Here is a 72,089-nt window from a genome sequence, read left to right as displayed (position 1 = left end):
AGTGATTGGTAGGTTGTAAATTCAAATCCTGGTCTTTCAGACTGGCACTGTTGAGCCATTAAATCTAATCTGCTCATTTTAATTATAAGCCATTTTTGGATAAACAGCTACCAAACGAGTAAATATATAAATGAATATGGTAAGATTGTCATAGTTTTTATGTAAACTTTAATTATAAATATGATTTGGAGTTGTTTCATTTGAAATAATAGCTGTAAACAGTACTTTTAATACTGGCCCGAAATATTAAACACATGAAGGACAGGGTTCAGATTTTATAGTTAAAACAGCAGTAAAAGATAAGAGCATTCGAGTTCCAGCTACTTGATGTGAGTGAATATCCACGCTTTCTTTTATCCAACAATAATAAAACCTTGGAAACAAATCACCAGTGCCACTTGAGTATAACATATAATGACACTCCCAAATGGCATTTCATTATTTTATGAATTAATTATATTATTTTGTTTATTTATTTCATTTTCTGTATTTAAAAGAAAATTCCACGGCTTTGCATTTACATAATGACAGGAACGTCAGATATAATTTAGTCTATGTCTAATTCTTTGAGTGCATTTTTGGTGATAAAGTATAAGCCATTTTGCATTACCTCAACAAAATTGATGGTCAAAAAACCTGATTTGGATAAAAACTGAATGAATAGTTAAGAGGCAGTGTAAGTGCTCAGGTCTTGTTTTACTGTGAAATCCAAGTTTTTTAATTTGTTAAAAAGCTAGTTTTATAACAACGCAAACACATTTTTGATAGTTTCAATAAACAGTCTAAACATCTCAGAGCCTTCCTTTAGATATTTTAACAAATTGTGATACATATTGTTGTATCACATTCCCAACAATATTCATTAAAAATGAGCACCTTTAAGTAATCAACCCAAACTTTGAAAACTTCGTTAAATGTAGATAAAACGATGCGCCGAGGCAAAAAATAATATTCAAATTACTCAAGTTACTCAAGAAATTGTTTCAGCCCTATAAAAGAGTAATAATAGTATAATAGTCAGGTTGAAGCTATGGGTTTGAGAGGCTATTTAAGAAACACCTCACTCGACACTTCATATCTTGTACATTTGCACAGCTATATCTTACTAGCACTAGCACCTAGCTGGTCACAGTCAGCTAAAATGTAAGAAGAGTAACTTTCTGTTTTGCCTGCTATTAAATAATCAAGCCCACCCAGAATATATATGATACCCAATGAAGATTCTAAAAGCCCTTGCTCTGCTACTGACGTCTTTGTCAAGTTTGAGAGAAATGAATGAGTGCAAAGAGAAAAGAAGTCACAAACAGATGCATCTGTCACTTTGACTTTCACTTGAAGATCTAATCAGGGATCTTGTTTCTCAATTAGTCTCTATTTCTCACACTCAAACCCCCTGCTCTGTCTCATAATTGCTGTGAGATATATTTATCCATTTAGAGACTTCAGATTAAAAGCTTTGCCCTTTGTGCTTTTTAGAAAAGGATGTGAAAAAGACCTCGACGAAATGAGAACACAGAAGGAAATTGTGTAGAACTGTGTGACGTAAAATGTTGCTGGGAACTTTATATCTGAGAAGCCCTGCGAATCTATCGTTATTCTGAATGTATTCTTTTTTCTTTTGCTGTGATCCTCCTCAGATACACTAAAATGAAGACAGCAACCAACATCTACATCTTCAACCTGGCTTTGGCTGATGCTTTGGTTACCACCACAATGCCATTTCAGAGCACAGATTACTTGTTGAACTCCTGGCCATTTGGTGAAATAGTATGCAAAGTGTTCATCTCGATTGACTACTACAACATGTTTACCAGCATTTTCACACTAACCATGATGAGCGTGGATCGTTACGTGGCTGTGTGCCATCCTGTAAAGGCACTAGACTTCCGTACACCAGTCATGGCCAAGACCATCAACGTAGGCATATGGGTACTGTCCTCAGCAGCAGGAGTGCCTGCCATGGTGCTGGGGGGAACACAGACCAATAATGGTGAGTTGTGTGCAAGGATCGCAGTTACCCAGAGTTAAGCTTTCAGGTAACTCAACCAAGTAAATCAAGTTTGGACTGTAATGATGGTGCCATTATGCTGTAATGGAATAGGAGATTAATATACTTTTCTTACTACAGATCGATACTAGCTAATAGTGGGTGAGCAGCAGGACATTTAATAATCTCCTCCATATTCTCTGAGCTCATTGTGAACATTTTGTTCTCTGGTTTCTCTTTCTGGGCAAATCCAACAGAAGATTTTTTTACTAAAAACAATTTTATTATATGTAACAGCTGCGAATTATATTGAGTGAAAGCATCAGCTATGGTCAATCTAATAGGTTGCTACCAATTATAGTAAGTATTAATGGACATCACTGTTCATGAAAATTCATGGTACATATTTAAAAAGGAGGTTCCAAAGTGCTAAGTTGCCAATAGTGAATTTATATTTTAAGCATGTCCTACTTCATCTAGTCTACCTCAAATGACTACTCTTGTCATATACTGCTCTTTCTGTTTCTGACCCAACGATCCTCATTCTTCATTCAGTAACAATTTCCATTCTTTTTCTTGCAGGCACCACAGAGTGTGCCCTGCAGTTTCCTGACCCTTACGAGTACTGGGACACTCTAATGAAGATCTGTGTGTTCGTCTTTGCTTTTGTTGCTCCCGTCCTCATCATTAGCATCTGCTACTCGCTCATGCTTCTGCGACTACGTAGTGTTCGCATACTCTCCGGTTCTCGAGAGAAAGACCGCAACCTTCGCCGCATCACCCGTTTGGTCCTAGTTGTCGTCGCGGCTTTTATCATTTGCTGGACCCCTATACACATCTTCATTCTTCTAAAAGCTGTAGTGGCCATTCCTGAGACCACACCACTAATGGCTGCCTATTTTCTGTGTGTTGCTCTTGGTTACACCAACAGCAGCCTCAACCCCATCCTCTACGCATTTCTCGATGAGAATTTTAAGAGGTGCTTTAAGGACTTCTGTTTGCCGGCAAGGCGAAAGGGAGATAAAGGGGTTGGAGGAAGCAGGCTTGGAAGGATTGCATCCAGACAGTCTCCCCAGGCTGCCGAGAGTGCCCCGAGAACAGCAAAGCCAGCATGACTAGCCGTGGAATTGTCCTTCATCACCCAATCTGGAAAGGAGGACTCCAACACAATGGGACTGACGCAGGTCTCTTCTGCACTCTGATCATAATGCACCTTACAGTTGGTGTGAATGTTGGTGTGACTGTGACACTCGAAGAGATGGAGCACTGTGACAAGACTTGCTATATTACGACCCTGAATATAGTGTGATGATGTGAAGTCTGCTGAGAATTATATCATTAGTTGCCAGCAATGGTTTTGCTTTGGCATAAATGGATATATACGTGTAAATCTAATTTAGTTTAGCTGTCTCTTAAAAAAAATGCTGCTTTGATCTCTCATCTCGTTTTATTCAGAGAGTCTCACCCAAGCTTCTATACACTAATGATTTGGATATACTGCAGTTACTTTATTTTGTTCAAAAATATTTTACTACCATTTTATCTTGGCCTTATTGATCACAGGGATTTGGAGCCTTTTATAGAAATACTGGAAGCAAGGTGGAAATACACCCAGAAAGGGACATCGGTTCATCACAGGGCATCACACATTTACAAACTCATTTAACACCTTAGGAAAATTAAGCATAACCAGTTCACCTTATGGGAAAAAATAGAGAACATGAAGAAACCACAGGTATTATCTGCCATTATTACTTATAAGATGCTGTTACGCCTTCTTTTAAGTCACAATTCTAATCAAATAAATTTGAAACATTCAATGGTACTTATTCTTCTAATTCTGATTAGACTGCATAAATGTTCACAGTGTAGGTTTGAATCAATAAACTATGTGAGACTCTGGGCGAACAACTTCTCCCAGGCTTCTCCCAGGCTAATTGGCTTTGGGTGTTCCAAGTAGCGAGATAAGATTTAAGGTGTGATTTGCAGATGTTTGTCACAATAAGACAAACTACCTACAAAATAAAGGAAATTCGTTACTGCTGCCTCTCTCCTAAGGCATTGCCATTCAGCAGATTACACCAAGTGTACAGCGTGTAGTGTTGAAGAATGTGAAAAGAAAATCCAATGTTATCAAGAAAAATCTCTAGAACTAGCTGTTCTCTGTGTGCGTGACCACACTAACAAACACACAGAGCAAGAATGGTGTTAATACAAGGAATCCATGGAGTCTTGCTATACATCTTAAGATTTCAAAAGTCTATCAGGATGTTTAATGCCAACATAAAACACCTTTGGGGCAATATCCTGCAGACAGAAGAGACAAAAGCACCTTCTAGATCTTCAACATGATGAAGGGTGCAGTATGAGTATTTCTTTGGCTGTTTTGCTTCAAGGTTCCGAACAGCTAGCAATCACTGGGTTAACAATGAGTTTTACAGAAAAATATCCAATGCAGTCCATAATTCTTATGCTTCATACAGTTTGAATAATGCAAAGCGATGGTGACCCAAACAACCATCAAAATGGACTAAAAAGAAGAAAATGCATGGTTTAATGTAGCATCGGTCTCATGCATTGACTTGACTTGACTTGAAGAGGACTTTTTGTTCAAGAAATCTGAGAACTATTGAACAGAAACAGGAAATAGGTATATAAAATTCTTCCATACATAGGACTGATCAACAGCCACAGACAATATTTGGTTTTTGCCAGTAGGGTAGGTTCTACTAGCCATTAAATGCAGGGTTGTACAACACTAAAAAGGACACCCCAAACCAAAAACCTCCAAAAGTATTATTGTCTTATGGGTTTAAAAGTTTGAGCAGACAATCTGTTATAATTAACATGGATTGAGATCAGACTGCATTTTACAAGTAATAATATATGATAATATAATAAATTAGTATAATATAGTCCTTTTTCTTCTTTCCTGCACTACCTGTGTACGTTAAATGGCGGTATTCATGCCAACTATAGCACAATATGATCTGTAACCTCAAGCACAACTGGTATAAACAAATAACATAAACTAGTAGGAGTTTCAATATCATAAATCTCTCGACTTCTCAACGCTCTTATCATTCAGCATCTCAGCGCATTGTTTCACTAAAATTTAATTTAATTCCCGACCTTCTCTTTTTGAAAATTGACACTCAAATGTAATTTCTTCATATTTGTCATCCATTTTGGCCTAAATTGTTTTGAAATGATTTATGAATCCCAGATATTTTCTTTTGTCAGTAATTGAATTGAATTTTTATTTTTTTTGTATCAGCATGTATCGTTCATTGTGCAGAAATTATTTTTACATGAAATGACAAAGAAAAAATGCTGTGATGTATGGTTGGCATTTTGTAGATTGGGTCCACTAGTCAGCTTTAAAGGGCTTGATTACTGCAAATCGAGTTTTTTTGACTGAACATTTTACCCTCTTGATGAGTGTGTTCTTTTCCAGGAATGTAGTGGCCCCTATATAGAGCACAAGGGTTTGGTAAATGGTTTGATGGATATGAAAATGATCATATGTACTTCGCATGTTATGGCCTTTACAATCACCAGATCTCAACTCAGTGGAATGTCTATTGGACCAATGTATTAGACAGTAAACCAGCACAAAAGACTAATTAATGGAATTTTGCTTGGATGAATGGTGCTTGTTGCTGAAGTATTGTTCCAGAGACTTTTCATCATCTATGCCAAGGTGCACTGAAACTGTTCTAATGGCTTGTGGTGGCTCAAGAACTTCCTAAGCAAGTTTTATCCTTTCATTTCCTACATTTCAGACCACCGTTGAACAGATATTATTAATGGACTTCTAAAAGCTGGTGACAAGTAAAACCCTGTACTATACCACAAACGTACTGTTCTTCCTTTAATCCTTTCTTCATGTATATGTGTCTATTCAAAATAACTTACTAATCATGTTTACCTGATGATGGCTATTTTATTACGCTGCTTACCACAGCGTTTATGTACCGTTCTCTATTACTGCCTCCACCTGCAGTAAAACCTTTTTTTTTTAATTGGGCAGAGGGCTTAGTCTTGACATGCTGGAGAATTCCAGGTCAGGCAGCAAACATTATATTGACTTCGTTGTTTTGAGATGTGTGTAAATTTGTATAGACACCATTTTACACTACAATGTGTATATACATGAAGTGCATTTCTGTGTATATAGTATAGTTATCTGTTTCCAACCATTTTGTCAACTGTATGTCAAATCAAATCAAATCAAATCAAATTTTATTTGTCACATACACATACATACAGGGTACGACATGCAGTGAAATGCTTTTAACGACGGTCCGGCATGAGGGAATAAAAAAAAGGGTAAAAAAAAGGGGGATAAAAATATAAATATAATAACAAAATTTAAAGAAAAATATAGTAAGAAAAGGCAGATAAATAAAGATATCAGGATATCTAAATATATATGTATATATACATACATTACATATATACTTATATATACACATACACGGAAAATATTTTATGGCAGTGTGCAGTTAACCAGTAAACAACAGTAAACATTAAACGAGTTAGGCATGTTTTGATTGTCCATAAGTGTCCATGTGCAGTAAGGTGTGGTGTAAAGTGTCCTTGTGCGGAATGTTAGGCATGTTTTGATTGTCCATAAGTGTCCATGTGCAGTAAGGTGTGGTGTAAAGTGTCCTTGTGCGGAATGGTGTGGTATTAAAAAAGAATATAAGAAATATGAAATAAATATGAAAAGAAAATGAAAATATGAAAAGTAAAGTGCACTGTGCTGTGCAGGTCCAGTGTATAATGTGCCGTAGCACGAAAAGTGTGATTGTGCAGGGGAAAAAAGTGTGATGATGGAAAGAGTGGGCCAGTTCTTAGATCCTGGATGTTTCCTGGTTTAAACTCCGAATGGCCTGCGGAAGAAGCTCCTCCTCATTCTCTCTGTGGTCGCTTTCAGGGAGCGGAAGCGTTTCCCAACGCAACAGAGAAAAGAGTCCATTGTTGGGATGGCTGAGGTCCTTCACGATTTTCCTGGCTCTGGTCCTGCACCGCATGCTGTAGATGTCCTGCAGGTCAGGGAGCTCGGTGTGGATGGTACGTTCAGCTGAACGCACCACCCTCTGGAGGGCTCGTCTGTCCTGCATGGTGCTGTTCCCGAACCAGGAAGTGATGCTACCCGTCAGAACACTCTCAATGCCGATGTAATGGTGTACTTGGAATTATTAGTACTATTCGTACTAATAATTAGTTATTTTTAGTACTATTCTATTCTATTGTATTGTAGAATCTAAACCTCTCCTTGTAAATTGTAAGCAGAAATACACTCAACAATGTATGCCACACAAATAGGCTGTATAATATAGTTTCTATGTATCTGAATTGATTGCCGATGTATTGTGTGTATTTCTGTGCCGCTCTTAAGTTGTCATCAGGCTGAGCCATACAGTGTAGCACAAATACTAAGTCATGTCTGTGAAATCTATTTTTCAATTCATGTGAAATTTAATCTTACTTGTATGTTCATAGCCGTTTGCTTTAGAAGTCCTGGGAGTGTCCGTATGCCAACTGTTCCATATGTGCTAAAGTTAACAAATAATTTAGTAAATTGTAAATAATTGGAGCAGCAAAAATTACTAAACACTAATGTGTTGTTCTGGGACTGTGAGTTGCCACTTTTACTTAATGCATTTGTGTTTGCGTGGTATCTCTGTAGCTTGTTTTTGGCTCATCAGGTCTTGAACCAATATTGTTACCGGTATGCAGAATTATTTATGACAACGTTCAAAGCAACAAGATTGGATATTTCTATCCTTTAATGTATGTATAATAATGTACATAAATGTTATTTCTGCTTTGCAAATGTTAATGAAAGGGAATTCATTACATGGCATGTGTAACATACAGAATGTGTAACCTAACCGCGGTATAGTTAAAGAAAATAAATGTTTTACTAAGTTTACTGCTTTCTTCCTTGAGTGCATTATCTTGTTTAATTTAAACCAAATCACTTACCGTATTTTTCGGACTATAAGCCGCTACTTTTTCCCCACGTTTTAAACCCCGTGGCATAAACAACGAAGCGGCTAAGATATGGATTCTTCCTGGGTTTTTCCTGGTTTCACAAACTTCAAGCCAAAAAAACTGAGCGACACAATTTGCTCGCACATCAAATCAGTTTTCCAAATTGAAAATACTTAAAATAGCATAAATCCGTTCAAACCCTCAAAATGACACCCCGTTTATATGTTTTATGATATTAAATTGGAAAATACATTTCTAAATAACAAATCTTGTATAAAAACATAATAGAAAGAGCATGTTAAGGTATAATAAGGTTTTATCCAGTGTATTTTCCTTAAAGATGAGACGACTTGAGCTAACGAAAATGCCGTTGGGTGTGTGTGTGTGTGTGTGTGTGTGTGTGTGTGTGTGTGTGTGTGTGTGGAGGGGGGTAGAGTCAAGTCAAGTCAAGTCAAGTTTATTTCTATAGCGCTTTTCACAACAGACATTTTCTCAAAGCAGCTTTACAGAAATCAACAGTTAAGGTGAATGGTGTGTATTTATCCCTGATGAGCAGCCGTGGCGACTGTGGCAAGGAAAAACTCCCTTAGATGTAATGAGGAAGAAACCTTGAGAGGAACCAGACTCAAAAGGGGAACCCATCCTCATTTGGGTGACATCAAGAGTTTGATCATAAATCTTTCAACAATACAGAACACTGGAAAGTGAGAACTAACATGAGCACTGGAGTATAAGATTATAAGTAAATGTTCTTTCAACAGTCTTTGGTATAAAAGTAGGAGCTACTGAGCTCAACATTTGTGATCATCACAGATCCAGCATCAGCTTCTTCATGCCAGAGCCTTTAAACACTTCAGGAAGTCCAATGTCAAACTCCACACATGCAGTGGGATCCAATTGGCACTGGTACGTCTCTAGATGGTTCAGGATGTTTGCGAGTTTGGCATCTACTTCTTTAAGGTCCACAATCTTCATGAGGTGGGAGGTGACTGGAGCTGGGCAAACCTCAGGATGCCTCGGGATGGGGAGAGAAAGAGAAGCAGTGGAGAGGAATTAGCGTAGCTGCTGTTCATGATATTAACAGCACAAGTTGATAATGTGCATGTGATCAGATGTTCTGGAGCACAAGGTTATGATATGTGATGTGTGTTATGTGTAGGCTTTGCTAAAAAGATATGTTTTTAATCTGCACTTAAACTGGGTGAGTGTGTCTGAGCCCCAAACACTGTCAGGAAGACTATTCCAGAGTTTAGGAGCTAAATGTGAAAACGCTCTACCACCTTTAGTGGACTTTGCTATTCTAGGAACTACTAGAAGCCCAGAGTTTTGAGATCTCAGGGAGCGTGACGGATTGTAGCGTGTTAGAAGACTGGAGAGATACATGGGAGCCAAACCATTTAGTGCTTTATAAGTGAGTAGCAGTAGTTTGTAGTCTATTCGAAACTTAACCGGAAGCCAATGTAGGGACGATAAGATCGGGGTTATGTGCTCATATTTTCTTGACCTTGTGAGAATTCTGGCTGCCGCATTCTGAACTAACTGAAGCTTGTTTATTAATGATGCAGGACATCCACCTAGTAATGCATTACAATAGTCTATTCTGGAGGTCATAAACGCATGGACGAACTTCTCTGCACATTTTCGTCACAATCTTCACTTTCTGGCTTCGCTTCGCCATCTAGCAGCGGCGTCTCGAGCTCGTGCTTCAATTTTTTGCTCACGAAACAAAGCAATTAAATCGACCGAGTGACCGCTCGTACCTCGGAAAACTCGTACATTAATGCACTCGTAGGTCAAGGTACCACTGTAGTTGTAAAAAGAAGGAGAAAGACAGTGAACAATGACTTACTTGGTCAGCTACTGTTTAGATACAAGCCGTTTTAACGCGTTGAGTCTGGGTGAAGGGAGAGCTCACTAAAACTCCAGTTGCAACATAAATCATATAAGCACAGACAGGTTTCCAAAACTCATGCTTTTTTATTTTTCTTGGCAACAGCGTTATGCACATAACATATTGCATTTAGTGTCTTTCGTTAAAGCCTGTGTAAAGTTCATTCGTTTCAGTGTAGAGAAATGCGGCTTATAGATAGGTGCGGCTTATTTATGTTAAAAATAAAAATCTTTGTCAAATTATATATGGGTGCGCTTTATAGTCCGAAAATTGCGGTAGTTTAAATTTTTTATTTTTTTTTTATTTTTTTTGCTTTTAATTTTTAATTTTCATTTAAATAGATTTGCAATCCAATTTTGCCTAACCATACATCTGAGCCGTTGAAAGTCAAGGTTCTTGCTCAAGGACTCGAACATTCACAGCCATTTCATATATTAAACCATGTTCACGTTAGAATAAAACCCACAATACATTTTGCATTGTAAATCTGAGGGATTTTTGAGGTCCATAATATCTTTTCTTTATGTTTTAAACTTCTTGAAATAGATATAAATGTCAGGCCCATAAAAAATATTTAAAAACAATACATTGATACAATAAACAATACAATAAATTAAAAAAAAAAGAATGTCATCTCCTTTAGCACATACCTGAGAGACTGTTGAGAAAAAATGCCTACAAAAGATCCTTTTGTAGGCCACCAGTGAGGATATTCCTGCTGTCTTATTTGATAAATGCTCTCTGGTTTGGTTGTGTGTTATGGATGGCAGCTCCATTACATACAGCAGGATTGAGAGCATAGCCTCTTGAACTCTGTCATGACTCATCACTGATCTATGGTTCTGTTAGAGATCTCGCACTTCTTCTTGTCATCTACCACCATAATCTGTCTTTTCTCATTTTAAATGAGTAGACTCAACTTGAACCAAACTTTTGTTTTACAATTTTATATGGCTACATTAACTATGAGAATTATTGCAGCTGATGCTCCTCTAGTTATGCCACTGAGAGGCCTTTACTGTATGTGCAAAAAGTAGGATTGAATCATGGGAAACACACAAATGTATCGAATATTATAATATTTTATATATAAATAATATTATATCGAGTATTGCAATATTGCAATTTCCCTTCACTGGAACTAAAGGACCCAAACATGTTCCAGCATGTGTGCACCTTGCGAGCGCCGTAATGGTACGGCTTACAAAGTTTTAAATGGAAATTTTTAAGAATTCTGATTTCAGCCTCACTATGGGATTAACTGGAACACCAACTGAGCCCCAGACCTACTTACCTAACACCAGTGGCTGATCTCGTTAATGCCCTTTTAGCTGAATGTACGCAAATCTACACAAAGAATAATGAGGATTACATCTGGAACAAGACTTTTCAGCAAACATATATGGGTATGATGTTCGCGTGTCCACATGCGTTTGGTCATATGTGCTGTATAGCACTGATTATGCACAGAAATCATAAAATATCCCTTTTTAATTATAATAATAATCATTGTATTGTCTTCTGATTCTCTGAAGTGTTACAAGATAAGGCAGTTGCATTATTTATTTATTTATTTATTGCTTTTATTTAGTACGTAATTTTGCTTTGAAAGTGTGTTCACTCAGAAAAACATGAAAAAGCAGGTTATCAGGCTGTGATCAAGTCTTTCAATTCGAAACCCACAAAGCAAAACCGAGCGAAAAAATCTTTATTTTTATTTAGGAGGTTATGTCTCCCTCTAGAGGTTACTACGTATCTCTGCAGGTTAAAATATCTATATTTAATAAATAAGATACACGTGTGTGTGTGTGTGTGTGTGTGTGTGTGTGTGTGTGTGTGTGTGTGTGTGTGTTACACGTTTTATTGATGATCATGTAAATACAATATAATCCTGTAAACTAAATCCCTAAATTTAAAATAATACAGTTATGGAAGTATGTTTCTATTTTATTTTGACCTAATAGCAGTTATTTATTAATACAGCCATTTCTGTATGTACACTCTACAACTATATACCCAGCCATTAACGTTGCACAAGCCAGTGCACTCTTTGTTCAGGTCCCAAGCCTGGATAAATGGGGAGGGTTGCGTTAAGAAGGACATCCAGTGTAAAACATGCCAAATCAAATATGCGGTTCACGATTTAGAAATTTATAATGGATCGGTCGAGGCCCGGGTTACCAACGACTGCAGGGACATGTGTATTTTATGAGGAAGTCAGGTGTGTCAGAGAAGTATGTGAGGGTGGTGCAGGACATGTATGAGGACAGTGTGACAGCAGTGAAGTGTGCAGTAGGAACGACAGACTGGTTCAAGGTGGAGGTTGGGTTGCATCAAGGATCGGCTCTAAGCCCTTTCCTGTTTGCAGTGGTAATGGACAGGTTGACGGACGAGGTCAGACAGGAGTCTCCGTGGACTATGATGTTTGTGGATGATATTGTGATTTGTGGTGAGAGTAGGGAGCAGGTTGAGAAGAGACTGGAGAGGTGGAGGTATGTGCTGGAGAGAAGGGGAATGAAAGTCAGTAGGAGTAAGACAGAGTACATGTGTGTGAATGAGATGGAGAGCAGTGGAGGGGTGTGGTTGCAGGGAGAAGAGGTGGAGAAGGTGGAGGAGTTCAGGTACCTGGGGTCAAAAGTACAAAGTAATGGAGAGTGTGTTAGAGAAGTGAAGAAAAGAGTGCAGGCAGGGTGGAGTGGGTGGAGAAGAGTGATAGCAGGAGTGATTTGTGATAGAAGAGTATCTGCAAGAGTTAAAAATGAGATATTAGGCATAGCTAAATTGAAACTGGTGAATGTGGTTTACAAAGCAGACTCTTTAACTATTTATGTGAAAAACATTGCATTGTTTGAGTGACAGTTTTGTGGGTGAAACAAAAATTGTTGATCAGTGAGGCCAGAGGGAAATGGCCAAAATGCTTTAAACCTCCAGGATCAAATATGTTCAATAAACGCTATTTAACCCATGATGAGCAGAAAAGCATTACGACATGCACAACCTATCAGGCTTTGAGGTGGACCAAACTGGATGGTTGAATATTTGAAAAAGGACTTTTTCCAGTGTTTATTAAAATAAAAAACAAACTTAAATAGGCATTGCGGTGATCTTCGGGTAATTCGAAGAAGAATTATACTGATAGCTCTCTGTAGTACACTTGGTTCAGTGATAGAGAGATAGTACAGGGTGAAAGTGTATTTTTCCCCCTTGAAACGCAATAATTTTTTTATTATATTCAGATCAAGTAGACATTAGAGATAATTTCCTAATAGATATAGGGAACACTGAGGTAGTTCCAGAATTTGCATGTCTGAAACTGAACCCATCTGAAACTGAGATAAATGTATACCTTCACGACTACTAGTTTATTTACAATAATTGTAATTAAAAGCAATTATTTTATATATACTCTGATGAAAATTCAACCCCTTGCTCGGCTTTAGAAAGGGGGGGGGGGGAGACTTTAAATCACGTGACTAAGCTCTGACGTCAGCGTCAGCCGACTTCCGGGATTTTTGGGGTGGTTCGCTGTGCTGTTGTCAGGAAGCCCGATTTGATTATTGTTTTTAGGATTTCCTACATTTTAAAACAACAAGAAAACGAGTCAACATGAACCGCATTTTCGGGAAAGGAAAACCTAAAGCACCACCTCCCAACCTTACAGACTGCATAGGAACCGTAAGTATTTAGTTTATTCTACTTTTAGGAGCTGTCTGAGGAAATAAACAATGAAAGTGACCCAGTCGCTGTTATAATAATGTTGGGGGGGTTTGTAGTGTCACACGATAGGGTCGCTCAAATGAATGGCTCTTTATTGAAAGTGTTTTTTTGTGGGTAAAACAAGTCACATTTTGGTGTATTTTTTTAACCGCAATGTTAGCTTAGCTACTTAAATAGACTTGCTGTATCGGTCAATGCTACATCTTGACAGCTAGCCGGCTTGCTAACTGTTTTTGTCCCTCGTTGCGTATTTTGCTGTGTCATGTGGCGCTGTGCTTGGAGATGCAAATCGACATATAGGATTTTATTCTTATAGATTTAAAAGAATATATATATACATATGTGGCAATACAGTTACAGTGAGATATATGGATGTCCGGTCTGATATATTGTTCTCTTGTTGCCTTGACTGCTGGCCCTGACCCAGCGGTGTGTGTGTGTGTGTGTGTGTGTGTGTGTGTTTATGTTTATATACAGACCTCTCAATAGTTTTTACACGAGTATATCATCATTGATTTATTTCCCAACGTAAAAATATTAATAAACCATTTCACTGATTTTTTTCTGAAGAAACAAATCCTCCATTTTGGATACACACGAATGACATTCCACCCTGAATGACGTGAAAACGTGTTCCAGGAAGGAGTGTGTTCAATAAACACTATTCACAAACGTGTTGAGCTGAAAAGCATGTCGTCAGGCCTCGAGGTGAACCAAACTGGATGGTTGAATATTAGGGGGGGGAGTCATTTTTTTTTCCCCCAGTATTTTATTACTGCCCCCACCCTCTCCACAAGAAAATCCACCCTGAATGCATTCCATTGTTTACAATTGTCACGTGACTTTTAGTCACGTCCTGTATTGAATGCAGTTAAGACAAAAATTGGTTTAAACAGTTCCATATATTACCCACAATGCCGTTTGACTGCCACGTAATCCTATAGAGACTGCTGCAGCGCCGCTTTAATCCTTATCCAGCCCGGGTACCTTCTGTACATCTGTACATTCAGCTGAAGCAGATGAAATAACATCTTGTCCACTTCCAGACAAAATGCTTCACATAGTTATCTAGTCATTTGCTAGATCTGTAACGAAACAAGCCGGGTCTCTACTGTGCATCGGCACGACTGTGCAGCATTACTGTGTGTTGAAGTTGAAATGTGTATATATTTGAATATAGGATTCTGGATGTCAATAGAAAACGATGAATGCTTTTAGAAGCTGAATGGATCCTGAGCTTTATCTGCTACGTTCGAGATTTCTTTAGTCGTTTTGAACACCACGACATGTGAAAAAAGCACCACTCAACCTCGATAGCATCACAGTCATATGCACAACACACGTTTTAATAAAAACACGTTTAATGTTTCAGGGTGGAGTTTACTTTTAATTCTCCTGCTCCCACCATTTATGTTGAGGGTTATACTCCTATGTGTCATGATCATGCACTAGCGTTTTTTTAAGCAGGTACGTCACTTATAGAGCTCCGTAGATCATAATGGATGGTTCGTGTGTTAAATAGTTCCTTCAGTGTAAAAGGGCGTGTTGATGTCGTGTGACCAAACCGGTCACACATGTTTTTGCAGGTGATTGAATCACAGTGTCAGACAGCAAGACACTGTTATGTGCAATCAAGAAAAATGTCACCACATATCTGATTATAATAAATATTATTTTGTCACTTGAAGCTTTGACTGCAATTTCTTTCATTTCCTCCAAACCCCAGGTTGATTCGCGGGCTGAGTCCGTTGATAAGAAGATATCCAGACTCGACGCTGAATTGATCAAATATAAGGATCAGATAAAGAAAATGAGAGATGGGCCATCAAAGGTAAGAAAAGTAAAAGGACAATCTTATTAATTTATTTATGGGATGTTTTTACAAATAATAGTTAAAAGAGGAAGTTTGAAAATTTGCATCCATATTTAATGCACTTGAAGTAAATGTAACTAAAATTTGGTTCTACGGTTTTAAATAGATTTGTTAATGTAGTACTCGATAAACGGAAAACATAAATTAGCAAATTGGTTGCTGGACAAAATAGAAACTAAACGAGTCGTCTGTTGGACAATGTAAAGCTAAATAAAAGTAAAAGGAGTAAGAATTGTTTTTTGAATGAAGATTTATTGTGTTTTCCACTAAACAAACCAACTAAATTCTACTAATAAAGTATAATTACTTAAATATGTTCCAACTGCATTACAGAAATCTCCTCACATGCATGTCTGATGCTTGGAAATACTGCTGTTTAATGTTAGAACTACTTGAATCATTGACGATGGTTAGGAGTGCGAGAACATTCATTGGATTTTGATTTGCTAATATTGTTGACCATTGTGTCTTTCAGAATATGGTAAAGCAGAAAGCAATGCGAGTGCTTAAACAGAAAAGAATGTAAGTATAATTTGCTATAGACCAACCTTTTTTCTGTCATCGTAATTGGTTTTTAATACTGTGTGGGGGGGGGTGGCGGTTCGCACGCAGGTATGAAGGACAGAGAGATCAGCTGATGCAGCAGTCGTTTAACATGGAGCAGGCCAACTACACCATTCAGACACTTAAAGACACAAAAACAACTGTAAGAACAGTTTCTTTTTTTTTCCCGAAATTCCCTCAGTTCTCTTCTGATTATAGTACTTAAGGTACAGCTAAATATATTATGCTAACTGAAACACAAACAACAAATGCTTCTGTATAGTTATACTGATGTAGTAGAGAATCCTTTCAAATTCAATTAGGATTACATTAGGAATGCGTTGTTTTTTTTTTTTTTTTTTTTTAAGCAAATAATCAGTATGTCATATTTGTTTCCTGTGAGCTGACTTAGCTACTTGATTGACTCCTGTTTGACAGGTGGATGCTATGAAGATTGGAGCCAAAGAAATGAAGAAGGCTTACAAGAATGTGAAGATTGATCAGATTGAGGTAAACAGCAAATCACACCAGGCAAAACAAGCCATATACAGAAAACGTTCCTGTTATTATATAGTGTTGTACGAGGTGGTATACAAAAGTTTCGAGACTAGTGCGCCAAAGGTCCGGTCGCTTTCGTCAAATTTCCTCCTTCAGGCGAAGTCACTATGGACGGCCTGGCCCGCGGGGACGTATTCTCCATGCACAATGCCGCAAATGTCAAATAAGACGATGAGCATGCACTTGGAGAAGCTGTGGACCTGCCTTGCCTTTTTCTTGTGGAGATGATAGGCTCTTCCACTGTGAAGACTGTTGCTTCGTCTCAGGGTCGTACCGGTACACCCAGGTTTCGTCACCTGTAATGATCCTCGATATAAAGGACGCTGACGGAGTTTCCTCTGCTACTGGGTCAGCAGCCTGGGGACGAACTTGGCAGCAACAGGGTACTCCGACGATCATCACGCATAAGTTGGCAAACGGTTTCGGTGGTGAAGCTCATTGATGTTTCATCGTCTTCTAGTGTTGTTCTGCTGCTCTTAAAGCACACATTCAGTTTCGTTCAGAATTTCACATTTGCTCTTTGTTCTTGCTGTCCATAAAGAAATTGCAGACGTGGTAACGCCCGTGGCATAATAGCATAATTGATAATTAATAATAGCATCATTAGTCTCAAAACTTTGATACTACCTTGATCATTGAGACCCCACGAGGTGAGATCTTGCATGGAGCCCCAGTCCGAGGGAGATTGACAGTCATGTTTAGCTTCTTCCATTTTCTAATGATTGCTCCAACAGTGGACCTTTTTTCACCAAGCTGCTTGGCAATTTCCCCGTAGCCCTTTCCAGCCTTGTGGAGGTGTACAATTTTGTCTCTAGTGTCTTTGGACAGCTCTTTGGTCTTGGCCATGTTAGTAGTTGGATTCTTACTGATTGTATGGGGTGGACAGGTGTCTTTATGCAGCTAACAACCTCAAACAGGTGCATCTAATTTAGGATAATAAATGTAGTGGAGGTGGACATTTTAAAGGCAGACTAACAGGTCTTTGAGGGTCAGAATTCTAGCTGATAGACAGGTGTTCAAATACTTATTTGCAGCTGTATCATACAAATAAATAGTTTAAAAATCATATATTGTGATTTCTGGATAATTTTTTTTGATCATGTCTCTCACAGTGGACATGCACCTACGATGACAATTTCAGACCCCTCCATGATTTCTAAGTGGAAGAACTTGCAAAATAGCAGGGTGTTTAAATACTTATTTTCCTCACTGTATATATGTATGTATGTATGTGAGAGAGAGAGAGAGAGAGAGAGAGAGAGAGAGAGATTTGACCAATGATGTGATCTTATGTGCTGTGGATAAAACGTAACGTGGGTTGTAGGATCTTCAAGACCAGTTGGAGGACATGATGGAGGATGCTAATGAAGTCCAGGAGGCTCTGAGCCGCAGTTATGGAGTGCCGGATATTGATGAAGATGATCTAGAAGCAGGTTAGTATATGAAGATGGAGGCTTTCTTTTTTTTCAGTTATTGTATCAGTCTGAATAATTTTTTAGCTCAGCATCTGAAGAACTGGTGGATTTGTCTGATTTTTTTTTAATAACTCCATTGAATTTTGATGTTTCCTCTGACCTTACTTATTCACCAGTCACTCACTCAGTTTTCTGACTGTTGTGTGAAATCTCAGATCAGCCCATATGGTACCAAAAACCATGTTACAATCAAAGACTTAATGGTAGTGTAGTCCTACCTATTGAAGCCTTCACTATTCACTTGTTTTATTTTTAATTGATGAATTTATGTTGTGCTTGTTAGAACTGGACGCACTTGGAGACGAGCTCCTTTTGGACGATGACAGCTCTTACCTTGACGAGGCCTCCTCAGCTCCAGCTATACCAGATAGCACTCCAGGAGAGAGAAGCACCAACCGGGTAAGTAGAAACACCAGAGTTGACTATATGGCTGAGATGTTTGCTTTAGATCTAAATATATGTAGTGGTGTTCTTTACTTTTTAATTTGCTTTGTCAGCAATAATGCATTCGGCATGTTTTAATTTTTTCCCCGAAACAGGATGGAGTTCTGGTTGACGAATTTGGACTTCCTCAAATTCCAGCATCATAAAAACCCGATGAACTCGTCTTAACTTTCTTAAAACGTATGCATCATACAGTACAATTATGCATACGACATGTAAAACACTGCGATTCTTGCATTCAGTTTTGTAAAAAAAAGAAATAAAAAAAAAAAAAAAGAAGGGAAGGGTTCATATAAGCTCAATTTCTCTGGGGGTTAATGATTTAAAAGTATTCACGACTGTAAACACAGCCAGGCTTTCTTTTGCCCTGCTTATGTTCTTGTCTAATAAGTAATAGTCACTTCAACTAAGTGTCAGGAGATAATCGTTAAAAGGAACTACAGACCTTTTTTTTTTTGTTTGATTAACTTTTGATCATATATACAATTCTCTCTATTTTGTTTCTAAATAAAAGTACCTCAATGACTTTGTACAGCAACAAAGGGTTGCCAGCTACCAACAAATAAATTATTCTATATTTGGCAATGTGGGTACAGGATTTGATTTTCTTGAAAAAATGCTTTCCCCCATCCCATTATAAGCCGTGTGCTACAATCTGAAGATAACATACCAACGCACATATGATTCCATGAAACACGGCATGATCATGTAAAATTTCAGCTGAATTTAAATTCCTTATTATTTAATGATGAATGACAACATTAAAAAAGCACCATGGCCCTTTTGGTTTATTTAAACAAATAATTTATATAGTACTATTATAGTACAAGTCTGAAAGAAAAAAAAAATACATTAGATACTAGGACATGATCATTAAAAAAGAAAAACAAGTCATCAGCATTGCGACGTGTGCAACGGAAATCTGTTTATGTAATGAAACTGAGGCAATTTGTGACTTTAGTATCAGAGTAGTCTTCATATGTTTGAGGGAACGAGTCTGCCATGAAACCTGCTGCATATGGAAAGCTAGTGATCACCAGCTCAGGCGGTAGGTGTGAGGGAAAATCTTCTTGTGCAGGTATTCCACGATGTTTACCTTGTCCTTTAGGTTTTCAAACTCGTAATAGGGAAGCTAAGGAGAAATCAAGGTGGGGCGTTAGCGTCTCAATTCTTTTTTTGTAAACAATGGCGACCATGTATTATTCACTTTTATGTTGCCCAGAACAATATATTTTTTTATTATATATCTCACACAAGAAAATGACTGATAAAAACCAAAACCTGGCCATGAAACTCACCTGAACCACTTCATATCCAAGAATCTTTAGGTGTCGCTGCTTAATAGCCTCCTTCCCCAAAAGATGTCTGGCATTAGCAGCAAAGCGCTTCGGCCCATCAATACAAACAGCAATTCTGATCGTGTATATAAAGATATGCTTATTAACACGGACTAAACACGAACCCACTCGAATTTATTCTTTTAAACTCTATTACCTTTTATATACTTCATCAACATGGCTGGCCGGTAAGACAAAGCCATCTTCATCTACTTTTATCTCCACATCTGAAGAAAAAGGTTTTTTTTAGACATTGATAAATAGTTTGTTGGCTTCTATAAACTGTAAACGATGTTTTACATTTTAACATCAGCTATTATTCTGCAAATGAATCCAGTGTGCTGGAGTAAACAGCTAATACAACAGAGCTTGTTCTCGCTGTACATAAGCAGATTTATTGTGTTATATAACAATGTCTTCATACATTACCAAGTGTGTAACAATATGGTGTAAGGACTTTAGAGGCAAAGTAAGTTTGATCTCCCAGCAAATCCACGAGGCCATTCTTCACCCAGTTATAAAGGTGAGGGTCTGCCAGACTTTCCAATGAACACCCAGGATACAGAAATGACTTCACTCGCAGCTTGGGTAAAAATTGTGGACCCTAAATATTATTCCAAAAAAAGATTAAGTATTAAATAGGCATTTTGAGTTGACACGCTAGTTTAGATGTACAGAAAGAATTAAACACACACCCGATAGAATGGACATTCCAGTTTCATAGTCATGTAGAGTTGTGTAAGCTGAGCCAACACTCCCTGATCCATTACACTGCCCTCTGACAGGAAACAAGACTAATTAAAAATATAATGTACGAATACTGTATACACTCAATTCAAAATTACTCCCTAGTAATTTGTTAGCTTCTCTAAATCCAGTGTTAACTTATTAGTAAGCAGGTGTACATCACCAGTGCCAATTCTGACCACAGCACCACAGTAGAATATATATTTTGGTTTGAAATAATAAAAAGGTGTAGGTACCAGATAGACCCCCTTACCCTGAAGCTGTTGTAGGAAAAATGGGCTGAAGACCTTTGACACAAAGTTGAGTGGAAATCTCTGCAGCAGGGTACATGCATGCAGCAACTCGACCAGCGTTCGAGGCTGGAAGTGTGAAAAACGTGCATTGAGGACGGACTCCACCTTCCGGAAAAGTCGCCCAGCCTCCTGAGGTACGTATCCCACCGTTCCCAGCGCCACTATCTGCCGAGATACCTGGTCCGTGGTGTAGTCATCTGCCCTGTACACAAAGCTTTCAGCCACCGCGTCAAAAACCGGAGGAGAAAAAATGCGCCGCCACCCGAAATATTGCATTACCCTGGTTACTGTCTCGGGATGAGCGTGAAGGCTATTTTGGGTACATGGCGTTCCAGAGCCATGACGAGAAAGCGATCACTGTGTCCATAGTACATAAGTGCATTCAATACATTCGACAGTTCTGTATCCGTAAAGCTCTCCACGTGACGCACGGCCTGTTTGCATAATGCTATGACCAGTGGGAGTGCCTGTTTTTGGCCCAGCATCATTAAAGCTCCTAATGTTTCACTGACTGTTATGGGGTCCATTCTAGTGGCAAGTCTGAGTGCTCTGGTGTTCATTTCATTCAGCAGATCCTGATAACGTCCACCCTCACCCAACCCTGCAGCTAGCATTTTATAGACCAAGGTCAGCTCACTGGAATTCCAATGAGTTGGATCTTTGTCCTGGATCTGCCCCATAGCCTGGTCTAGGATGCCACAATCCGGCCCATTTACTGCGAAAAGCGCTTGCACTAACTCGCACAGCGTCCCGATGCTCAAGCGTCCTGTGTTAAGCCGCGCCTGGCTCTCAGACATCAACCTCATCACTAGGAAACTCTGTGGGTCTAAATACAGGCGTGTGGAGCCCAGCAGCGCTCTCACCACCACCTTGTCTTCTAGTTCGCCAGCTTTTTGCTGTAACCTCATGCACAACTTATTTAAAACCGGATCAGAGAGCAGCACCTCAGGCTCCTTAAGTCCTTTGGCTCCATCCTGCTCCAAATCAGCCAGTCGATGGAGAACAGCAACAGCTCCTGCACTTGAGAGATGTGGCGTGGAGTGTACAAGGTGCAGAACCTCTTGAGAACTCTTGCAGGAGACGAGGCGCTCTTTAAAGGCACGTTCCTCACCAGCGCTGAGGCCGTGCAACAGAGAGGTGAGCGCCCCTCCTGTCGAGGGGTCACCGGGAAGCCGGATGGATCCGGTCACGAGAAAGAGAGGCTCGCGAGTCGTGATGCACAGCTTTCCCTCTTTACCGGGGAGAGCATGACGGCCGTCCTGGAACAAGGTGGGAACGCCTGGAAGGCATATGTGTTGTCTAACAGACACATTCAGATTGGTGGGACAGAGCGGATGAGGAAAAGCTGCTTGCCGCAGCACATGCAGCCTTCGCACCACTTTTAGAGCCATGAAAAAGCGCTATGACATCCTTCACCTATAGTGGTAAAAAAAAATACAAAAATTAAAAAAAAAGGAATCAGAGTGGAGAATTTTTTTATTTTTTTTGAATGCCACTATTCAGTGTTACACGGCTATTACACTATGTGCCCAAACCCCTCCCTTAGAAAGGCCAAAAATCAAACATGACAGTGGGCCATGGACCAAAATTAATAATGCATTATAGCAACCATTATATCAAAGTTGCCATGGTCTCTCTCATTTATTATTTTATAATATTAATGATGAAATGGATGGACAGACATAACACGACTCTGTAATCTGCATAACTAATGCAGTTTTATATTCAGTTATAATCAGTGAAACTTCTAGTACAGTGGTATTACTAGTAAAGTAAAAACACTCCAATTTATTGGACACTAGAGTTCAATGCCCAATTCGGTGATTCAATAACCTCTAATGAATAACGTGATGTTGGTCCTTACTATGGAAGTGTTTCTATATATATCCAGCACATGGACACTTTAATCTGTACTTGTGTCCATATCCGTCACACATATCCATCCATCCCTTCTGTTTAATTCATGTATATGTATATACACTGAACAAATTTATAAAACGCAACACTTGTTTTTGCCCCCATTTTTCATGAGCTGAACTCAAAGATCTTTTTCTATGTACACAAAATGCCTATTTCTCAAATATTGTTCACAAATCTGTCTAATTCTGTGTTAGTGAGCATTTCTCCTATGCTGAGAGAATCATCTACCTCACAGGTGTGGCAGATCAAGATGCTGAATAGACAGCATGATTATTGCACAGGTGTCAATAAAAGCAAACTCTAACATGTGATTAATATATATATATATATATATATATATATATATATATATATATGTATATTTATGTGTGTGTGTGTGTGTGTGTGTGTGTGTGTGTATATATATAGATATACACACACACACACAGTAAAACCCCGTTGAACGAGCATAAATCGTTCTTGAAAATTGCCCGTAAGTCCATTATGTATTTGCTGCACTGAACAACGAGAGCGACCGAGTGATACGTCATAATTAAGCGACTGATGCGACCCTCCCGGCGAAAGCGGGGAACCGGCAGCGTGGGTTTGCTCGTGCCTTCGAAATTTGCTCGTGAAACAGGGTAAGATTTTGCGAGCGAGGTCGTTACTGTATATGTGTGTATACACACACACACACACACACACACACACATATATATATATATATATATATATATAATATTATTCTTAACCTTTTCATACTGTATATTCAGAATATATTAATATACTTTTTATTTTTATATTGTGTGTGTAAACAGCCTTGTATTCTTACTGTTACATCGATAAAAATTGACTAAATAAAGTACTTTATGATAAACATCTGGAAAATAAGCTCTTAGACCCTAATGATGTACACTTTGACAGCAGAAGGAGACTGTAGCTGCTATACATTTACTGGAGAAAATTAATTAATATCAAATACTTAAATAAAAACGGAGAAACGAATGCTTTTTAATAAATGTGCACATAATAATAATAATAGATTATTATTATTATTATTATTATTATTATTATTATTATTATTATTATTATTAACAGATGTGGTGATGGACTTCATCACTTTTGTTGGCTGAAAGTCCAAAGTTGTTTCCATAACAAGATGAATTAAATATGTTTTGCACATTATCAGGCAGGTTAAATAATCATAATGAACATTCCCACAGTCGCATTATTGCACTTTCAGTTGCCCTTGTGCCATTGAACTCGCACCCGGAAGCGGAGTTTCTCACCGAGTTTCATGTTCTGCAATCAGCATTTACAAAATGAGACTGGCGTCTTAACTGAAACGTTTAGACACCCTAAATACGACTTAAACTACAGTTATTAAAATATATACTTTACCTAAAGTGATCAGCAGCTGCTGAATGACTCGGCGTGCCATCTTGCCATTTTCGGAATCAATGTGCGCATGCGCATGTTGGATCCCTATTGGCTGAACTACGCTGTGGTAGGCGGGTCTAACCTAATCCACATGGAGCCAGAAAATAAAAAAACCTAGATAGGGCGCATTGAATGGAGACACGACCAAGGCAGCAATTCATTAGGTTCATTAATGGCTCGTGCGATGGCCAACATTTATAGTACGTTTCTTTGAGTGCTGCTTTAATATGGTTGGGTATAAAAACATTAAATAGTGTTTATTAATACATTCAGAATCAGAATCACCTTCACTGCCATGCATCATAAGTTGCATGTACAAGGAATGTGTCATACTGTGTTGATGCTATTAAAAATCGATTTAAAAAAAGAAAAACTAGGTAAATAAAAGAAAGGAATAAATAAAAAGAGAAAGAGAAAATCTGAGAAGCCTCTTCCACCATGTACAGAAATGTACAAAAAGCAAGCTCTATAAAGAAATGGCTAATCATCATTCAGATCTCAAATGGCCTGAGACAGAGCACTGACCTCAACCCCATTGAACACCTTTGGAATCAAACTGGATTGGAGATTGGTGGCGTCCTCTACATCTGACTCTTCCCTCACCACATTCATAAACCTCCTCCTTGCCCTTCTTCTTTTCTCCTTCCTGGTGGCTCCATCCTCAGCATTCTTCTACTGATATACACCATGCCCCTCCTCTGCACATGTCCAAACCATCTCAATCACACCTCCCTCACCTTGTCTCCAAAACGTTCTGCATGCGCTCTCCCCTCTAATAAACTCATTTCTAATCCTGTCCATCCTCATCGTCACTCCCAACAAAAACCTCAACATCTTCAGCTCTGCTACCTCCAGCTCCACCTCCTGTCTTTTACTCAAAAGTGTCCACAAACAAAAACTACACAATACCTTACTTTATTCTGATGATTGTGTCTAAACAACATTCATATAGCTTTTTCTTACAATCTTGTAATAATAAAATAGTTCTTCTACTTCTTTCAGCTTCTCCCATTAGGGGTCTCCACAGCAGATCATCCATCTCCAAACCCCCTGTCTTCTACATCTGCATCTTTTAACCCAACTACCTGCATGTCTACATGTTTGTAATAACACGAGTTAGATTAAGATTTATATAATTGTTTATTCATTTGATAATGAAAGTTGCTGTTTTTTATGCTGCTACACTCTGCTGCTTTTGTGGATTGAACAATTTTATGAACACATTTATCAACACTGAATTATTTCTAATCTTCTACATACACACTACGTCACTAATGTATCTGCAATTTAAATTAAATATATTTTTGAATATGAACTTTTTTCATACGCTAACCCTAGTTTTGAAAGCTGTAGAATTCCAGAAGAACTAAGCCCAAGCAAGCTGGAGCATGCTGACTGGTATGAGGGGGGAAACAGCTTTGGTATGTGGGGGAGAAAAGCACTCGTGTATAATCTTACTGCACAATCAGAGAGGTTTACCTGAACACATAAGCACACAATCTGAAATAAAAAAGGCCCCTTCACCTTCTTGAAAAAAGAAATGTTGCTAAATAAATAGAGAAAAGCCAGTAGACGTTTCAGTTTAGGTGATTTATTGAAAAAAAGTTCATATTTATTATAAAATGTAAAAATTTAGCTAGATCGGTACATAACAGCAAATATGCTTATGGACCCCACCACCTCTTCACATTTTACCACGTTAAAGCACTGAGAAACTAGACCTCCAGAAGGTCCAAGACTGTTATGTGCAGTTCTGCTGCATCTACATCAAGTGTTTGTTGTGTTTACTTAAAGGTACACTTTAGTGGGATAAACAATTAGGGACTAAAATACATAGATATAATCAAATATAATTAATAAAGGCATAAACACAACAGAATTAATTATGTTTAAAGTAACCCACTGTGAAACTTCCTCATACCCCAAAAACAAACAACTGTGCCAAGTCCAAATCTGGACACGTTCAAAAAACAGGGTGATATACATTAACACGTGATTTGTCTTAAACTAAACACGTTTTCCCCCTTAAAGTTTACCTTTAAATAAATCACACACAAACAAAAAGCAGCCTGGCAGATTTTTGAGGTTGGCATTTATCTCAGAATATTTCCAGAATCGTTAGGTAAAGCTCCTTTAAGTGAGAACGAAGATTAAAAGGAAAGACTAGAGACGCGTGGAGGTTTCTGTATTTAGTCGTCCTTGTCTCTGGCTCCGTGTTTGAGGATACGCGTGAACTCCACATAGTTAAAGTTGTTCTTCTTGTCGATTGGGGCTTCCCTGAAGAGCTCGTCGACCTCCTCATCTGTGAAGCGGTCACCCATTGTGGTCAGAAGCTCCCGCAGGTAGTCTTCCTGGATAAAGCCTGAGTAGACAAGAATGGTTTGTGAACAGATGATCGATTAAACAAAGTGTAGATTACAGAATTCAATAGTTCAATAATGTTTATTAACAAACACAAACATAAATGTTCTGAAATGTTCAAACATAAAACGTGCTGTTTTTCCAGGATCTAGAACAAGCATCTATTATTTCTGAAAACTAAATTAAATAATCTGTGGTCTGTAAGATTCTGCAGGTTAAATGCGCTTACCGGTTCCTTCTTCGTCAAAGCAGGCGAAGGCGTTACGGATTACATCTTCTGGGTCAGTGCCGTTCAGTTTCTCTCCAAACATAGTGAGGAACATTGTGAAATTAATAGGCCCAGGAGCCTCAGTCATCATCTCCTCCAAATAGGCTTCAGTCGGGTTCTTACCTGAATATTAAATAAAGAGAGAAATCTGAATAAGGTGTGGAACAGCACAATAAAAAACACGTGTAACGATACACAAATTTTAATATTTTACAAACCAAAAATAGATGTTGAAAGAAATGTTGGAATTTTTAGTAATTTCTCTACAGATCACTACAAATCATATTTGGTATACTGCACAAAAACAAGACATTCAAACTGCATATAGGTTTCATTTCAACTCGCAATACTAATGCAACAGCCGAATTCACACTCTGTAAACATGCTACAAAACTTTGAGCATAAGTGTAAATCTAAGTGTGAGATGAAACCTGTTAAAACATTTATCTGCAAGCTAATAGAGACCTTTGCTTGCAGACTGCAAAACAAATGATACTCCATGCTTATCGAACATGTCACCACATGAATCATGCCAGGTGTGAAGTTCCAGAGTAGTAAAAGCTTAACAAGGAAGAACTCGTAAGAGGTTTCTTTTCAGCACTGCTTTTGTCAAGGCCAAGTCCATTCAGCCAAACAATTTAAACATACTGTTTTTAGGTGTTCATGATATACCATTGGCTTCCATGGCAAACACCCTGTATAACACTTCAGAAACTATAAGAAACTGTGGTTTGCCTCTAAAATATTAATTGGTACATTCAGGTAGTGCTTAACTATTACAGATATGCAGTTATACCCAATACAACCTTCATGTAATTAGCTACCCAAAGTGACAGAGCACAAAAGGCCACACCCACTTGAGAGATGGCCATAACTTCTGACATACTCCACCTATTCCTGTCCGGAGAGTTAACTTGTTACCTCATCTGGTATGAAGTCAAACAAACCCTAAACAGAAACTCCCTACCACAAGTTCATTCTAATCAGAATCAGACAAACATGTCAGAAACTTTTTTAACAGTAGTTTATACATTTCACAAAAACTTGCAGAATGCAAAAGAAAAATAAATGATACCCAACTCTTTGCCACATGCATATTGTACACAAAATGTCTGCATGATACCGAAAATGATAAAAGATACAAAAAAAATAAATAAATTACCCAGAGAGGCCAGCATGTCATGCAGATCTTCCTTGTCCACAAAGCCGTCACGGTTCTGATCGATCATGTTAAAGGCTTCCTTGAACTCCTGGATCTGTGACTGATCGAACATGGCAAAGACGTTGGAGGTCGCACGCTGAGGGCGCTTCCTCGCGGTCTTTGCCTTCACACGACTTTTGCTGGACATCTTGCCTCTGCTGTGATATTACCTAAGAGCAAAAACAAAACAAAAAACAGCAGATTAACGAAAGTTTGGAGAGGAGATTTTTATTGAATATTTTTTTACTTGTTAAAGGAAGGGGAGCGGGGCAGCCTTTGTCTGGCAAAGCGCAAGAGAAATGTACCAAGACAATGATGACATAATGCAAAATATCCAAAGTGGTTAAGATGACTGACGTGTTTCCTTACCACAGAGAAACATAAGAACAAAATCAAGTGCAAAGTAGATTTCAGGAAATCTTTTCAAAAGAACTATAGGCTCGATGGACACAACAGGAATGCCCATTTCCTGCTTGCATGTTTTTCAAGCATTAAAAACACCAACATCACCAGGCCTCCATGAGATTGTGAGGATGTCATGATGACTAACAAGAGCCATTTATACCAGACCAGTTGCCACACTCGTATGGAAGAAATTTGCTCGATAGACTCTTGTTGTTCTAAACCACTCTGTTTAATCAGCATGCAGGAATTCGCTCTTTGTAACACAAAACAGCTACGCTTTTAGGAAAGGAGAGGGCAGTTTCACAATACTGATGAAGCACAAAAAAAAAAAAAAAAAAACACATCAGCATCGGGAACATATTACAGATCGGAGAAGGATAAATGTATTTTCTCAGTTTAGGCTACACACACACACACACACACACACACACACACACACACACACTACACAGCCAGTGGAAGCCCTTTCTCAACTTTAACAACCAATTTAACAATATTTATATACATAAGATTAAAGCATGATGATACATTTTAACACGTGTTGGGCCTGGATTTAGATTTCTTTTTTTTGCCTTTTACCAAACACATTTCTCCTTTTTATTTTATAATATCAGCCCTGATTTCATTTAAAATATATATGAGAAGTAAAATATGAACATGATCACACTGTGCTTATACCGAATATATCAAACACTAAACTTTCAGCAAAAGGATGGCAAAAGCAGACAACTGAACACGTTGAGTGATTTGTGTTTTGCTTGTTTTACTCCCACTTGTAAAGACACGATCAGATCGTTTACACTACAAATGCATTCCTATAGAAGGCCGTGAGCCAGTGGAAATGAACTGGATCAAAGATTAACTAAAGCTCGGTGAGTGTATTACATTATTTATAAGGTAGCTAATAATATAGCATAAGATATAACGAAAAGTCAAGGTTTGATGTGCAACACCGAAAACCTTTCGACTGGAGTTATTTTGTTAGATTATATGATTCCGGTTATATCGCTCCACCGACAAGACATCGCTTACTGTGTAGTGTTCAAAAAATATAATATGCTACAAAAAATATCTGAAACGTCGTCGAAGAAATGGCAAGTCGATATACCAGTGACTTATATTTCTAATGAAAAATAATTACAAGTCAGTTACCTGACCGGCTCGTATCTCAACGGCTTAGCAAACCTTGCTAGCAAGAGCTAAATCGCTCCACCCAAACTGAATTTGACGAATACACTCAGAAACAGCTATGCACACAATTAATGCGAAAATACGTGTAACTCAGATAATAAAAATTAAAAAAATGAATATATGAGAACAAGACTCATACCTGAAACCAAAGAAACTGACGGCCTTCTCAACCACCGCCCAAACTTCCTGATAATCGGAGCGCCAGCTTCCGGACAGGATATCAAGATCAGCCCAACTAGGGTTATAGGGGTGTACAATATAGCTCGGGCTTTAAAAATAATACAAAAAACAAGAAATACGTTTTATCTAAAGCCCAGAACTAAATAATGAACGTTTTATTTCCTTATATACATAGTGACTGTATTTTGCATTGACGCTAATGAATGTGTTTACAAAAATAGATTATGAACACCCCTGTGTGCTGTTACTTAGTTTATCCAAGCCCAGTCAGAGTCTGGCCTACGTAGACTCTGCAACATGTCCATATATGGGGAGAGCTAATAGTCAGACACAAGACAATGAGAGTTTAGGAAAGCAGCTGTTTTCCTATTGTACCTTTATTTCAAACTTTAAATCATCCCTTCATTATTATCAAAATTTTTTAGGTAGAAAAAATCCACTTCAAAAATAGACAGAAAGCAGGTCAAATTAAATAATGACTAATCATTATAAAAGTACTGGCTGGTACCTGTATATGTATATAATATATATATAAATTCATTAACTTCACAAAATTGTCGGTTTGGCACAAATCGCCCCGTCTTACTGTCTTAAGTTTGTTTGTTTTCTGCATTAAATGTCGCACGTTACATCGTGCCCCAGTTAGTTTTGTGTACCCATCCTAATGTTGCCTTGTCATACTATATTTTGTGGTAAAACATATAATTCAACATTACAATACCACAAATATTGTGCTACAAATCTTACTAGTGCTTCCTTAAAGTTCCCTAACAAATCATCCTTGCTTGTGCAAGGTAACAAATTCAATACCAGGGTTAGAATTCCAAGCAAAATAAACAAACTAGGTTCAAGATCCAGTGTTGTGGTGTCAAAGAAAAAGGGCTTTATTCAGCAAAAAAACATAGTCAGGCAGTTCCATGGAAGCACCCAAAAACACAGTCAAAGCACAATAATATATACCATATACAGTATCGATATTTATATACCATCTTCTGCATCCTGTGTACCACCCATCATTCTTATATGTCAACTATTACCTCATCCACCCTTCCTTACTTTTAACTCTTTACTTTGGTAAAGGCCTTAGCCTGTTCATGACCCTCTAACATGGAAACCACCTCAAACCCTAACAACCTTTTCTTCTGCCACACTTATTACGCTTGAAAAATCACCCATTCAGTTAAGAGCAAGTACATAGTGCTCACTGTTGCTTCAAATATGCTGATATTAATCATGCATGAATCATTTATTTGAATATACTGATTTGTAATACACGCTAAAAACACTTAATAATGCAAAAGATAAAAAGCACTATAGTACAATTGCTGATGAAGTTGCCAACCCAAAGCTAGAAAAGTACAAAATTATAAAACCGGGCATATAAAACAAACTGAACACCTTTCCATTGCTATGATACACATTCTTTCATACTCATGCTCAGCCTCCAGCCAAACCCAGTCTTTCCCAGCCCAACATCTAATAGTTTGCACACACTATATGTAAAATACTACTCTCTATATATAAAAAACAAAGATGGTCAAATATATCCCACATTTTGTTTGTTAACCAACATTATACTGTTATTATTAAAAATCTTATACAGACAAAGTGTTCCTTTAGATGTTATGAGCCACAAAGGCTTCCATCATCATTGTAATACAAATCCCAAACCAGTTCATGCAGTGTATAGTGAGTCATTTAATTCCTGAAAGGCTTATGTGTGTGGTAAAAAAACAGGTGACACCAAACATGAAAAAAAGTGTGGCTGCTTGTTCCACAAAGGCATTTCTTTCTTGTTGCCAGCTATTTTGACAATAATGGCTGTATGTTAAGAACTTTTTAGGACAATACATTTATACTGCTATACAAGCGGCACATTGACTGCTCTGCAATATATCCAAGTTTTATTTCTATGGTATTGTCCCTTGAGAAGATATACTAAAATGGTTGCTGAAATGTGAGGTACTCACTTTTGTAAAACACTGCATATGTTTTGGCATTAATATATTTTGTTTGTACCACTCTGATTGCCTAGATAATCACAGATGCATCGGTGCAGTCGATACAACAATATGGCAATTAGTTTGTAAGGGAAATTCGGAAAGAAAATTAACCAAACAGCAATCAACTAGCAAATATCACTAATTTTTAATTACATCAATGATTAACAGAAAAGTGCTTTAACAGGGGGTTGAGCACTTAAAAAGAAACAATATGGCGGAACCCATAGTATTGTTTTGGCCTTACAATACTCATGATACTACTAAACACTAATGTGCAACACAAAAATATCCAATGTAAAAAAAAAAAAACATTGAGCAATAACAGAAAAGCCCCAGCAATGTTATAGTTGCAAATGCACATTTGGAAAGGCACTCATGTTGGCATTAAACAGCTCCACCAAGAATCATTAACAAAGTAATTTGACTGAATAAGTGTTTTGACACTGGAATGCCTGATCTTGATTGCACAACAAATCCAACTGGAATGCATGTGATTTCTTAATATCATATTTTATTTAATAAACTTATAGCTGGGTGAACAAAGACAAATAGGTTTTTTTTATTGTTAATTGTTAATTGTTAATTGTTAATTTTTTTTTTTTTAAGGAACCATGTTGGCCAGTTGGTTATTGTTCCAGTTCTGTTCCTATATCTGTTCCCAGTTCTGTTCTGTTCTGTCTTTCTATTAATTTATGGATGCTTAGTTTGCTGTATATCAGTAATGCAGTGTTACCTGCCCTTCCTGAAGCAAATTAAATATTTTTTCATTTTGTAGATGATGCAAAATGTATGGTAATCTATCCTATGACAAGATAGACTGTTTGCTATGGCTAATCCACCTATTTGCATGTGTTTGAACAGTGAAAGAAAACCAGAGAACTCAGAGGGAACACATCCAGTCAGTCATATGGATTCAAGCTGAGAGGTAGTAAGGTTTAAATATTAAACACACTGAAGCATTTTGGATGGGTACAGCCACAGAAGACATTTTAATCACATGGGGCCAAAGTACTGAGAACATTTATTTAAACTGAAAGTATAGATAATATGTCAATTGAAAGATTATCCAGGTAAAAAACTGTCAAGTGAACCAAAAAGTATAATTACAACATACCTATACACAAATCTTAAAATCAAATGTTTTCTTGTGACAAATAACTTATTTTAAAGATGCTTTCCTATGTAACTTATCTGTAGGTTTGTATGATTTAACATTACTTGAATAACTATAAGTAGCTAATGTTACCATTTGAGCAAAAACATTTCCTGTATGCTTTTTTCATTAGGTTTTTAGTTTTATTTAGAACACAAAGGACATGTCTCATTTTATGTTTATCTTTGTTTAATCTAGTATATTAATACATTTTCCTGGTTTAGAGGCAGGGGGCACTTGTCCTCCACTCTATGGTCTGATACTAGTCCATATTCAAAAGCACACAGATAACTAGAGAATGACCTCTTGCCTGATAAATGAAGATGGAACCTCTGGAGGCTTAAACAACATTTTATGGAGTGAAAAATATTTATTTTTGTCATAAAATAAGAGTAAAAGTATTAAATATCAGTAATGCCAATGTGAAGTATGAATATAACATAAACTGTTTTAATGTAGATTATTAAAAACAAAGTGCATATAGTCAGTTATTGTCCACCCTAGGTTTTAATACTAATGTGATATGAACTTCAGGATACAGTACATTGTAGTGGACACCATCTGCAAATTGGTTAAGGTGCTAATAAATGAGTGGTCTTCCCTACTATTATCTGTATTTCTCTGTGTCTTCCAGATTTGCTGGCACCTTTAATGAAAATTAACAAAACTGCAAATGTAAAATCTACTGTTAAAAATGTATTTGCACTGTTTTATCTGTCACATGACTTGACAGATCTTAGCAAGTCTGGCAGACATCGTGTCATCAGTGCCAACCCATCAGCTGAAACGTAAGCCCAGGTGATTTATCTCCATATCAGGATCTTTAGAGCTCCCTGGAACTCTCAGATCTCACCTTCTGTCAGTCCAAACAAGCTTAGAATAATCAACACTTCTTTTCCACTCACAAAGTTTATCTGAAACGCTAATGTTTATTTTTCTACCGATTTTTTTGTATTTCGATCCATACAGGCCACTCAGGTGCTTGTTCAGTCCCCTGTTATTTTGAGACCGGACTACTGCAACTTATTCCTGGCAGGTCTACCTTCGAGTGCAATTGACCCAAAATGCAGCTTGCAAGTTGTCAGCTTTGTAAGTTCTCCCCCACAATGCCATTGATTCTCTCCCTCCACTGACTTTCTGTGGAAATCCACATCAGATTTTGCCTACAAAGCCAGAAACAGACCAGCACCCAATTACCTCTAAGCACTTATCTCACCCCACACCATGTTCCCTCAGATTCTCCACCACTGCTTGAATGGTTCCACCATCTCTCAGGGAGCTTTCTCTATTTTGGCACCTAGGTGATGGAATATCCAAACAGCTGAGTAACTGTCAGTCCTTAAACAACATCTAAAGACCTTCATCTTCCTGAAGTGCTTACAGTGTTGTCTGTATGCCCAGTAAATTTTGCCTGGATAAAAGAGTTATGTTTTTTTATTGATGGTATTCTTAGTCCATGACCAAGTGAACCAGTATGAAGAGCTATTTACTGATAGAGATAAAGCACTTCAGCATATAACTCTACATCAGGGCATCTGGCAAATGGTAAATGATAACGACTTGTGTGGGCCAGCTGTTTTTAAATAAACAAATAAGTAAACATGAACCATACCTCAGAAACACTGAACAAAAACCAAGAGGTAAAATCGTCTGAAAGTTCCTCAAACTTAAACATTACAGGAAATTTCACAATTTTACTTACATAAAAGATAAAACATAAAGTGACCTTTTTTGCTTCTATCTCTATCTCTAGTTTCCACCATGTGAACTTTTCTGCCAAGGTTTTTCAAACATAATAAACACTGCACCTTCTATTCATATGTGGTTTCCACAAAATATCCCAGAGAAATAGGACATGGCTACAAAGTATACAGCATATCCTTGGGCTTGAAATCAATTAAGGAGAAAAATGAATTGCTTACATGCCAAGTTGTCAATTCTCTATCATTTCTCCTTAATAAAATCTTGTTTTTTTTTATTTTAAAGCCTTCCAGCATGGCACAGTTACACAAAAATGTATGTAATAATAAAAAAAAAAAAAACATGATTACACATTTACAAGGTCATAATGCAGAAATGGATCATTACAAAATACAATCAAATAGACTTTAGAACAGACAAACCCCAACCCCCAACCTCCACCCTCCACCTACCCCCTCAAACACACACTTTTGCATTGCACCATTGGTACGTAACTGAAGTAACAATAGCATGTGCTATTGTTAGTGTGGAACAAAGCTCTGTTGGCCAGTATGGCCTACTAGTTTCCCCCAGATGACTGATAAGTTTATATTTATGTACATGAAAAAAATGTTACGGTATTGTAAAAAAAAAAAAAAATAAGGCATTTGTGAAAATAATTGCGTCACACAGGTATAAGAGAGGCAGTGAAAGACTGATGGTGTGTAGGAAAGTGTGGTTCTTTCCATTCCATTTAACGTGTACAAATTGTCAGATTAACACCATACATCATTTTGTAAATATCATATATGGTTTCAATTAACCTTACTAAATGATTTCACATGATTACCTTATTAACCTATACCTTAATAATTAAGAGCCTATCTGTGTGACTGAGATAGTTGAGCTAGGGCTATATTTAACCCCTCTCTGGCCATAAAAGGTCTCGCGTGGGGCTGAGGCATGTCGTCCCGCCTCGGTATTATTTTGGTTGTTGGAGATTGCTTCTCCACTGCACAGTACTTTGCGTGAATTTTAAGCTTTGTTGATCCTCCCTCGGACCTGAAGCCATCCTGTTACCTCAGTGCTAGCTGAATTGATTTTCTACCCACAGAGCTTTGGATAAGGTAAAAACTATTCAATTTGTGTTGTTAACTTTGTATTGCATTGTTCTATGTAAAGGTTTGTTGTGTCAGATGCTCGGTAAATTATATAAAAAAATTTTATGCTGCATGATTTTGCCAAAATGCCCTTCGGATTTTGTCAGTGCATCATGGTCCTTTTGCATGTGCTTCCTGAATTTTAAACTTTTTTACCAAAGGTGTGGATTCACAGGCTCTTATGGGTGATTATATAAAATAATATTATCCCACAGACACAAGAATTTATCTGAGTAACTTCACCTTTGACATATGTCATAAAGTCATCTATTATTTGAACATTTTAATAGTTGTATAAATCCAATATTGATAGGACCTAAACCTAACACGACCTTTCTAGACATTTGAGAAAAAAATTAGGCATTGTAACATAGTAAATGACAAAAAAAGAACTTGACAATATGAGGTTCATTATTTCACTTATAAAATAAACCCCACCTCTGCTTATGCAGATATAACTGAACTCACTTAACTTGTGTGTAGAAACTTTAAAGCCTTCAGTGTAAGAGATCTTCAGAGCAGAAGCTAGGCACTGAGCTATAAGGAGAAGGCGATGTCTGGATCGATCCCATTCTACCAGAAGCACCACCGTCACTATGACCGTGCTTACCGTAGTCGGGAGGCGCAGTCTACAGTCAGCCAATACCAGCAGAGCTCCAGCACTTACTCCGCCCACAGAAAAGACGCCAAAGGGTAAGCGATTAAGGAGTGAAATCCAAAAACTTAATCACGTCCCATCCTTAAACACTGGTTTAACATCTCCTTGGTCCAGTATATCACTGACCCAGTAATTCATTTCAGCTGAACATTCATTGCTGCCTTGCATTTCCCTGCATATCCCACTAAATATTCATCTAAATTCACCTAAAACCAAACAACTTGTCTGTGAATCCTGCATGCTTTATACATGTCTGTTTTGCCTTTGGTGGTGCCTGCTGAGACTGCTAGAATGTCTACAAATGTATTCCAGAACCATGTTCAGGTCTGGCTTGTGATGAGTCTGTGAAGAAGTGCAGGGCTTGTTGTTGTGTTTTTGATGTTTAGGTTGAAGTTTGATTTTATAGCGTGGTCAACCTTGGGTTTCGCTTTGTATTATTGTCAGTGCAAACACTGCATTTGCTAAAGTCTACATATTTGGTTTGTTTTTATTAAGACCAGCAGCCTGTTATTAGAGACCTTTAATATTGTATTTTAGCTTCTCGACAAACATACTGTATGCTGGGTATTTTGTACCAAGGTCTACAAAAGTTTGTCTGTTTTTATATGAGTTGCATAAATATTGGTTCGATAAGAGGTTTTGGGTCGATGAAGATTTAATTGTTTGTACATACAAAAGGTTGGATTTTATTGCAAAGATTGGTTTGAGTGTAACTGAAATTATTTGGTTGGATTTTTGGTTGGCCCTGAATTCTTATATTCAGGGCCGATCTGAAATAAAATCAAGTTCATATTTACTAGACTTGACATGGCACTTTGTCTGCATTGTCTTCATATTACCTAGTTTTTGGGGGCATACTGATGACTTTAATCTGGATTTTGATTTTATATGGTTTTTATGCAGATTGTCATACACAAATTAGCTTAATCAGAGTGCCTTGTCTGTGAAAAAGTAACCATATGGATGCTTATTATGAAAAACCTGGTTAAAAAATAGAGAAACTATGTATGCTTTAAAAGAAGGAAAACAAAAATATCAATTCAAAAACAAACAAACAAACAAACAAAAAACTCTTACTTAGCTACAAACTGACAATTTGCTTCAAAAAAATCAGAAGTTAAAATATAACTTGTATTGCACTTAAAATATCAGCTCATTTTTCAGAAAAAGCCTTTATTATTATTATAGTTATTCAGTAACTGCCTTTACTGATTTAGCCACAACAGTGAAGCTAATAGGAATGATATATAGTTATGAGAGTGAGGAATGTAAATCTGGTGCTGCTGACAGGTCCTGGATGTTTAAGGGATTAATTGAATACCCAATTCATTGAAATGTGTTATTGTAGAGAGGTCGCTCAGTGGTCAAGGTCCTGTGGCTGAAATGTTGTGATTTCAAATCCTAGAGCTGTCAAAGTGTCACTGGGGTTCCTGTGGAAATGTACCAAACTTCATACAATCATATGCTTTTTACACACATCCCAAGGATTAAAAAAAATTAGTTTGAAGGACACTTCACATTGTCTTGTGTTTTGATGAATCAAAACACAATTTTAATGATAATAAACTATGATTTAAATGATAATAATAATGTAAGTGGGACTGGACATGTTACCACATTGTGCAGTGCAGTTAAACTACATTTGGCACAAAGGCTAATGTGGATTTAAAAAAATTGTAGTGTAAATTTCCAGGGTTATGATAAGTTTGCAAACCCTGGCAAAGAGAGATATTTAGCTGAGACTAAATGTTTTTTTTTCTATAAAATTATTTTAAACCCTTTCTGAAGTATGCTATATGGTATAGGCCAAACTAGGTAGTAAATAATATGGTAACACTGTTTTCATTATAACTTTAACACCATTTGGCATTTTAAATATTCAATACCACATGAAAAAAGTACTCTTTGCTCAATTTCCGCCGTTCTAAAAAATCTTCTTAAGCGATTCTAAGCCAATTTATTTGTTTCACAAGAAACTGTACAATATAACAGAACAATGCAACCTATGTGAAATATACAAGATTTTGTAAATAGTATATGGTTAGAAATCAGAAGGCTTAAAGCCCTTGGATCAAGACACCAATATCTGTTACACTGCCTGCCACTTTGTGCTAAGTTTATATGCACAGATTCTGTTGAGGTCTGAGTGGATAGTTTTACTCTCACTTGTACTTGCACCTCCCTCTTTACAGTCTGTAAATATACCTGTCTCTGTGAGAACTATACTATCATTCAATCCATATGCCAAGGTCGGAGTGTGCTTTGAGACCGGGACATTATGTGCTTGTGTAACTTTTCCAGAGTGGACTCTCTCAAACATGCTTCATAAATGTACAGTATTTCAACTCTAACAAACTTGGTTAGAGTATTGGTTTCTTATACCAATATTATTATTAGGATATTAGTAAATATTACTAAAGGGCATTGACTTACTTCCCTCCTTTACCCATCTAATCCATAATTCTGCATTTCTCCCACATTCCTTTTACTCGCCAACATACTATATATATATTCCCTCACCATGTTTTTGCTTACCAGACATTTACTTATGTATAATATTTTTGCTGTGGGCATTTTAGCATTAGAGATACCACCTTCACTTCTCTGGATGAGACGGGGGTGAGTCCTCAGTCAAAGAGATCCAAGCCCACCTACCTGGCTGTGGACAGAGAGAACCAGATTATAGGCTATGTGGTGCCCATCTTCAGGGGAAGGTATGAGCCAGGACTTATGGGACTGCGCATAGTCTTATATATGGGGGAAATGAGCAGGTTTTGAACTGCAGGAATGAAGAAAATCTGTTGATACTATTTTTTAGAAACAGATATGATACTTAGATATTAGCAATAATAAATACAGCATCAGTGGTATGTGGAAGTCTGAAAAAAGGCTTTCACATTAAAATATGTTATATGTATGTATATGAGTATATATGCTGTGATGATACTGACATCCCAATCAACACCTATTCCTCCACCCTCACCTTCTCCACCCAAGTCAAGAGTTTGCGAGTGGTCTGTCAGACACTGAAGAAGCTCGGGCTAAACAGAGTGCTGGTTACCTGGCCCGCAGGGACCTCTTCACCAGCGGGGTGGAGATGGAACGCATGGAGCACAAGTCTCACAGAACCGTCATGAGGGAGTCTGCAGAACGCATTTCCCTCAACAAGAGGGTCAGTGCAGATCGGGAGCACAATCATGGTCACAATTATTCTCTCCAGATCAGTAATACATGACTTAATAACTGAGTGTGATGTAGAAAGAAGAAGCATAACCATTATCGTAAAGGCCTGTATTGTGACTAAAACAATGTTACACTGATATTTGATAACATGTTCTTATATATTTGTAATGCTTCAGGTCATTATGTAGATCATGTCTTTTGATTCTATGTAAGTAGTGTATACATGTAAAAAGACACTAGTGAGTAGGACTTTTGCATTCATGCAGCTGATTAATTATTATTTTTAAATTGCTTTGGCCATTTGTTTTTTCATGCGCTAAAATCTGTATTTGGTTTTATTTACATTTAATTAGAGCCAGTCTCTCCAAAATGAATAGGATTTTCATTATATATATATATATATATATATATATATATATATATATATATATATATATATATATATATATATATATGTATAGTATGTCAGGATAATCAATGGTAATTATAGCAATTATATTATAAGAGTCACACACATTATAGTTTTGCTTGAAATATTTTTTTATGCAATTAAATTGTGCATCACTGCACTGGAAAGTTTAGCTGTGTCTCTATACTGGCAAGCCCTATTATCTTGAGAGAGAGAGAGAGAGAGAGAGAGAGAGAGAGAGAGAGAGAGAGAGAGCATAATTTCTTCATTCAGATTCGTGGAGTAATAATTCGTCCCACCGTTGTGCCAGATGCCTGAGGTTTCTTAAGACACAGCAGCAGTGCACTGTTGTCTCTGGACTGTGTGCTAATGTTATGAATGAGGTTGTAAGCTAAAGGAAAGCTTAAATTAGACTTCTATCATATAATGATAAAAACTACAAAGACCTGTCCTATGAGTAAATGAAACCTACTATAGATTGAACAAACAATAACGAAGCATGATGTCTGTCAAACTTACTGTGCTGTTTTCATGTTTGTGTTCATGTTAAACATGCGAATATGAATGGTGCATGCTGAATGGTATGGTATAAATGTTTGCATTATTTATAAACAAAATCTTAGCTCTATATCAAGCCTGTGTGTGACCACATGCCTGTAGATCCATGACAACGAGGAGTATCACAAGCACCTGAACAAGGATAACCTAATGCATCCACCGGAGTTTGTGATCAAGCCCCGCTCACACACTGTGTGGGAAAAACAGTGTGTGCGGCTGCACTGCACGATTACAGGATGGCCTGAGCCCCGGACTGTGTGGTAAGCAACACACACACACACACACACACACACACACACACACACACACACACACACACACACACACACACACATATCATGGTAACTTGAGGAAACCCCTTAAGTGCAGTTGAGTGGCTTAGAGTGAACAGATTTTATAAGGATCTGACTATACAGTGGGTTGCATAACTATTTACTCCCCCATTGAGCTTATCCAAATTATTACAAATACTGGAGATGGCAAAGAGATGACATATATTTTGAAAATGAGTCAAAAGTCAGTGTTTGTCAGAGAAGTAATCAGAACAATGTTTTGCAATTGTTTTGATAGCACTTTATTCTTTACTCATGATGTTTGTTGAGGCATAATTCTGTAACAAACTCTGTGGCCTACCAGGAACAGCTGTATTTATACTGGGATCAAATGACATGTTAATTGCAAACAGGTGGACATCATTTAACTAACTATGTGACTTCTGATGGCAGCCGGCCATTGTACCAGAACATTTATGTAATCTCAAGCTTGAAGTTTTTGTTGTTGTTGTTGCTGTAAATAAATGAGCAAATATTATTGATTTTCTTACTCACATTTTATTACACTGGGTTATTTTATGTTTACATATAATCTGAATTAAGAAAATTTTAGTTCAAGGGGGAAATACTTATGCAATGTTATATATGAGCAATCATTAGCAAAGATGGATATGTTATATGACTGAAATATGAACTGACTGGTGTCACCCCAGCACCCCCACAAACACACACTTTAATACTAATGTCCCCACTATTAAACTATATGGAACACATCCCATAGCTACAAGAAAACATAGATCTGCTATGAATTATGATGGCACACACAACTCTCATAACCAGGAATAGCTGCATAATATAACAAAAAAACAAACAAAAAAAATTATGAAATAACTTGTTCAATTTATACTTGTTCAGTTGCAACACTGCCTTTTTCCCTTTGAGTTTTAGTCTTTATTCTTTTATCTCTGACATTTCTCCTTTTCTTCTCTCTATAATGATTCTCCTTCCATGCCACCCATCAAACAGGTACAAGAACAATGTTACCATTGATCCAATGGCTCATCCAGGGAAGTACAAAATAGTGAGCAGCTACAACGTCCACTCTCTGGAGATTAACAAGTAATCATACTCATAAACCCACATGCACATACAAACACGTATACAAGACCATCCACACCTGTTATTACCATTTATCTTAGTACGTCAAAACATCCTAAATCTTTACTGATCTCATTGGATTATAGGTCCAGCAAGGGAAAATAAAGCATAGCAAACACAGTCACACAGGAGACTGCGCCACTAGAACCATGACACCAGAGCTTACACTGACGAAAACCAAACAGCTGAGCTTAAATAGTTGTAAATTACCATTGTCCATACTGTAACCACAGTCCTGCATAGTTCATAGTTCATGCAAATAGTGATACATGATCCAAACCTTCCTCTGCCAGTTGGCAATAACCTGAGGGACACCTAAAAAACCCATGCATCCTTAGCATTCCTTCCCTCTTAGACTGGTATCTGTCTCTTTGTCTCACCTACTAGTCTACACACTCGTACACACAGGCTATAAATACATATCTACTTTACACTATGGTTGAATATTCGGTTTTTGTGCTCTTACATTCTAAATACATTGGAGTCAAAGTTCATGGGCTACATGATAGATTACAGTGCTGGTAAAATGATCCAGCCCTGGTCTGGTGATATCACTGCTTGCAATCTATTTTTGTCAGTTGAAAATTCATTTTGGTTGTGATACATGGAAGACATACAGAGTTTACAATGATTTACAGTGCATTGATTCATGTGTATGTGACAGTGCGGTGTGTACGTGAATGTCACATGTCTTTCTGTCTTTTTAGATGTGACTTTGATGACACTGCTCAGTATCGTGTGTCTGCCATGAACAGCAAGGGGGAGCTTTCGGCTTTTGCCTCTGTTGTGGTCAAAAGTATGTCAAAGATTATACCAGAATTTAAAGAAAATTCTTATAAATATAGTTTTGTTAGGCATTTCAAAGTCCTGGGATTAATGTATAAATATATATCAATTTTAATTATTCAAAATTACTCATCTTATTTATTATTATGTGCAGTATGATTTTGATCGCAATAAAGAAAATCTTGGTTTTTGATATAGGATGTATGTAATTGGCTTGATATTAAGAAATTCTTCGTTTGTTTAACATTTAGGATTCAAGGGTGAAGTTGACGAGTCTTTTCCAGCTCCCAGACTCTGTAAGTTTCCAGTGGTTGGGTGTCCTTTCTATCAAAACTTAAAAATAGTTCAACTTTAAAGTAGGGCTGGCAATCGATTAAAACAAATTACTTGTAATTAATTGCATGGTTGTCATAAGTTAATTTGTGATTAATCGCAACTTTATAGCACACAATCTGTTCTAAAAGTTTTTTAAAATAATTCATAATAAAAAAAAAGTTTGAACATGGGCGAGGTCAAATATGGATGCTTAATGCAAATGTCTGTTCATTATTAGTGAAACCAAACTCAACATAGAGCATGATGACAAAATATTCTTGTAAATGTTTTAAAGTAATTATGGTGTTTTAAATTACATAAATCATTAGGACACCAAATGGAACTTTTATGTTTCCACATGGACGGTTTTTATTGCTGGATACCAAATGTTTAATGATACATTTTTTTTTAAAGATCTGATTAAAGAAAGGATGTTGTGTTTTTTACATTTATTATTAATATTTTTTATAAAAATGGGCAAACAAAAATGCCTGCTGCATTAATCACTCGTTAATAAAATTAGTGCAGATAAAATGACTTTGCCATAATGTGTTATTAAAGCGTTAATTTTGACAACTCTTCTTTAAAGTTGTTGTGCTTTGGTAATGTTAAGGAGAAGTACAGCAGCCAGTCAAAGGCTAATGTTACTGATGCTAACAGCTGTTTTGTTTCTCATGTACTGGGTGCAGATAAAAAATGGTCCGGCTCTGGAGGTAACTGGGTTAATACATTTTTTTTTGTGTTCAGTTCTCTAAGCACTGCATGCCCTCCACCGGTCAATATTGCATGATCACTCTCAGTCCAAGTTTTGTTTTAAACTTGAAGCGGTGTGAAACTCCAAAAACTAAAGATGCTGATAGTTTAGGTTCTGTATCTTTAGAGATATTGATGATTTTTCCAGATAAAAAAAATAAAATAAAATAAAAAAAGCTACAGTATGTACGATTTTGGGATTGTTTTTTTGTTTGGTAGAACAATGCTAGTATAAGATCCTAGCTGCAGAATATTCCATAATGTTGGTTGTGAAATACTGTTCTTCAACACCCAGATTAATGTCAAGGCTCACAAACGCAGAGAGAATTCAAAGCAAATAGTGGCTAAATAGTAAAACCTCATTTTTGAATAGTTTAAAATATATATAATATTTGTTTGAGCATATGAATAAAAAGAAATAATAAAGACCTCTTGTCCTAAGATGCCATCAGGCAGTTAATCATGCAGCAGTGCTCATGATTTATAGATTTTATGGTTACCTGTGCATATTCTACACATTTAAAAAATAACAATAAACCAGTGTAAACTACTCACTTCATTAAAACTTAATGAAATCATAATGTAGGAATGAATATGGGGGTTCTTTCTGGATTTGATCTCCCCAGATTAAGCTAATCTGATAACAATAGCTAGCTAACTATAATACATTGTAAAGAATTCAAATGCAAATATAATCGTTTTAGAAAATACATGGGAATTTTTTAAAAATGTATTTAGTTATTCTGATTTCCAGTATGTCAAATATAGCTTAAAGATGGACACAACGTTTATATAATTATAGTATTCTAATATTTCCCTTTTGCAGTGTAGTGCTCCATTGCAGCACCCCTAATGGCCAAAGGCTGTTACAGCACTATGATTTACTATTATAGGAAGTCAGGAGAACTACAAAAATCCTACGCACTGTAGCTTGATTATTTTAAATATTACATTCTCTATATGATTATAAATGTCTGCATGAATGCTGTCCCTGCACTATTTGTATTGTATTCATTTCTATCTTCTTGATATCACAAACTATTTTTCTTTCATCCTCCTTTCTTCTTTTCCTTACGTATGTTGTTTCCAAAAAACAGCTATTGCGGTGTAAATTTAAAGTGCCTTCCTGTAATCACATTAGTCACACTATTTAACTGCCGCTTGGATTCATTTATTCATTTAGCCTGCAGCCTGTGAAGCAGGAACACAGGTAATCAGGCCAATGCAGTCCATGCACATATTCACACATCCACTCTAGGGGCAATTAGTCTAGGACAGGGGTGCACACACTTTTTTAGCATGCGAGCTACTTATAAAATTACTAAGTAAAAATGATCTACATACTATAAAAAATGCATAAATAAATATCTATTTATGTCATGCGATCTGCCCACACTACCTTTGCGATCAACTGGTAGATTGCGATCGACGTATTGGGCTTCCCTGTTCTAGGATATCTGCCTAATGAATTTTTTTGAAAGTTCTTGGTTATGCTTATTTTTTCCAGCATGGAAAAGCTGTTCTTTAGCTCAATTATTTTTATAAAAAAACTTGCAGGATAATTATTTCAAATGACAGCAAATTATCATTAGAATAGAATAATTAAATACGTTCAAGTCAAGGACATTGTCTCAAAGCAAATAAAGTATATTTATACCAGAATATATTTATGCTTTGTTATATATAATAATAGAATAATTATTTCCCTGAAATTTGACATAGAACATTGATCCTGTTGCTAGATAAACAAACACAGCTGAGATTAACACCTTATGTCATAAATAAATTCACTTACATTTTTACTTCTTGTTTCTACTATTGTGTATCCTAACCAACATTCTGCACTGTTTAATGTAATGCAAATGCTGTTTTTGCACAGGTAACATTCACCAAGTCTGATGTGGAGCACTCTCACCTATTTCTAGTGATTCTGTAGACCTCAGATTTTTTTTTTTACCTCTACATGAACTGAGTTCTTGTTCATTTGTGTGTTTCAGTGCCCTGCCTGGAGTATGGAGTGACTTTTGAGACGCATATTGTAGAAAAGTTTGGTGTGTCTTTTGGACGTGAGGGTGAGACGATGAGTCTGGGCTGCTCCGTTGTCATCTACCCATCACTGCAACGCTTCCAGCCTGAGATTGAATGGTACAGGGATGGTGAGTGAACAAACACTTAACATTATACAGATATCCAGTAGCTACCTGAAATGTCTTTTTTTAAATGTCAATCTTTCCATTTTCAAATGTAGTTAAAAACCTTTTCAATGTTTATTTGTGGTTTATGCATTATGTGTTAGATAAGTTGCTGGTGCAATCTAAGTGGGTTCAGATGCACTGGAGTGGAGACAGAGCTACACTTACGCTCACACATCTTAATAAAGAAGACGAGGGGCTTTATACTCTTCGTGTCATCACAAAGTCTGGTTATGAGACACACTCTGCCTATGTCTTTGTCCAAGGTAAGGTTTGGGAGGACTGGAGGAAAGGGATGATTAACAGAACAAACTGTTTTTAAGATGTAATTAATCAACAAATACATTTGGTTTGGTGTATGAAGTTTGCATCTTTGGTATATACGTTAGAGCAGTAAATAGTGACTGAAGAAAACTTAACTATCTCAATTCCTTCTCGCAAAGCCACAGAGTTACATTTGTCTTAATCATCTGGCATGACATATTGTTTTGTGAGCAGTTATTCTACAACCTACTGAATCCTAAATCCTAAATACTCAGTCACTGAGTCATAATAACATGATATGAAATGTGCTTTTAGTTCTTAAGTGTAATCAGAAGTGGTCTCTGTATACATACTTGAGAGGCACCAATGTTCAATGCAATGATTCTAGAGGTGATGTTGCTAATCCTGGATGAAATCTGAGCTCAGAAATCCTTGACACAGTTACAGAAAAAGCACAAGGTCAGCAGGATTTTAGATCAAATCTGCTAGAATGACAATGTTGAATTCTGTACTAAAGTTATGAACACAAGTGTCATTCTTATGTAGGTGGGTAAGGGTTAGTTAAAGATGGCAAATCAATAAGCATAGTATCCATATCCATAGTCTAATTTTAGTCCAACACCAGCAGTGGCTCCAAAGAGATGGGAAGCTTGGTGTTTGTGTGCAGTGTTCTTCACTATCTCTTGAGGCTATGGACCACAATTCATTAAAGACATCACTAATGTCTTTGACACTGGGATGCAGTGATCCTGAAGGGTGCAGGAAGGACATCTTTGTTTAACCTTTGTTATCCAGGTTAAACAAAGATGTCCTTTCTGCACCCTTCAGGATATCCGATTTCCATTTTTGACAACCAAGAACAGGGAAGCACCGGGTTTGATGGTAGAAACCAACAAACCTCCCTTATGTCAACATTCTGGGCTGGTGGTGTAGTGGATTATCTATTCCTCTGTGTACTTTGAGTAATAGTCTGGGACAGGTTGTCTTGTCCAGATTTGACAGTATGAATGGTTCTATATTTTTAGCAATAATGGCACATACTCAAGTTGTATATATAGTGTGTGTTTTAAACTACATTGTAGTATGCATTGTATGTGTATGTAGAGTACTAAATATCCAATGCTATCAATCATTAGAATATTGTGTAATAGGTTATAATCCATCTGCTCTCAGTGGACATCTAAATTTTAGACCATACAACCATAACACCCCCTCCCCACACACAAACTGACACATAGGCAGCTGTGGAAAAAGTGATCGCAGTCTTTTTGTTGATTCCTATTATCCTGCATGACCTCATATAAATTTGAAATCCCAGTTTAAATGACTTGGCCTGTAGTTGTATTGGGCTCTTGTGGGTGTCATAGTCAAAGTCTTAAGCACATACCATTAAACATAAAAATATAACACATGGCTCATGGAAAGATACTTAGAATCTGGGCATCAAAGAAAAAAATAAGGCAATGAATTAAACAATGTGCGGATTGTTACACTGTGCATTTATGAGTGCAGGCTTGAGGCTCTCTTAGGGCTCAGGTTTCGTTCTAATTTTAAATCTGTCTGCTGAATGGCTGCAACAGCTCAAGTTAAGTAGCGATTAAAACCTGTGGGAGAAATGACCTTTTAATAACTTGTTAATCCTGTAGGACAAGGATCTTAGTAATAAATAATATCAAACAATGTAATATTATACTATGTATTTAGCAGTGGCGGGCCGTGCATTTGTTACCTGGGCCTTTAGTGGGAACCCGACTTAATCCACCTCTTAATACCACTACTATCATGTCGCAATTATAGAAACCATCAATACTATACAAAAATGCATTATAACAATGCATGGCATTACAGAGAGAGAGGCATTTCGCGTATAGAGGGTGAATACCATTTTTACTAAAGCAAGCTCCAAACCTCTACACTACAACCGCAACTGTGCCACCATCATCTGGAGCAGTTCCGAATTAATATTTGTCTAATAAAATGACAAAAACATAAAAAATTTAATCAAATACAACCTACTCACCAGAGATGCAGACTCATATTGCATACTCACATAATTTGCACCACTCCTCAGAGGCTGTAAGCCAGTGGTACGGCTCGTGGGCACTGGTCTGGAAGTGGCGAACAAACCCTTTCCTGGGCTGAAACAAGTTAGCTAGCCTCGGGGTTGGCCATCCCTTCTCACGATGTTTAGCTTTTCTGGAAAAGTTCCGCCTTGAAAATGGATTTTTAAGTATGTCCGAGACCAAATCAATTTCTTTTACTCCATCAGCCATTGTGGGCATAAAAAGTATAACTCAGATGTATTAATGTGTGCAGTGTGCTACAGACATGTTTTGCTAGTCAAAATTGGCTGTTACAGTTTCGCTCTGAACAACCAATCAGAGGACGGAAAAAATGCTGACGCTATTCTGGGCCAGCTAGCTGGCCCTGTGTGGCGAATTTAAAATCTGATTGGTTAAAGAAACAGACCCATTGCTAATATACATTAAGGTACAACGGTAAGTGCTACTGATTGTGAAGATTAGATTGACATGGCAGCACATAGAGGATGAAATTTGATTGGACAAAAATCTAACATCCACATACATGTACTGGAAGCAGTGCAGCCAAGAGAAACGCTAAGAAATGAAGAGAATAAACTGTTGGGAATAAATGTATACAATTTCATGGAACAAATATTAGAATTTAAGTTGTAAATGTAGGTTGTTGCTTCTGATAGTGTTTAGATCAGCAGAGAAGACTCTGCTGACCCTGACAGCCCACCACTGGTCTTTAGCAATACTGCTATAACAGTGTTATCATATCTAGTGCCAACTCATGATATACATTGTAGCCCAAATTGTGGCAAATTACCTTTCTTGCAAATAAGAGTTTGTATGGAGAAATATGCAGTTGACACATTTAGCTTTACCATATAAAATAATGAAATTGTTTAAATTGATAACTGAATTTCACTGAACTGTGTGACTTTGTGTGTTATAGATAGCGATGCAGAGGTTGCAGGTGCTCCTGGTGCTCCTCTGGATGTGTTTTGTCAAGAAGCTAACAAGGATTATATCATTGTTACATGGAAACAGCCAGCTGTGGATGGAGGCAGCTCTATTCTGGGCTACTTTGTCGACAGGTGCATTTGTATACACATTTTGTATACACAAAAGAGGAAATGAAGGGATATGCATTAAGTGAATTATTTACTTAAATTTCCCTTATGGAATCTTTAACAGACATGAAACCGTTAGTGAGTGACATGAGTGTTTTATTATAGTTTTTTTGGTCATTTTAACCGTATTCAAGTATACAGTAGAATGAAATAGCAGGCCTTGGTGCAAACCTGGTATAAAACTGACAGCTCATTTGAAATCATGCAGAAATGTAGTGTGATATCAGAATAAGGGCATTCCCTGGTGCTGATTCTTCTGCTAATGACAGTTCCTCTTGTCCAACTGTCTCTATCTCTCACCTTCCTTCTCACTCTCTCTCACTAGGTGTGAAGTCGGCACTTCTCACTGGATTCAGTGCAATGATACTCCAATCAAGTTTGCCCGTTTTCCCGTTACTGGTCTTGTCGAAGGCCGCAGCTATATTTTCCGCGTGCGTGCAGTAAATAAGTGTGGCATGAGTCATCCTTCTCGTGTGTCTGAACCTGTGGCAGCCATGGACCCCGCTGACCGTGCTCGCAAAGGTGTGAATTTGCTAGCATGTATCACTCTGAGCTTCTGTTTTATCGAAACCACAGTGTGGCACAGCGATGATAATAATTATAATGTTTATGTAATAGATTTTCACACTGCCCATGAGTATTAATTTAAAATAAGCAATAAATAAAAAATAAAAAAATAAATAAGACATTATATTTGAACAGTCTACTTAATCATGAAATGTTTTTCTTTTTGTAACTGTATTTTGTCTCTCTCTCTCTCTCTCTCTCTCTCTCTCTCTCTCTCTCTCTCTCTCTCTCTCTCTCTGTCTATCTTGTGATCTCTGTCTCTTCAGGAACCTCTGCACCATGGACTGGCCAAATCATTGTTACTGAAGAAGAGCCTGTAGGTAAGCAGAACTGTGTGCTAGTGTGCATTTTGGAAAGACCCTAATGAGGACGAGTCCGGTTTTAGTGAAGTGTAATTGCATACTAGATCCAATAGTTTTTCTGACATATGACATATTACTATCATACAGATTACCAAAGGGTATTTAAATTAAGAATATCAGTTAGACTGAGTGTCATTTCTTCATTTTTTCTGGTTCTTTTAGAGGGTGTGGTTCCCGGCAAACCTCGTGACCTCACTGTTATTGAGGCCACCAAGAACTATGTGGTGCTAAGCTGGAAGCCCCCAAGTGACAAGGGATACGAGGGTGTCATGTACTATGTTGAGAAGGTCCACAGTTATTCTAATCATATCATATTTTAGATGCACCTTACTACAGTAAATTAAAGTGTAATATTAAGTGTAAAAAATAGATTTATATCTATAATATATACTCATACTCATCACTATGTACTGTTTATGAAACCCTGTAGAATTCTCTTTATTGTTATTGTTCATTTTAATTGGAAAATCCTGTCAGTGCAGTTAATACCTTTAAGTAATTAAAGGTGCAAATGTATGCATTTTATAGTGTGTGACTGGCACGGACAGCTGGCAACGTGTGAACACAGAGCTTCCAGTAAAGTCTCCACGCTTCGCTCTGTTTGACCTGTCTGAGGGGAAATCCTACTGCTTCCGTGTCCGCTGCTGCAACTCTGCTGGTGTTGGTGAACCTTCAGATCCCACAGAGGCCACTCAAGTGGGAGATAAACTGGGTGAATCAAGCCCTCACTTCTACACAATATCTTCGATTGAAACGTTGCTCTTAATTTTGCGATACGACGACATGCATATGAAAGATGCACTGATGGATATCAAGCAGTGAATAACGATGAGAGTAGTTTTTATATTTCAGATAAATACATGTTTTTTATTGTATTGTACCTTGATATCCTTTTTTTATATTATTATTATTAGTAGTAGTAGTTGTAGTAGTAGTATTAGTGTTAGTATTGGTAGTAGTAGTATTGTTATAATCATTGTTATTAATTAAATATAAGCTTCAATATAGTAAACCTATAGTTAACAATTCCTCATCATTCAATCTTTAGATATTCCGTCTGCCCCAGGCCGCGTAGTGCCCACGCGGAACACAGACACATCTGTTGTTGTGTCATGGGAAGCATCACGGGAAGCTAAAGAACTGGTTGGCTACTACATTGAGACCAGTGTTGCTGGAAGCAATGCTTGGGAGCCCTGCAATAATAAGCCTGTCAAAGTCACCAGGTACATTTTCCAGATTTAGAAAGACACACAAACCTGTACACACACCTGGCTATACAAGAACATGATTATAAAAACATATACTCACTGACCACTTTATTAAGAACACCTTTAAAATCTACTCATTTGTGCAATTCTATAAACACTCAATAACGTGGCATCAGTGCAATGAAAAAATCATGTGTCAGAATAATGTGATCTCAATGATTTAACTGTGCCATGATTGGTAGTGCTGGACAGGCTGGTTTAAGTGTGTCTTTAACTGCTTATCTAATGGAATTTTCATGCATAACATTCCCTAGAGTTTACTCAGAATGATGCAGTAAAGAAAAAAAAACATTTACTGTGCAGCAGTTTTGTGGTTGTTAACGTCTTGCTGGTAAGAGACGATAATGGAGAATGGACAATTGTAGACCACATCAGGTTCAAGTTTTGTCACCCAAGAACAAAAATCGGCTGAGCTGTAATAGGCACAGGCTTAATAAAACTGTTGAAGACAGTTGAAGACTGGTCTGAGGATTCTCAAATTCTGCTGAAGCACACAAATAGCAGGGTCAGGTTTTGACACCAATAGCATGAATCCATGGAATCCATGGGCTTGCTAATACCAAGAAAAGTTGAATGCCAGACTATGTGAATATTGTTGCTGACCATGTGCATCCATACAGGGCCACAGTTTATCCTTTTTTTCACAATTTACTTTTTATATTTAAAAAATTTCAAACTTGTGAGCTCAGTGTCATTTAGTGGCCTTTCCAGTCACTGGATATGAGTCTAATAAAACATCTTTGGGATGAGATAGAACAAGAGATTTACAGTTTGATAGTTCACTTAAAAATCATCAGGAATTGCAGTCATGCTGTCTCAACCCTTATATTGTGTCAAGGTCAAATTTGACCCCTTTTCAAGTTATGATATGTAAAAAAAAAAAAAAAAAAACTAAGTGTATATTAAATGCACAAAAATGTGTTATACTCTGTTGTTCTCCATAGATTTGTGTGTCATGGCTTGACGACAGGCGGAAAGTATGTTTTCCGTGTGAGGGCGGTTAACGCAGCCGGAATCAGTGATTTCTCACAGGAGTCTGAGGCCATTGAAGTTAAAGCTGCTATTGGTGAGTTAACACTGCTTACTGTCTAGCTTTAACAAATATTTACATTTTGTTTTGTATGTTATCAAGAGGTCAAGTTTTACTGTTTTGTTTGCAAGCAATATGCATCTTTCCAAAGAGTTTATTAGTGATAATTTGTTTATGAACATGTTTGTATACTCAGCAGTTCTATTCCACACCATTGTTCCACTCTTTAACTTCTCATGTTTTCAACTGCACTGTGAGGCCACACCCACATCCCCTGCTGCTACGCCCATGATTCTCCCAGAAGTTGGGGTTAGGACTTGTAGCTTTCCTCTAGATTGGGTCCTGAGTGATCCAACATAGTGGTGACTACAAAACCAGTTCACCCGCACTCACACACACCCTCTTTTCAATCTTTCAACTTCTCAGCATTCACATCCTTTTACTCCACTGTAGCACATCTCTTCCTCTCTTCCTTTACCCATGATGCCCTTCTGAGCCACTCAGCAACATAGCTATGTTTGGGCTTTGTGCTGAACTGCATGATCTGTGTACCCTTGTAAAACACACATGGCAACATGCTCATGATTTCTGTTCTCATTTGATTGATTAAAGTAAATATGTAGCCCAAATTAATTTCTCAAAGAAAATCATTCCAGTTATCTTGCAACAAAACTATGTATGTTTTATTTTATCAAGGGTTGGCACAAAGCAATGTACTTACCTGCATGAACTCAATTCCTTTTGCTCCACTTTTCTCTGTCAATACCTCTGCTAAGTCTACCATAATTCAATCTCTCAACTAATTTTACATTCCTCTTATTTTTCACCCTTTCGCATTTGCCATCTGCCAGCTGCTTTCTCCTGTGTATTTCTGGTGTGTCACTGTTCAGATATCACCCCTCAGTCATTGTCTTAATTTCTTTTTTTTTTTTTACAAATGATGTTCTTCATTAGATTAACTCGTTTTCTTCTAAGTTGTAAGTTATTCTATTAAGTGAACGGTTTTAAATAGAAATATTGACAAAATTAAGCTATGCATGCATGCTGAAAATTGAGAGAATATTAAAAACAAGTAAAAACACTACATATGATTGTGTGTGCAGAACTACTGTTTGTATAAAGCAGCTTGATTTATTGTGTACTGTTGTCTGACTGCTACTGAGTTTACTTTTTGTTTTTTTCTCTTGCTGTTCCTGACTAATGCCTTTAGGGGGCGGGATTCCACATGGTGTGTTTCTGGAGTCAGGGGGTAACACAGCTGGACTAACCAAGCACAGGCCAGGCAAGGAGGGCAGGCATGTGCCCCCTTGCTCCCCTGCTACCACGGCGCTAACTACCCTAGCTAGATTTAGCAAGAAGGCTAATAATGCAGGCTCTCAAGGTCCTCCAAGTGCACTAAGTAAAGGCAAAGGGGGGAAGAGAGGCAGTGTAACCTGGGCTTCTGAACCCAGCTGTGAGTTTGATCTCCAGTCTGGTACCAATTCAGACCCAAAAATGGCCAGGGAACCTGGAGCCAATTCGAAAATCAAAATGGCTAATGAGTCTTTCAGTAATTTAGACAACAAAATAGTCTCTATATCTAATACCAATTCAATCACCAAATCAGGACTTAAACATTTCACCAATTTAGACACTACAATGAACACTTCATTTGGAACCAATTCAGACAGCAATTCAAATTCTGAACCCGATACCAATTCAAATGCTAACGCAAACACTTCAGGGCCCATGGCCGAGCAGGTTCCCCATCCCTCCTCTGATAGAGTAATGGAAGCCATAACCAAACCAGCATCTGAGGTGCTGGAAAAACGTAAGTCCCCAATTGACTCTTCTTGGGAGCAAGAGAGAAAACACGAAAAAGGAAATGGGCGCAGAGGTTCAGGTGAGGAGATCAAGTGGGAGTTAGAATTTTCTACACAGTAGTCACTCTATGGATAGCCTTATGAATGGTTTTTGTTGTTGTTGTTGTTGTTGTTGTTGTTGCGCTTGTTTTAGCGCTTCATCTATTTTTACTTGTTTTAAAATTTTCTAATATATTTTTTTCTCGTAAATCTGATATGTCTGACTGCTTTGAATATTGGGTTTGCTGGTTTTGTTTTGCTGTAACTACAGTATTTTTTTATATTCATCATATTAAAAAAAAATTATATATATATAAAAGCAAGAATTAAACAAATATATAGAGTTACATTTAAGCCTTTTGGGTGAGTCAGTGGCATAAATGACAAAAAAGACAATTGTCATAAACTATATTAAAGGCTTATTCCAACATAAGAAGGTCGTTGCCCACCTTTGTGCCCACCACATTTCCCAGTTACTTGGCCATATTACTTATTACTTATTACAGCTACTTACATATTACTACATATTACCATTATGTGTCTGACAAACCATAAATACACTGAACTACAAAAAACTTTTGTTATTTTGTTTCACCAGAATGAACAACATCTGTTAATTGCCAGATAATTTATAGAAGTTATCATATGCCTAAATTGCTTTTCAATTAATAACAACCAAGATATGTTGATGTGTGAAGATTGTTGTTGGAATGGAAACACTTTACATGAATTACTTGTCATTAATTAACTTGTTATACAGATTGGTGTATTTTATCCTCAGCATTTAGTTAACAGTTTAGGCATATTGTAAAGGAATGGATTTTTATGTGTTTTTCAAAGGTAAGTTTGACTGTGTAGTTTTTTGTTTGTTTGTTTGTTTGTTTGTTTGTTTGTTTGTTTGTTTGTTTGTAGTAAGTATTTTAGTTTTGCTAAACGCCGCGTTATAACACGTTCTTACACAAATAGAGAGATTTTCTTGCCACCTCCTCCTCGCAGTGCACTGGCCACCTTTACACCTACTACTTTATAGAAAGGGTCCTGATATTTTTCTGAAAAACAGCAATCATTCCATTGTATGCTATAAATTATAGCAATAAGATTATTGCTGTGAATGGACTTTGATATTTACTGCCCTTTAAACAGCCATTCTGAACCATACTGTTGGCTCCTTAGCCAAATTGGACACTGGGTACTGGAATAAAAAGTAGGTTTGGAAAATAATAAAATATTTATCAAAAGAAGGATCATAGGACACTTTTATCAGACAAAAATAATCTTGACCAGCCTCTAAAATTCTAACTGTATACCTTTATTAACCCACAGCCTCCCCTGCTCCACCCTATGGAATTTCCGTGTTGGAGAGTGTAAGGGATTCTATGGTGTTAGCCTGGAAGCAGCCGACCTTTATTGGTGGAGCTGACATCACTGGGTACTTTGTGGATTACCGTGAGGTCATCAATGGAGTACCTGAAAAATGGCATGAGGCTAACATTAAGGCAATCAGTGAAAGAGCCTACAGGGTAGGTTTACTGGGGCTTATTTGCATTTAAAAACTAAAATTTTAATACACTGACGTAAATCCGACCATTAACTGTATGTCATTAAGGATTTTGTTCTTTTTTCTTCACAGGTCTCTGATTTAAAGGAGAACAAACTCTACCAGTTCCAGGTTCGTGCTGCAAACATAGCTGGTGTTGGCATCCCATCTCTGCCCAGTCAGACCTTTAAATGTGAAGAGTGGACCATTGCTGTGCCAGGTGAGTGAGTGTTAGTGCACTTGTATCAGGGACAATATTATAACATTTATGCTTTAATAATCATTCATTTTTACCAGAGCTGGACTGTTTTTAGATAAATATACTTGTACACAGGTCCACCACATGACCTTCAAGTGCTGGAAATACGTAAGGACTCTTTGGTGTTGCTTTGGAAACCACCAGTGTACCAGGGTCGTGATGAGGTCAATGGATTTTACATTGACATCAAGGAGGCTGATGCAGATTTTGAGAAATGGAGGGGAGTCAACGAGAAAGCGACAAACAAGACGTACATGAAGGTCTGTCTTTGTGTGAGAAATGTTTGAGGTGTCATTTTTAACTGAAGTATTATTAGTTCATATAACTTTAATATTAACCATTTTATTATGTTACTGATAATTAATGGGAAAAAAAGATTCCTAAAAGACTCCTAAAAGAATATTCCTTGCAATTACATCCTTGATTCCAATAATGTTGGGTCCCTGTGTAAAATGTAAATAATAACAGAATGCAAGAATTTACTAATTTCATAAACCCATATTTAATTCACAGTTAAACATAAAAATCATATCAAATATTACCATTTTATGAAACAATTAAGGTAATTTAAAATTTGATGGCTGCAACACATCTCAAAAAAGTTGGAACAGGGCAACTAAAGGCTGAAAAGTAAATGTTACTAAAAAGAAATAGTTGGATTAACATTTTGCAACTAATTAGGATATTTGGCAACAGGTCAAGAAAAGGATTGTGTTTAAAAAGAGTATCTTGGAGAGACAAATTCTCTCTCGCAAAAACTTTACATCTACAAATTGTGGAACAATTTCAGAATAATGTTTATCAACATCAAATTACAAAGACTTTCAATATCTAATCATCTATAGTACATAAAATCATAAAAACTTTCAGAGAACCTGGAGAAATTAAGGGACAAGGGTACAAATCAATATGGAATGCCCATGATCTTCAGGCCCTCAGGCAGCACTGCATTAAAATCAGTTATTCTATAATAAAACTTACTGCAAGGGCTCAGCATCACCTGCAGAAATCAGTGTCTGTAACCATACAGTATCTCACAAAATTAAGTACACCCCTGACATTTCAGCAACTATTTTAGTATATCTTCTCAAGGGACAATACTATAGAAATGAAACTTGTACATATTTCAGAGTAGTCAGTGTACAGCTTGTATAGCAGTATAGATTTACTGTTCTTTAAAAGTAATTCAACATTCAACCATTATTGTCAAAATAGCCAGCAACAAAAGTGATAACAGCTGTACCATGCAAAGCCACATGTCCTATTAATCATGGTCATGTGTTTGTCTGTTTGACAGGACCATACAAATTTGTTTATGTTGTATTAGAGCATTTTGAATTTGGTGCTTTACGAATAAGAAGATCTGTAACATCCTGTGTGATGTACAGTGGTCAGGGTCATACGGAGGTTTTTCAAGATGGGTTCCACTTGGAATAGGCCACGCAAGGGTTAAATTTTAATACTCGTGCTGTGCGTCAGATGCAGAAGCTGACTTCAACAAACAACCGAATGTGTGCTGCTTGCATTGCTTTAGAGGTTGCAGAAGCGGAAGGTCCGCTTTGTCAGCGATTTGCATGGCCGTCGTCCCAGAAGGAAGCCTCTTCTAAAGCTGGCTCACAAGAAATCTGCAAACAGTTTGCTGAAGACAACCTGTCCAAGAGCATGAATTACTGGAACCATGTCCTGTGGTCTGATGAGACTAATATAAACTTGTTTGGCTGAGATGGTGTCCAGCATGTGACGACGAGGAACACAAGTGATAACCCCCCCACACGAGGAGTACCAAGAAATTTGTGTCTTGCCTACAGTCAAGCATGGTGGTGGTAGCGTCATGGTCTGGGGCTGCATGAGTGCTGCTGGTACTGAGGAGTTGCCGTTCATTGAAGGAAACATGGATTTCAACATGCCCTCCCTTCAGAAACTGTTTTTCAACATAATAAAGACCCCAAACACACCGCCAAGATGACAACTGCCTTGCTAAAAAAGCTGAAGGTTATGGAGTGGCCAAGTATATCTCCAGACCTGAACCCTATTGAGCACCTGTGGGGCATCCTTAAGCGGTAGGTGAAGAAGCGTAATGTGTCTAACTTCCAGCAGCTTCATGATATCATTATGAAGGAGTAGAAGAGGATCCCAGCAACAACCTGTGCAGCTCTGGTGAATTCCATGCCCAGGAGGATTAAGGCAGTGCTACATAACAATGGTGCTCACACTAAATATTGACACTTTGGACACTACTGACTACTCTAAAATACATAAAAGTGAGAATATATACTAAAATGGTAGCTGAAATGTGAGAGGTGTACTCACTTTTGTGAGATACTGTATATTTAGTGACCATCAGGTGACTATACAAAGTGTACAAAATTTGCATACAAAATATAGCTTTGAAATTGAGTTTCTCTATGTAACATCTGGTGCATAAGAACAAATCGATTTATGGTTTTACTTCCTGTTTCCAGATTAAGGACCTGGAAGAAGGAGTGTCGTATGTTTTCCGTGTAAGGGCTCAGAACAAAGCTGGTGTGGGCAAAGCATCTGAAGAAACAGAGCCAGTGTTGGCTGTGACCAAACCAGGTACAATAAGACATGTCTTTGTTTGGGCTGGAAAATGATCTGTAAACAAACTTAAATGCTTGACCAAGCATGGTAATGAGTATAATATAGCAAAAAAGCCGAACAATATAAACACGAAAACTGTATGGAATCAAACACAAAATTGCTTTTTTTTTATTATTAATATTCTTAGGCACTATGGAGTTGGTTGTGGATGTTGATGATGAAGGCGTGATTTCACTGAACTTTGAATGTCAAAATCTCAATGCTGAATCCAAGTTCATCTGGTCCAAGGACTATGTGGAGATTAAAGATTCTAAGAATTTGACCATGGAGACTAAGGGCAATAAGTATGTGTGTGCAGAATTTCTTGCTGAAATTCAAAATTAAAATTAAATAAAGAATATTTTAGAATTAGAATTAAATTCAGGTAATTTGTTTCATTATAGGAATAATTTTATTTAGTCCAACATTTAAAATATATATATTTTAATCTTACTTGTGCAGGTCCAAAACTATCTTTAACTGCCCTTCTGAGGAAGACCTGGGTATCTACTCTTGTGCTGTTACACACACTGATGGAGCCTCTGCCAGCTACACTCTGACTGAAGAAGGTATGGTAACATGTAAATCTACAAATTTTGGTTTTAAACTTTGAATGTCCATTATAATAGTATACAAAGGCACTATAAAGTTGAATATGTTACATGTACATGTACAACTTCGCACACTTAATTTAAACTATTTGCAGAAGAGCCCAAAGTAAATAATTGGACACTGCTGAATTTGGTTGGAAAATAGTCCTAAATCTAAACACCTGTAACAGTACAAGTCTGAACCCATATTACTTATTTTAGATTTGTGCAAAAGGTATTGTTTAGACAAATAATGCCATTTTATGCAAATATGAATTCCGGATATATTGGCATGTTAATTAAATTTATCACTTATAGTCTTATACTCCAGTGCTCATGTTAGTTCTCACTCTCCAGTGTTCTGTACTGTTGAAAGATTTATGATCAAACTCTTGATGTCACCCAAATGAGGATGGGTTCCCCTTTTGAGTCTGGTTCCTCTCAAGGTTTCTTCCTCATAACATCTAAGAGTTTTTCCTTGCCACAGTCGCCACGGCTGCTCTTCAGGGACAAATGCACACCATTCACCTTAACTGTTGATTTGTGTAAAGCTGCTTTGAGACAATGTCTGTTGTGAAAAGCGCTATACAAATAAACTTGACTTGACTTGACTTGACTTGACATTTGAGTTAAGTTTGATATTTAGGTAGTTTGATTCCTAACTATTCATTCAACCTTGTAATACTATTGATTTGTTGGTTAGGGTTGAGATTGAAATTCTGCTCATCTGTTATTACAGGTCTGAAGGAGTTGCTGAAGATCAGTCATGACCATAAATTCCCCAGTGAGTACTGGACTTAATTTTATAGACGCCTTGAACAAATGGCAAATATTCATTACATATAATTGCTAATATTCTATGAGATTATATGCATGATTAAGTACATTATCCAAATTGCTAAATTCTCTTATCACGTGTGCAATATGTCTTTCCATTTTCCATTGTAGTTATTCCACTGAAATCAGAGTTAGCTGTGCAGTTGTTAGAGAAGGGTAGAGTCCGCTTCTGGCTCCAAGCTGAGAAGATTTCTGCTAACGGCAAAGTAGAATATGTTTTCAATGACAACTTGATCTCTCAGGGAGAGGTGAGCTCATATCCAGCTAAACACATTTTGATTGACTGGAGATATGGTATAGATTTATTTCTCCTATAAATGACATGAGATTGATTTATTGAGTTGAAGTAATCAGGTTGATTCATTAAACAATTTTATAGATGTAAATGGTCTACCTGTGTGTTTTAGAAATACAAGATGAACTTTGATAAGAACACTGGAATCATTGAGATGTTTTTGGAGTCACTGGGAAAAGAGGATGAAGGAACGTACACGTTCCAACTCCAGGATGGAAAAGCCACCAACCAGTCCAGCCTTGTTCTTATTGGAGATGGTACATACTGTCTAAACATACATTCCTCACACCAACCCATCTTCACTACTTTGGCATACGAAGCATATAAAATAGGCTACATATATGTGTCTTTTCTTTTGTAGTTTTCAAACAACTGCAGAAAGAATCAGAGTTCCAGAAGAAAGAATGGCACAGGAAACAGGGTAAGCTTTTCACTAAAAGAAAATAATAAATAAAACTCCTAAAACAGCACAGGACAGACATTTGATTCAAGCAAGTATGAATAAAAAAAATTACAAGGAAAGACAAGATTAAAGTCATACAATTGCTGTATGTATAATAGTATAACAGGAAACAATGCAGGCATTGATGTTGGACAATATATTCTAGGTTGAACACAACAATCTGTCAAGGTGCAAGTTGAATTTGACCAACAGCAGGATAGAACACTAACATAAAAATCATAAAGAATAACAGCGCAAGGTTCATTAGAGATCCAGCACAGACACACAATTCTTCAGTTTTCAGTGCTGTTGCTGATATTTAGCTATAAGGTTTTTTTGGATCAATTATACAATTAAGTACACTTTTATGATGTGGTATTAAAACGTTTTGAGACCAGCTCTGTTCACAAGAAAATACTTTATTTATCTACATTTACACACTATCACCTTCAAAATAGCCCCCTTGCACAGCAGTATAGCGCTCCCAGCATTCCTGCCACTTCTGGAATATGTCCTATTAAGTCTTCTTTTCAAAGCGAGTCAAGCACCTTCTGCTATTCGCGCTGGATCTTTGCAATGGTATCAAAACGGTAACCTTTGAGCTGGATCTTCATCTTTGGGAAGAATAGCACCAGGTGTACAGCCCCGGAAGTACACAGTACATTTTGGCACACTGACTTATGAAGTTCGGTGCTCCCTGTGACTGTGTGTGCAGCCTTGTGCTGCCATCTGTTGGCGTGTTACAAAACTTTTCTGGAATTTTTTTTTATATCACCTTGTACACATTTAAATGTGTGTGTTTGTGTGTGTGGGGGGGTTATCACTTGTGTTTTCTTGCAGGTCCTCATTTTGTGGAATACCTAAGTTATGAGGTCACACCTGAGTGCACTGTGAGACTGAAGTGCAAGGTGAGTGTCATTCTGTTCAGTTTAGTTCAATACATTTCCATGCCTGAAACTATTCTGATTATTTGTTTGTGTGTGTTTCAAGGTGGGTAACATGAAGAAGGACTCTGTTGCATTATGGTATAAGGATGGACGAGAGATAAAGGCCAGTGAGAAACTGGACTTCTCTGAAGGAGTGCTGACGCTGGACATTGCTCAGGTGAGAAACATTTAGAAATACTATTTGCTTATTTATGAATGCAGGACTATTCCATTAAGTACATGGAATCGTTTTCATGGACTTAATGGTATAGTCCTGAATTCATGAATAAGCATTCCAAAGGTCTATAATATCAAAGTATATCTTGTTCTCTTTGTAATAATATGAATTCTTCACAATGATTGATGTAAGCATTTTTGAGTTTCTCATTAATCCTCGTGAAATGATGTGACATTTTAGGCTGTGTATGTGCATTATAGATCTCAAAGAAGGATGCAGGAGTGTATGAGGTGATTGTAAAGGATGACAGAGGCCAAGACAAATCCACACTTAATCTGACTGACCAAGGTGACTTGTCATTTCTGTTTTAATATTCTTTATGCATCTGTTTTTCTCACTGTTCTGTCATCGTCATTGTGATATAATGGATGTAACCAGATAATTACTTGATTCTTATTTCTAGGATTCAAGGACCTGATGAACCAAGTTTTCAGTGTCATTGGTGAGTTATTGGGCGGTTAGACTAGTTGAAACGACGGAAAACAACTAATGATACATTGTGATTATATAAACTGTAGAAACATTCGAATTAAATAGTTATTATATTGTCAGAAAAGGTCATGTGAACTCTAAACGTGAACTGGCACGTGATTGGTTTCAACACAACCGCACAAGCTTTGGAAAAATCCTCACAAAATCTACGAATTTTTATTATAAAAAATACTTTTTATAAGTTCACCTAAACCATGTTGTTGTGCAGCAAACTCTTCCACTCCACTGAAGATCCAGAGCACAGAGGAGGGCATACGTCTTTACACATTCGTCAACTATTACAATGAAGAACTGCTCGTCACCTGGCAACACAAGTATGTTTGCCTGTTGTGTATCATTGGTACTGTGTGTGGTTATGAGTGACAGAAAAAGACAGTGAATACACACAACGTAACGATATCTTATATATTTTCCATCCAGGGATTCTGCCATTGCCTTCTCTGACCGAATTAAGAGCGGTGTTGTAGGGGAGCAGTTGTGGCTGCAGATCAGTGAACCAACAGAGAAAGACAAGGGCAAGTATGCCATTGAGTTCTCTGATGGAAAAGGGGGACTAAAGAGGACAATAGAGCTGGCTGGGCAAGGTAATCTCTCTCTCTATCACACACACACACACACACACACACACACACACACACAATTTATTATACTAGATTATACTCTTATGGGTGAACAACAGTATTTTAAATAGCATTTTCTTTTTCTAATTTCATAATTACAGCATATGACGATGCATATGCAGAATTCCAGAGACTGAAGTAAGTAAATCAAACTGTCCTGTTTAATTTACTCTGATGTGGATGTGTAGTTGATTTGTTTCACCGATTGTGTTCTATTTTTCTTTTCACTTTCTCCTCTAACTGTTGTGTATGCTTGCAGAGCTGCTGCCATTGCAGAACGAAGTAAGTACACGTGCAAAAAAACACACCTGCACTTAAACACACACAGACACACAGACACAGACACAGACACACACACACACACACACTTACAGAAACAAAGAGAGAGAGAGAGAGAGAGAGAGAGAGAGAGAGAGAGAGAGAGAGAGAGACAGACAGACAGACAGACACACAGACAGACAGAACTCTGCTGAGGTGTGAACATGTGTAATGTATTTTATATCTTCTTCAGATCGGGCTCGTGTAGCAGGAGGTCTGCCTGATGTAGTAACCATCCAGGAGGGCAAGGTACAAACTCAGTGCAACTACATGTCACTTATATGCTTTTCTAAAATCAGCTGTTATTCTAAATTCAATCATTTTTATAAAATCAGAGAGGATAAAATTAGTCCCTATTTTAAAATCATCACAATCATACAGCAGTATACTGTATCCATTTATTTAGCTACATGTTATCTATCTATCTATCTATCTATCTATCTATCTATCTATCTATCTATCTATCTATCTATCTATCTATCTATTGAGAGAGACTTGGAACTTTTTTCTGAAACCCTCTTTAGAAAGGGTGTTTATAGAACATACATAATTTGGACATAGACACAAAATATGTTTACTGTGTTGCTTTATTTTATAGAGAAAGAATATTTATGCTGCTGTGTCCAGTCGTGTAGCGGCTACTGTAAACAATGTCACATTTTACCACTAGGTGGCGATGTGCATCTTTCGGTTTCTAAGCATAAAGGGACACAAGTGTTATTAAAAAAAAAAAAGTTTGGCAATTAAACAGCTATCTTTAAAATGGCCACAAATGTGAGGAAGACATTGTGGTGAAAAAGCCATCACCCACAGCACAGTTTGGAATTCCTTCAGTGTTTTTAATCAGATTTGCTAGCAACAAGGTCATTTAGCAAATTTTTGAACAATATGCTAACACTCACCACCCTCTGAGAAAGCAAGTTTTCCTCCCTCCAGTACACTTTCAGAGACGTGTAGATCCTGTGCCCAGCGTGTTATACATTTCTTCTGGTTCATATATTCTAAAAGTTTTTTTATATTTGGTGTTGTCTGGGTAAATAAATAAAAAAAATCTAATTTGCTATGATTTTCAATGGCAAACAAGAACCACTAACACTGGCATCTTGGCATCATTCCACAGGCCCTGAATCTAACATGTAATATCTCGGGAGACCCGGTGCCTGAGGTGACCTGGCTGAAGAACGAGAGAGAGATGGTGTCTGACGGCCACTACGTACTCAAGTTCGAGTCTGGCAAGTTTGCCAGCTTCACGATCACCACCGTGAACACAAGTGACTCGGGAAAATACAGCATCTTGGTGAAGAACAAGTATGGCACAGAGAGCGGCGACTTCACCGTAAGTGTCTTCATCCCCGATGAGATTCATGTCAGTAAAAAGTAATCAAGAAACACAACTGGGATTGCCATAAAAAGCAATATGTACAAAGTTCAAGACTCACAGAACTAGTTAATAAAATGCCTTCTTATAATATTTTACCATTACAAGATCAAGCATACAAAAAAAAGCCTCTATTACAGCTGGGTGGTATTTTCACTTTGGACAGTGTAACAGAATGGTGCTAAAATATATTATAAGTAAAAAAAAAAAAAAAACTCTTGGTCCAATTGTTTCCCCAAACCACTACCCCAGAATGGCCCAGAACTTTATTATATGTATAGGGATAATAATGCTTAATGAAGTCATGCTGTATGGTTGAGGTTCCTTTAATCAGTATTCAGAGTTTTCTAAAGTCACAACTCTACAGTTTATTACCATGTCATCAGTGACTGAATCTGGAATCTTTCTATGTGGCATCACTGAACGTCTGCCTCGAAAACGTTATCTATTGTGTGATTAAACTCAGGACTTGAGCAGCACTTTAGATTTAGTCTCTTATTATGTTGTGTTTGAACTGCTTTATTGTAAAAGACCTGCAACACTGATGTGAGCATGAAAGCGTAGATATGAAGAGAAAGAACTCTCTCCTTTTTTCTCATATGTTTCATTTAGTTAGGAATATTACTATCGAAATGTCACTGATGTGTCTTGTCATTAATAAGTCACTGCATGTTAGTTATGGCTACATGTCATGTCACGTTTGAGTGGATATAACTTCATTACCCCGAATCTGCATCACAAACCACACTGCCTCCTGGACACTGCCTAGAAATTGTAATATCACAAATCACTGTGTTAATGTTTTGGCACCACTTCTTGTGTCACTCTAAGATGATGACGTCGCTGTCCTGTTCCCAATAAACAAAGTACATATTCCTTCACTTCCCTCCCGTGTCTCTCATTCACTTTGTTCTCCTCCACTTCTCTACTCCTCTACCTCACTCTGATTCCCTTATTCATGCTCCTGCACCTGCTGTGGAAGGGGTTTCTGTGGATACGTGAGCAGAGCTTCATCAACTATCTATACAGTCTATAAATATTCTATACAACACACACACACACACACACACACACACACGGAAATACACAAAATAAGCAAATGTTAAATTCAGAAATGAGACAATAATTTGGCTAAATACCGAATCTAATTGTGTGTGGGGTAAAGGTTTAGCTCAGAGATGCCCAAACCTTTTTCTTTTTTCAAAACAGCAGCAAATATTGTATTCTTTTAAAACAGCAGACAATTTCCTATTGACTGTGTGCCACTGCCTCAGTGTCTCCATAATTAGCTGTTTGCAGAGTGTCACAAAACATACTGTACCTGCACTGGAAGTATGCATATACAATTAAAAAAAAGGTCACATTCATTTCTATTTTCTACATTTAATTTGCAGCTTAAAATAAAAAAACAAGATATTATGTTAAATTAGAAATGAAGATCTGTGGCAATGACATTTTTCCCATATTTACCACGTCTCATATAAGACATGGGTCTATTTTGGGCATCTCTGGATTAGCCACTTCACAGCGTTTTCTTTCCTTATCTTTCTTTAGAACCATCATATTAATACATTTTTACTGTAAAATGCCACTTAAATATGTGAGCAAAACTACTTAACTACTAAAAGAAGCATTACACACATCTACTTGAGTAAAAGTATATATATATATTTGCAAATTGAAATGAAATTTGAGAAATGACACAAGAATAATAGGAAACTCGTGTCTTTCATTCACAAAACGTATCATAAACTAGTACTGCGTCTTAAATAATGATGACATAAATTGGACAGAAAAACATAGTGGACCTTTTTTTGCATGAAAGAGCAAAATTTCTGCTATATGTACATGATAAAAATTTTTATAAAAAGATGCAAGAGTGAAACCACTCTACTATACTTTCACAAGAACACCCACTGTATTTTTCTCATGTGAATTATCAAGGATCTATAATTCAACAGGATTAAGGTAAGCAAAAAAAACAACCTGGTTTTGATGGATTTATCATACTGACATGTTACAGCTATCTTAAGAAAATCTGCATTTAATGAGCTGAGACACCTAATTCTTAAAATAATGTTCAAACTTATTTAACTTGTTTAAATTATTTAATATAAATATTTAATCAATACTAAACTAAGCCAGAGTGGGACAGGGCTTAAAATGCTGTGCTTGAAGTTCACGAAATACTGCTGAGAGCATGTCTTAGAAGGTATGCAGTTTTGGACCAAAATTGATTTGGAATGCATCAAGAGATTTTAAAATCATGCTTCATTATAGCATGAATCAGCAGAGTTGATTAATGTATGATGATAAAAATCAGTTTGAGCCCAAATCAAATGATTAACTTCCTAACTCAAATTACTTTTATTACATTCAAATGACTGGATTCTCCTACAAATAGAGCACATCGTGTTTTAAAGATGTAATATTGAAAAGTTCAAGTTTGATTTTCCTTTTTTTGAATGTGATAGATTCTTTAGTAACTTGTATTGCTTTAAGCTGCTTCCTAGTGGTAATAGTTGAGTTGTCCTTGATTTCCCTCTCAGCAGCTCTTATTGATTTAAGGTCTGGTTAATGGCTTTGTTTCAGAGCCAAAAATTGAATTGAATTAAGGCCTTGCGATCAAAAGTCCAACTGAGCTACTACTTCATATCTGATTTCACCAAGAAAATGAGAAGTGTCAATAAAATTAAATCAGTAGCAATTATTTAGATTGCAATACACATTATTCAGTCAATGGTGGTGATTGGAAGGTGATGCAATAATGGATGCTTTTTTGCATTTATCAGACCCAGGAAGCTTTTCAGGCTTTAGATAAACTCAGACATTTTGTCCTGAATGTGACTGATTATGTGATTTGTCATTAGGGGAAGGTAACAGTATTACAAACAGTATTCAGTGCAGCTTATATTCAGATAAGATGATCAGAAAATCAGTATCATCATGTGTTTGACTGAACAAACTGTTTCCGTATGCACGGAGGACAGTAGGATATCTGTTTCCATTTCAAGACATTGAATAAATACTCAGCTCAAAATCAAGCATTATTAAAGCTTGCATTTTTGACACCCAAATCTAGAAAATTTTGTAAATTGTTAGCACATGTGATGTACTGAAAGTGTAGAATTAAACACTGGGCCTCATTTATCAAACGGGAAATGAAAAGATTGACATGTAAATTGGGTGCACATGCAAAAAAATAAAAAGAATGTGAATACATTTAGGTAATTTAAATCATGAGGATTTAATAGACACTTTTATCCGAAGTGACTTACAGAAGAGCTTTGGAGCCTCTTTCAAAAATATTTCCTCATGCTAGGTCAGGGACACCTTCAAGAAGATACCTTCAAGAACATTTTGTGAAAAACAACATAATGTCATAAATTAAAGGCAAATCAATAAAATGTCAAATTATAACAACATACAGGAAATGTTATGATATAAATAGAAGATAAAAGAAATTTGAGTTTCTGAAACTTTTTTGGAAACTTTTTAGTTGTACTTGGCTTACCCAAACATTCATACACAACGTTACTGAAAGACTGATAAACAAGGCCCGATACAAGTGTATTTCTATGTTACTAACTTGTCTCCTCACGTCACCAGTTGGAAATCACAGAGAACATGGGTGATCAGGGTGTGGTTTCATACCTGACTGATGAACATGGCAAAGTGGTGACTGGAGCCACAGTCTGTTTATCAAAACCTCCAACACCAAACCAATCAAATCGAACCGCATGTACTCCACCAACTCTAAAGCCTGCTTCGACAACACCTGACTCTCCAACATCAACTACCCTATCAGAGGAGAAAACCAAGAAAAAGGCAACAGATGAAAAAAAAAGGGAGAAAAAGAAAGTTATGAAAAGGAAAGGTAAGACGTCAAAAAGCATAATTATGTCCACAGTCTGGATGTACAATATGTTCTATAGATGAGTGACAAACACATACAAACCTGTCACAGTGCAGATGTTTTACCAGTGCTCTTTTATCCAGACTCTGTTATTCTGAAACTCCCTATTGGAGAGGCGGAGTCACATGAGTCTACCCCCACAACGACACCTGTTACACCTGGAACAGAAACGATGCCTTTCCCTGATTCACAACCTGAGGCATCAGCAGATGGATGTGAGTTAGTTAAGGAGTGGGTAAAATAGAGTAAAGGATATTCAGACATTCATTATATCGCAATCATAACCAACATATTTAATCTGATTGAAAGAAAAATAACTATTATTTAACTACTTTTCGTGTGCTCGAATGGTGTTAAAGGACACTCTACAGAATCTCTTCCAAAGATATACCTTTATACCTTTATTCGTCCCACAGTGGGGAAATTTCTGAAATGCATTTACATTACAAATACATTTCACTACATTCACTGATTATTAGTTTACTAAATAAACAATATGATTGATGGAGTAAATTCTTTGTCTTGAGTGAATGTTAAAATAAATGATTGATGATTAATTTAAATTTTTCTGCTTTGAAATAAAGGTGAAGAATTGATGTGACAGATACTTGTACATTTTTGGGTAAATAAAAAGTTAACTACTGCACATCATGTGTGTTTTAAGCGGTTATGGCATTTTGTTTAAGTATGGACTGTATAAATGTGTGTTTTGTATAAATGTGGCAGATTAGTGGTAAGGAAGACTATGTGCACATAAACTATATGATAGAACATCTGTCCAAATTAGAACAAAAAATGAAGGAGACAGTAATAGGAGACACAGCCACATCATTTGAAATATATAGGAAAATGCTAAATAATTTTTGTTTTGTGGCACAGAGGGTTTTTTTGTTGTTTTTTTAAGAACATTAAAAAAACCGTCTAATGTTCTGCTACAGTATATAAGATGTTGCCAGCTTTTTATGAAAAATGTTTTGCCTGATCTGTGCTTATCCCATTATCAGTATCCACTTTTTGCTGATATTGAACATTGTTTTAACACACTTACTACCATTCGGTTTAATAGTCTAGAGCAGAGGTGGGAAGTAACGAAGTACAAATACTTTGTTACTGTACTTAAGTAGATTTTTTCGGTATCAGTACTTTACTCCACTATTTATTTTTCAGACAACTTTTTACTTTTACTCATTACATTTTTACACAAATATCTGTACTTTTTACTTCTTACATTTTCAAAACAGACTCGCTACTTTAGTTTTAATCCATTGATTTGGTGAAATATTATTTTTATTTTCACTGCGTGCCGATTTCAGCCGAACAACCGATTTCCTGTCATTGCGCGTCTTTTTCAATCCACTGGTGTATAAAGTCCTGACTCTCACTCACCACAGAAGGCAGTAAGAAGTTTGGGGTTAATGTGGATGAGACAGAGGGAGTCAGTGATGTAAACATGACTGAGAACAGACACATTCCTGATCATCATCATCTTTTCTCTGCTTGTGTTCTATATGTGGATCTTCAGCCTGGACATATTCATTAGGTAACAACATTTTTAATTAGTTTTGCATTAATATATATATATATATATATATATATATATATATATATATATATATATATATATATATATATATATATATATTTGGCTGTCAAAATTAAAAGATATAAAATAAATAAATTAACTTCAGATAAAAATATTTTTAATCAGTAAACTTTTGTTTTATTTCTGAGTCTCAAATCAAACACCAAAATCCGCCATGATTCTCACAATTTACCCTCTGGGTGGCGTTTTGTGGGTTTTTCCCTCATAATGGCGACACAAACTTAAATTACTGTCTTTATTGTTTATTGATTGTACAGATAAAACAATACATCATTTAAATCTGTAAAATGTCCATAAGTTTATATATTGGAGGTGTTAAATGATGTCCACACGTCTCTGCACTGATATAGCCTTTATATTTAATCACATGCTGTACATATGATACATGTTTAACACCTCCAAGCTGCCAGTTTTGGGCACCTGAGCAAGCCTTTAACTCACTACTGCTCATTTAGTAAATGAGATCATTAAGAGTCACTCAGGATAAACACTTCCAACAGGAATTGGCTATATCTCGCTATCTTTGTCTCTCTATTTTCTCTATCTAATTGTCTCTGTGTCTCTTTTAGTAAATGTCTCTGTCTCACTGTATATGTGTCTCTCTTGCTGTCTCTCTATTTGTTTCTCACTCTTTCTAAAGCTGTGTCTGTGTCTCTTTGTCTTTGTCTCTGTCTTTCCTGCTTATTTACATGTCTAACAAAGTTTTGAGTTTTGAAGTAATGCCATTAGTGATCTATGATGAAAGACTTCCCTGGTTCGATTCTTACCTCTAGTTTCATATTGAACATTATAAGAAGTTTTTAAAAACAGAACAATGAAAGATCATTAAAATTGGTTGCTGGCAAATCATGGTATATCAGTGGTGCAGGTGTTGGAGATGTGGTTCTTGTACCTGAGTCACTTCTCATAGACTTCGAGTTACTGAGAGAATGTACAGGAAGGAGAAGTTTTGACCCTCTACCATCATGATCTAAGAGAAAACACAGGTCTCCTAACTATAGAAAAGCCAAGAGTCCAATAAGTGAAGGCTTGTTTGCCTCTCCTGTGTTGGTGTAATGGTCAGTGAAGTGGTCGCTGCTATCTGACTCACCCGGTTCGATTCCTACCCCTTAGCTTTCCTTTAAATTGTTTAAAAAGTTTTTAAAAAGAACCAAAAAAGGTCCTAAAAATCAGGTTCTTGCAAGAGATCCTGTGGCTCAATTGGAAGAGCTTTACCTCTGGGTTGAGAGGTTGCCGGTTCAAACCCCGGCCAGGGCTCAAAGTTAAGAGTGCGGAAGGTTCCGGTGGCCGTAGTAAGGAAGGTGTCAGAAATAGCTGTGTGGAAGGTTGGATGTGGTTTCGAGGCGTATCCTGAAGCAGGGGGGCAATATCCGGGCATCTGCCCCCGGTGTCTGAGTAGCTGAAAACAGGGGGTTATGAAGCAAAAACATTTGAAAAACTATCGACTTA

The 72,089-nt window shown here is 37.1% G+C and overlaps 5 protein-coding genes and 1 long non-coding RNA gene across 10 annotated transcripts in view; 4 read left to right on the top strand and 2 right to left on the bottom strand.

Moving 5' to 3' along the window:
• Positions 1–6,197, top strand: part of LOC124386717 (delta-type opioid receptor-like) — a 9,358-nt gene extending 3,161 nt beyond the window's left edge. Inside the window, exons 2-3 of the mRNA XM_046850663.1 lie at positions 1,638–1,990; positions 2,570–6,197. Coding sequence (XP_046706619.1) covers positions 1,638–1,990; positions 2,570–3,102 — 886 coding nt within the window. The 3' untranslated portion in view covers positions 3,103–6,197. The remainder of the gene's footprint in view (positions 1–1,637; positions 1,991–2,569) is intronic.
• A 7,177-nt stretch (positions 6,198–13,374) lies between these two features.
• chmp5b (charged multivesicular body protein 5b) lies at positions 13,375–19,079 on the top strand. The gene is made up of 8 exons (XM_046852430.1): positions 13,375–13,559; positions 15,328–15,432; positions 15,950–15,996; positions 16,087–16,180; positions 16,456–16,527; positions 17,900–18,008; positions 18,334–18,449; positions 18,590–19,079. The coding sequence occupies exons 1-8, from the start codon at positions 13,491–13,493 to the stop codon at positions 18,638–18,640; spliced, it is 663 nt and encodes a 220-aa protein (XP_046708386.1). The 5' UTR covers positions 13,375–13,490; the 3' UTR covers positions 18,641–19,079.
• A 176-nt stretch (positions 19,080–19,255) lies between these two features.
• On the bottom strand, positions 19,256–24,266 carry fastkd3 (FAST kinase domains 3). The gene is given in 8 exon segments (XM_046852429.1): positions 19,256–19,626; positions 19,793–19,907; positions 19,989–20,058; positions 20,261–20,435; positions 20,527–20,609; positions 20,832–21,170; positions 21,173–22,287; positions 24,172–24,266. Coding segments are annotated over 7 exon segments (1,971 nt in total). The 5' UTR covers positions 22,263–22,287; positions 24,172–24,266; the 3' UTR covers positions 19,256–19,527.
• Positions 24,267–25,781: 1,515 nt separating this feature from the next.
• myl12.1 (myosin, light chain 12, genome duplicate 1) lies at positions 25,782–29,923 on the bottom strand. The gene is made up of 4 exons (XM_046851180.1): positions 29,776–29,923; positions 28,002–28,210; positions 26,801–26,962; positions 25,782–26,572 (listed from the first exon to the last, which is right to left on the bottom strand). The coding sequence occupies exons 2-4, from the start codon at positions 28,186–28,188 to the stop codon at positions 26,400–26,402; spliced, it is 522 nt and encodes a 173-aa protein (XP_046707136.1). The 5' UTR covers positions 28,189–28,210; positions 29,776–29,923; the 3' UTR covers positions 25,782–26,399.
• On the top strand, positions 28,220–35,123 carry LOC124387081. 3 transcript variants are annotated; one of them, XR_006926082.1, is made up of 5 exons: positions 28,220–29,317; positions 32,681–32,744; positions 33,607–33,770; positions 33,942–34,061; positions 34,209–35,123. It is a non-coding gene; the product is annotated as an uncharacterized LOC124387081 (long non-coding RNA). The 3 variants fall into 3 exon arrangements; XR_006926081.1 differs by having other exon boundaries at positions 33,706–33,770; positions 33,942–35,123; XR_006926080.1 differs by having other exon boundaries at positions 33,942–35,123.
• A 516-nt stretch (positions 35,124–35,639) lies between these two features.
• On the top strand, positions 35,640–69,600 carry myom1b (myomesin 1b). Of its 3 annotated transcripts, none has more exons than XM_046851177.1 (41): positions 35,640–35,779; positions 36,296–36,505; positions 39,050–39,184; positions 39,468–39,642; positions 40,723–40,880; positions 41,919–42,011; positions 42,758–42,846; positions 43,088–43,132; positions 43,841–43,864; positions 45,902–46,060; positions 46,201–46,362; positions 49,343–49,484; positions 49,846–50,042; positions 50,354–50,407; positions 50,612–50,736; positions 50,978–51,161; positions 51,498–51,672; positions 52,662–52,783; positions 53,958–53,975; positions 55,912–56,108; positions 56,219–56,345; positions 56,460–56,644; positions 58,847–58,961; positions 59,134–59,290; positions 59,448–59,554; positions 60,315–60,359; positions 60,524–60,660; positions 60,820–60,964; positions 61,069–61,128; positions 61,990–62,057; positions 62,140–62,253; positions 62,514–62,601; positions 62,717–62,755; positions 63,014–63,119; positions 63,226–63,389; positions 63,527–63,563; positions 63,685–63,707; positions 63,937–63,992; positions 64,864–65,079; positions 68,731–68,998; positions 69,121–69,600. In XM_046851177.1, the coding sequence occupies exons 2-41, from the start codon at positions 36,366–36,368 to the stop codon at positions 69,279–69,281; spliced, it is 4,812 nt and encodes a 1,603-aa protein (XP_046707133.1). In that variant the 5' UTR covers positions 35,640–35,779; positions 36,296–36,365; the 3' UTR covers positions 69,282–69,600. The 3 variants fall into 3 exon arrangements, with proteins under 3 accessions (XP_046707133.1, XP_046707132.1, XP_046707135.1); XM_046851176.1 differs by having other exon boundaries at positions 53,958–53,996; XM_046851179.1 differs by lacking the exon at positions 53,958–53,975.
• Positions 69,601–72,089: the final 2,489 nt, after the last annotated feature.

This window comes from Silurus meridionalis, chromosome 6 (genome assembly GCF_014805685.1).
Source record: "Silurus meridionalis isolate SWU-2019-XX chromosome 6, ASM1480568v1, whole genome shotgun sequence".
In the NCBI taxonomy this organism is placed as follows: Eukaryota; Metazoa; Chordata; class Actinopteri; order Siluriformes; family Siluridae; genus Silurus; species Silurus meridionalis.
The sequence above is the reverse complement of the archived record's forward strand: the minus strand, read 5'-3'. Positions and strand labels throughout refer to the sequence as shown.

Coding starts and splice junctions, on each gene's coding strand:
- myom1b (XM_046851176.1), top strand. CDS start 36,366: ATGTCTGGATCGATCCCATTCTACCAGAAGCACCACCGTCACTATGAC. Junction 46,061..46,200: donor GATTGAATGGTACAGGGATG/GTGAGTGAACAA, acceptor ATTATGTGTTAG/ATAAGTTGCTGGTGCAATCT. Junction 50,043..50,353: donor CGCTGACCGTGCTCGCAAAG/GTGTGAATTTGC, acceptor CTGTCTCTTCAG/GAACCTCTGCACCATGGACT.
- myl12.1 (XM_046851180.1), bottom strand. CDS start 28,188: ATGTCCAGCAAAAGTCGTGTGAAGGCAAAGACCGCGAGGAAGCGCCCT. Junction 26,963..28,001: donor TGACATGCTGGCCTCTCTGG/GTAATTTATTTA, acceptor TTTAATATTCAG/GTAAGAACCCGACTGAAGCC. Junction 26,573..26,800: donor CTTTGACGAAGAAGGAACCG/GTAAGCGCATTT, acceptor TTGTCTACTCAG/GCTTTATCCAGGAAGACTAC.
- chmp5b (XM_046852430.1), top strand. CDS start 13,491: ATGAACCGCATTTTCGGGAAAGGAAAACCTAAAGCACCACCTCCCAAC. Junction 15,997..16,086: donor GTGCTTAAACAGAAAAGAAT/GTAAGTATAATT, acceptor GTTCGCACGCAG/GTATGAAGGACAGAGAGATC. Junction 16,528..17,899: donor TGAAGATTGATCAGATTGAG/GTAAACAGCAAA, acceptor CGTGGGTTGTAG/GATCTTCAAGACCAGTTGGA.